At 43.2% G+C, this 53,045-nt stretch overlaps 2 protein-coding genes across 4 annotated transcripts; one reads left to right on the top strand and one right to left on the bottom strand.

The window, feature by feature from the left end:
* The first annotated feature begins 2,880 nt into the window (after nucleotides 1-2,880).
* On the top strand, nucleotides 2,881-7,904 carry calcoco1b (calcium binding and coiled-coil domain 1b). The gene is made up of 13 exons (XM_071919396.2): nucleotides 2,881-3,012; nucleotides 3,172-3,274; nucleotides 3,652-3,860; nucleotides 4,042-4,254; nucleotides 4,365-4,513; nucleotides 4,590-4,659; nucleotides 4,992-5,246; nucleotides 5,392-5,517; nucleotides 5,869-5,964; nucleotides 6,163-6,250; nucleotides 6,341-6,495; nucleotides 7,006-7,091; nucleotides 7,492-7,904. The coding sequence occupies exons 1-13, from the start codon at nucleotides 2,881-2,883 to the stop codon at nucleotides 7,517-7,519; spliced, it is 1,710 nt and encodes a 569-aa protein (XP_071775497.2). The 3' UTR covers nucleotides 7,520-7,904.
* A 1,764-nt stretch (nucleotides 7,905-9,668) lies between these two features.
* Nucleotides 9,669-45,418, bottom strand: rargb (retinoic acid receptor, gamma b). 3 transcript variants are annotated; one of them, XM_071919425.2, is made up of 9 exons: nucleotides 45,239-45,418; nucleotides 34,844-35,278; nucleotides 16,092-16,240; nucleotides 15,313-15,454; nucleotides 14,977-15,140; nucleotides 14,657-14,833; nucleotides 14,188-14,392; nucleotides 13,142-13,300; nucleotides 9,669-12,988 (listed from the first exon to the last, which is right to left on the bottom strand). In XM_071919425.2, the coding sequence occupies exons 2-9, from the start codon at nucleotides 35,010-35,012 to the stop codon at nucleotides 12,666-12,668; spliced, it is 1,488 nt and encodes a 495-aa protein (XP_071775526.1). In that variant the 5' UTR covers nucleotides 35,013-35,278; nucleotides 45,239-45,418; the 3' UTR covers nucleotides 9,669-12,665. The 3 variants fall into 3 exon arrangements, with proteins under 3 accessions (XP_071775526.1, XP_078139626.1, XP_071775528.1); XM_078283500.1 differs by lacking the exon at nucleotides 45,239-45,418 and adding an exon at nucleotides 35,807-35,931; XM_071919427.2 differs by lacking the exons at nucleotides 34,844-35,278; nucleotides 45,239-45,418 and adding an exon at nucleotides 26,886-27,265.
* Between the last annotated feature and the right edge of the window lie 7,627 nt (nucleotides 45,419-53,045).

Genomic DNA, 53,045 nt, shown 5'->3' with positions numbered 1-53,045 from the left:
TATATTGTATGGTCTATGTCATTGTCTTTGAGCATCAATGTCTCAGAAATGCCCCTGGTGCTATGAAGGAGTCACAAAGTCATAAATGCACAACTTCAGTCACTGTACTGTCTCACTCTCCACATACAGTAGATGCCTAAAATAGATGGCAATGAATTAGGTTGAGATATGAACAAAATGAATGGAGACCTCAGAAAGTTGCTTGTCTCAGAGGCAAGTTATGTAATGAGGGAAAGTTTTTGCCTACAGCAGCAAGCATGAACTGAAATGACATTGACCACTGAGGTCTTCTCGCCTATTGGAACTGTGTTATTGGGGATGTCAAGTGGGCATCCTCCATCATCACAGATGTTTTGCTGAATCAGGCCTACAGCACCTCCAGAGGCTTCAACAGTACATTTTGGCATCAGAGCCACCCACCACAGCACCTGCACTCAGCACCAATCAGACCTGCATTCAGCTACGCTACAGTTACACTACACTGATGCTGCATCCACACTTAGGCTTACATTACCCTTCATGGTTTCCCTACACTTTGCTGCGATATCATGAAATAGGTGTGGTTGGAAACTTGAGACTAGTTCTACAAGCACATTTACATTCCTGTCTGATCATGTGAGCGGTCTAGCAGCACCTGGTGTGTGACAACACCAGCATCACTGTATTAAATGACCCAGGAACTCTGAGCTAAATCATGGTCTCATGATTTTTTTCTGCCATAAACTGGGCTATCTAGATGTTGCAAGTTCTGTCTGTGTAGTTTCAACTTAGTGGGTATGTTTGAGCTTTTTACAGAAAAAAGTGCCCACTATCCAGTGACTCATTTGGGCAATTTTTGCAGATACGTCCAGATATCAAAATATTTTCATACCTCATCACTTCATTAACTTCTCCAAGTGTTTTTCAAGGGCTTTAGGCAAAGTCCATTGGAGCGATTTTGGCCATTTTTGTAAATTTTAGCAGCATCTGCCACATGAATCTTCTGGGTCCTATCTTTCTGATGTTGTGTCTGCCGCTGACCATGTGAATCCCCAAACACACCAACATCACCCACCCACACACACACACACACAATGACCCACAGAGGGAGATGGAGTAGATCTGTGGTCAGAATCATAACGTGGGTTTGTGCTGAGATTGCACTGCCATCAAGTGTTCAGAAGTGGGACCATGTTTCTTGCACAATCACACTTGACATGTTTTTAGAGAAAACTCAACTCATGGAATACTATATCAGGTTGCCTCCAAATTACTGACACATGGCACTGGTTGATTAGTTTTGTACAAAATCCTGTTGATAATCCACCAAATCTATCTGTCCTTCTGTATTTTCATCTGTTTGAAACCAATTCAATCAATCTCCATAGCTCATAAATTCATCAAACATTCCAATAAGCATCATATCGGGGATGTGCATTGTTGAATTGGGGGACTTCTTAGAGGAGCATGTTGTGCTGTTTTTATACACTTTACTGATGTAAGGGCAGTAGGTTCAGTGAACTTGTTGTGAGAAATGTTTAGCCTTAAGTATAGTGCCTACACCCCCCTCACCCCCCCTCCATTACCACTACTGAGAAATGCAATGAGCAACAACAGCAGCGGATGCCATGTAACCTGTATCCGCTCTTCTGAAACGGGAGTTGAAGTCCTCTCCTGGTGGGACTAATTTGTCTCGTGATGTGCTGCGCTCTCTGGAACTGCATCTCCCGTGAGTGAGCCAGCATCACTCCTTTTACATGCTGCCCACATGCTTCAGCTGATGTTGTGAAAGTCTTGCACCTGGCAGGACTGCTTGTCACTTTCTACGAATACACATTTAAAGGCAGATACACAGCAGCAACCTCCATGAGGTAGCAGAAAAAAGGCATCTATTTCTGATCAGTGACAGGTAAGTTTTTAAACATTAACAACACCATATTGATGGGTTTGTTAAGTTCAAGTATACAATTAACTGTTTTCAGAAATGCAGATTTACTAAGGACAGGACTACAAACAAATAAACAGATTGCTCTGTTAACTTGTTTACTCCAGGCCACATCAATAGCAATGTCAGTTTCTCCTATGTAATATTAATATAAGGATATATATTAATATTAAGGACAACTCAGGTTAAAGAAGGGATAAACAAAGGATTTTGTTGGCTGATCAAATAGTACATTTAATGCACACATTTATAGAATTGTTTTCCCCATATTTCTTCTTGCAAATGAATGCTCTTATAGCCTACATTTTGGGCTCTTTGTAGTGTTTATCAAAGACCAATAGGCTATATGTTTGTAAATGCTGTTATTATGCCAGAGATATGCTTTTCAGGAAATAAATACGAAGACATGAAATCTATAAAGATGTTTCAGTTGTCAAGTAAGATGCTAAGCGATTAGTCAGCCAATCCGCTAATAGAGGATGGCCCTAGATAATATTACTGTATCTGTTGGAGGTGAATGTTATTTTTGTACCGGTGAGTGAGTTTTAATTGAGCCAGTTGTTGTAGCCAGTTGTTGTTGACACAATGTTGCTTCTCAAATTAGAAAATATTAGTTTTATCATGGTTTTATAAGCATGCATGATCATTTAATTGATTTAATTAATCATTGTGTGGATATGTAGAGATAATAATGTTGGGTCAATTTACATTGGTTAATAAAAGCAGTATTCTTACACAGTTATCCACTGCTATATTGAACTATATGCACAATATCTACCCTGTGGTGTTGTTTATAAACATATTGTGGGGCCATAGGCATCTGGTGTTATGACCATGCTGCATTCCTGAACCAACTCTGCTATCATCTTTCATCAGCTGTTCTCCTCTGGACTGAAACTGGAGCACATTTCACTGGATCTATGTTTTCTTCCTAAACAGCTCAGCTACTCATTACCATGGAAAAACAGTCCAAGGTGGTGTTTCGAAATGTGGGGCAACTGTACTTCCCCCAGACTAGAGTTGACTGCCACTACAGTCTGACCTCTGACCATCACTGGAACAGCAATGACTGGATAGGGATTTTTAAGGTAGAATAGTTCAACACTATTCACCCACACATGACACAACACGCATCTGTTTTGGCAATGTCAATTCTGGTTTGTTCTGAGACTGACATATAATGGTAGCTATGTACATTTGTAAGCTGTGTTCCTTAAAAATCATTTGTGTTTACTATCATGCCACAGGTGGGCTGGTCATCAGTGAAAGAGTATTACACATACACATGGGCTCTTGCTCCTGAGGGCTATACTAAGGGAACCAATGTCAACTGCTGTGCACTTTTCCAGGGTAAGAATTCAACCATATTTAATATTACTAATATTTTACATTGGAGCGTACTTTTCCTCCATGAGGAACCTCCATGAAGAGGAGGTTCTTGGTGCAGTGGAAAAAACCATTAAGTTTAACATGACCTTCTTTATCTGATTTGATTACGTTTGCAGCAATTTGAGGTGTCTCAAATCTGTCATTTTCTCAGTACATTCAAGCTAATTTGAGCAGGTCACCTATAGGGCTCATTAAGGGCGTGTTGTGCAATACTATTAACAATTTTTTTACTGTCTGCACCTACATGCTACTTTAAAATCAGCCTATTCACAGTCATACTAGGTTGAACAGAAAATTCTAGACATTGTATGCTAAAAAACTGTCTGCCTCCTGTACAGCTTCTTACCTGCCCCGCCCCAGTGCTGTGGAGTACGAGTTTGTCTATGTGGATGAGAGGGGAGAGGTGTGTGCCCGTAGTCGCCACTTCACTTTCCGTGCACCCAAGCCACTGGAGGAGCTGGAGACTATGAAAGAGGAACAGGGTGAGGATGACGAGGACGGGGAGGAAGAGCTGCTCCTGGTCATCCCCAGGGCCCAAGTCCTGCAGGTGGGAACACAAAAACTGAATAGAATCACACACATGTGAGGATCATTAGTTGATCTGTGTTTTTTTTTAAGTTCAAATATATTCCCTTCTTGGATATCTTCATGTAAATAGTCACTGTAAACCCTTTTATGTGCTTTGATCTGAGCCTTTGGTCCTTGTCCTCTCCCCATGCTGTGAACAGAGTCGGCTAGAGGAATGCCTTAAAGAACAAGCAGATTTAAAACCGGCTCTGGAAGTGGCAAAAAGGGAGAAAGAGATTGAGAAAGAGAAAAGCAAAGAAGCAAGGAGGGAGTGGGAGCGTGAGAGAGAAGCAATGAAGGAAGAGATCTCAGAGCTTAGACAGAACCTGAGAAATAACAGCGAGATGTTGAAGACGATGGCAGGAAAACACAAGGTAAAAAACAAATTTCATTAATAAACAAGAGCAGGTCCCTTCTGTGAATAATATGAAAACAAGCATGAAAGACTCTTTAATCACTTTTCTTCCCTCCACAACACTGAAAGGATGTGAAGTATTCTCAGGAAAGCCTGTCCTCTGAGCTAAGTAACCTTTTGGCTGAAAAAGCTGAGAGTCGGCAGCGAATCAAAGACCTGGAAGATGACATCAAGGTTCTAACTGCCAGGGGGAACGAGGCAAACACCGAGCTAGAAAGGTAAGTGTTTGAGATGGACGCGTAGACATTTGTCTTGCTGTTTTTTGTCTCCTTAACCTTGTTTTCTAACCTACAGGATGAAGGAGAGAGTGAAGAAAATGTCCAATCAACTGAAACATGAAGAGGAAAAGAGAAAGTCTCTGCAGGTAAATGATTGACCATGATTACCAGTGGATTTCCTCTCTTGTACAACACAGCTAGCCAGGCCAGAGAGGGAGACACAGGACAGGCAGCTTGGTGGAACCAGGCCAGATTTACATGATCAGGTGTCGTCTTGTCAGAACCAGACGTTTCAGCAGTAGGAGCAACAACACCTCAATCGCATTCATTCATAGAAGTAATACTTGAGAAGTGTCCATTTCCCCATTCCCCCTTAGGGCTTGACACCCAAGACGAATCTGAGAACATTCCTCTCCCTCATTTCTGTCTGTCGCTATTTCCATAAGTGCAATCATCCTCCACTGTCCCCTCTCGGCAGGGGGAAAGCGAGGCTGCTGTGGCGGAGGTGCGAGGGCTGCAGGAGCGTCTGGAGGCTACTGAGCACGTCGCTGAGAGGCTGCGCAGGGACCTGAGAGAGCTGGGCACCCAGCAGGGCCACACCCACTCTGAGCTGCACCAAGCCCGGCTGCAGGTAGCCCGGCTCACCTTGCAGCTGTCGGAGGAGAACCTGGCCCTCAGGGAGGAGCGCGCCAACTGGGCCCTAGAAAGAGAGACTTACAAACAAACAGCAGAAGTGAGGAGAACCTTACTGATACAGCTTTTAGTTCAAACTACTGGATGCACATAGCACAGCCTGATGCAGCACATGCACAATTTTAAGGTTATTAAACTTGTTGAGACCTATTATTAACATGCTAATGTATCTTTTCATGCTGCAGGTTGATAAAAAGAAATTGCAGGAATTGAGCTGTGAGGTGCAGAGGAAAGAGGAGTGGCTTCGGGAGGAGAGGATGGAGCGGGAGAAGCTGGATGTAGAGCTTGGGAACGAGAGAGATTGCAATAGAGTAAGTGAATCAAGGTATACATCGCAGTCGCTATTATTCAGTACGCAAACACATTCAGCTCTAAATATAACTGCTTGTGTGGCACTAATCTGTGTCCTCAGTTGCTCAGATCGCATTTCAGACACTGGAGAAACCCCAGGATAGATTCACACACACACACACACAGAGACACAAATAGAAAAGCTTCCATGAACACTGCAAAAACATTTCCTCTCACTGTCATATGATCAATTGCAGGAAAGAGGGCTGGCCAGTTATACCGGCTCAGATGTGTGTTCTGGTGGTCAGAGGGTCTGATAATACTTGATCTGTGGTTATTTAAGTGTATAAACAAGTTGCTGCCTCCTGTAGGTGCTGCTGAGCGACGCCAAGCGGGAGGTGCAGGAGCTGAAAGCCAGCATGAGGAAGGCCCAGAAGGAGAGAGAGCAGCAGCAACTGGAGAAACAGGCAAGGGTTCCACATTAGACCATCTCTCCAGGTCATATTCCTGTATAATATAATATAACACCATATATCTTCATAAGATGGCTCGGCTAGGGTTAGGGTTAGGATTACCCTCTGTCAATAATTATTTCCTCTTTTCTCCTTTCCCATTACACATGTACAAATACATGTGTATGTGTATTTGAATATGGACACTCACAGGACCTGGTGTGCTACATCCATCAGCTGGAGCAGACGCTGGAGATCGTGCCAGACACTAAGTCAAATGGAGAAGCTTTCAGTCCTGTCTGTGAGTAGTAAAGTCACATTATACACAGCACTGCTATGGCACCGCACTTTAATGAGCACCAAGGTAAAGAGCCTCTGCTGATTCTCACAGCCCACAGCTCTTCGTCTGAGGATGACGAGGTTGACGAGCCTGCTTCCCCAGCAGCCTCCACACCATTCCTTCCTCCTCTGGTCCTGCCCACCCATCTGGAGTGGCCCAAGAGAGCGGAGATCCCTACAGAGACACACTCCATCCAGAGCACACAGGTGCGCCACTCTATTCACACTCAAACTAAACAAGGATTAACACTGCCTGCATGCAGAGTTAATAGAGTGAAGTAGGGGATTGTCTTGGCATTGGCAAATATTTGACTAGTGCCGTGTTTCCCAATCCAGTCCTTAAGTGCCCTCTGTCCTGCAAGGTTTTGTTCCAGCTCTACTCTTGCACACCTAATCCAATTAAGGGCTTAATGCTGATTGGTTGATAAGTCGAAACAGATCTATGTATGTACGTATGTAAAGAATCCAAAACACAAAAGTTTGTCATTTCACACATTATTTTGTGTGTTATCGTATTTGAAATATCATCCTGTGCATTTATATTCCTTGTGTTGCATAGAAGTCAGACTTAAAATGTGAACATGTGTGCCATTCAGTACACTCTTAAATACCACAACAACTACTACTGTATGTACAAAATGTTTTAATTACATATATTATTAAAAGACAAATATAGCCACTATTTCTATCCACCCATATGTCTGTCTCTTAAACCAGGATGAGGAGAGTCAGCACTTGGAGCCCAGACCTCATGGCGAAGGCAAGCTACTGATTCTACCACAACTCGTCGACCCCGTCCTGAGGTGACAATCCTGGCCTCCCACCAAGCACACACACACCCTGTCTCCCCATCCAAGACTGGAATCACTGCTCCTAAAACTTAATGCGATGACTTCATTCACACTCTCTCCCTTGGCAAACTCTCTGTGCTCTTTACTTTGTGAAAGCTGCCCTTCCACTCAGAGACTTTTATGAGAATAGCCAAAGCACTGTGTGTAGAGTAACAGAGTAAAAATAACAATAGTCATAATAAATGTGAAGGATTTTGATTTCCTAAAAGACCGGAATGCCAAAGAAAGTAATGAGATTTATGACCCTTGTACCATCTGTTTTCCGATATCCTCAGTACACCCTCTCTATCAAGCTTGTGTTCAATTGATCAGAGAAGTGATCATCAATCTATCGCTCTCTTTCCCTCCACAGTGAGCTTGCTGACTCCCCCATGTGGTAACACAAAGAAGGAAGGATGGAGGGCAAGTTGCTTATTTACCATTGCCATGCAAATTCATAGGGGTCATCAGGAAGCCTAGTAATATTTTGCTATTTGTTCGTCATATATTATATGGTTATATTGGTGTTTTGTAGTTGTTTATGTATATAGTGATGTTGAAAAAGGCATTCATAAATACATATTCATAATGTACAGCTTTTACCTTATGAGTGTCTGTATTCAAAGGAAACAGTTTGCTCAGTATGTCTTAAGTGTCCTGATGACTTGAATACTCTTTTTTTGCTTTGTTAGTAGAGTTGCTGGTTTGTTGTAAAATTTTGTGAAATTCGAATGCAACTGCTTTATGATTAATAGAACTCAGGAATGAAAGTGAATTTGACATTCTACTGCCATGTTAATGATTGTGCTGATAACACAATAGATGTCTGTAAGCTCTGCAGTTATCTACCAACACAGTTCATTCTAGACTCCATGTGTAATTCCTAGATTTTGTAGCACTTTATCCATATACAATAGATTACTAGGTGGATATATTGACACTAATTTGAGAAAAGTGCTCATATGATGCCGTCATTAAGATGAATTAAGTACAGTACATCTTGTTTTGGTGGCGTATCAGCCACAACCTTTGCATGTGTGTGTGAATCCTGAAACAGTGTCAAATGTGTGGGTGTGTGTTACAGCCAAGTGTGAAATGTTTTGGTGTAGCTTTGTTGAGGCATATGCCAGGCTGAGAGAACAGAACGGTTTATTCACTGTACTTATATTTATTTATCTGAACCTTTGTTGTAGACTTGAGACTCTACATAATAATAATTATAATAAATACATATTGATGCCAGTCTGTCTTTGGATGAAGAATATAGAACAGCTATGAGCAAACACACACACACGCGCATGCACGCACGCACGCACGCACGCACGCACGCATGCACGCACGCACGCACGCACGCACGCACACACACACACACACACACACACAAAGACCTATGCAAAGTAAAGCCATGCAAGCAAAAGCCAGCAATGACCCCCCTTCAGAGTTAAAACAACGAGGTATCACACATTTAAAGGGATATTTCACCCATCTTATATTATTTTACAATACAGAACTATATTCAAAGGACTCATTCAGCTGCAGGATTACTGTATAACTATTGTTTTCTGAGTGAACAGACTGTCTCTCCACCCAGTCACACATTCCAAATGAACATTGGACCCCACACAAACATGTACTATATACATGTACTATATATAAATAGATGGGCATGCATGGACTCATTGTATAACTGTACTGGAAAGTGTCTCTGAATGGTGTTGAATCATCTCTTCATTCATCTCTTCAACAACAGTTACGCTGTAAAGATCCATGTATCAAATCTTCCATTCGATACAAATCCTATACTGTATTGCTGTGCTCTCCACTGCCACAGAATGGAAATAATGTGTTAGGTCATATACAAGTTAGTGGCTCTCTTTGTCACAGTAAGGAAATGTGGACGCTTCAGACCACTGAGGAATCTACTGATTGTGTGACTGGGTGGTCTCATCAAAATGTTTCATTGATTGTCTTGAATTTTAGAATATGTTGAAAGTAGTCAGGTATATTGATGTGCTCAGCATCAGTAACATCAGGTCCTTTAAGATGCGCGTGCTTTTACACTTATTTTAAATATTATTAGCCAATTTGCATGTTTGTCTCCTCAAATAGCCAAACTTTATACTTATTATTAGAATGTATACCATATACCAGAATTTATACTCCTACTATTATGTTATTATGAATTGGAAGTTATTTACTTATACCATGCTTGCATAATCCTTACTATGAAAATTAATGCTTTACTGAAACTGCTTGATAGGTGCTGGCAGATCAGCCGGCCTAGTCAAGGAAAAAGTAGATCTCATGCTCTAGTAGATCACAGAAACCAGACTTTACACCATGCATTTAAGTCCTACTGTTGTCAAAGGTTTCATGCAGATTGGGAGCATGTGCATGAGTTGGAGGCTTCATGAAAGGGCCAGAAGGCTGCAGCAGACACAGATGTCAGGTTGTTTTTTCCTATCTTGAATAGACTGTGTGTTTTCAGCCTAAGATCCCATGTGTAAAGATGCGTAAAGTGACGACAAAAATGACAACTAGATTCTGGGAACAAAAGTGTCTTTATCAAAATACAAGAAAAACAACAGCATCAAAACAAACAAGCAAAATTTCATTATCTTTTCATAAAAACGTGAAAGCGACAAAAGACCAATTTTTCTTGTGTGTGTTTGTGTGTGTTTGTGTGTGTTTGTGTGTGTGTGTGTGTGTGTGTGTGTGTGTGTGTGCGTGTGTGTGTGTGTGTGCAACAGAGGGAGAAAAAGAGAGCGAGGAGAAACTCCATAGTCTGGGTGCAAGATGAAGATAATCCCTGCCCTTTACCTTGATCATATGGCTGCGATTTGTCCATCCTGTGAACCCAAAGTCACCCTCAAACACTCTAAGAAGCACCAGTATGGCCTCAGTGTTGATTTTTTAACTTGCATTCATTTTGTACAATGGACGACTTTTGTTGTATCTGTCCACACTGTGGCTTAAATGATGCAATGTACCTGGGTACCCATAATCAACCACTGTTTACTTGATGGCTTTATTTTCTCTAGGGCTTCTGAGCTGTTGGTACAGAAGCCCTTTTAAGTTCATATAGAGTTGATTTGAAGCTGCAGGCACCTAGACAACATCCAGTTATATCAAGCACCATAATGATCATTTCTACTACTATATACTTCTCTGCATCTACTCTTTCTCTGCTTTATTTGGGGAAAGTATGGCTCCATCCTGGATATTCAGAAGCATGCAGTCCTATATTTTCCAGCTATCATACACTAGCTTCCTTTTTGATGTTGTTTTTTCCCTCATCAACAACTTAATTTTGTTTTCATGCATACATAGCCATGAAAAACAATTGTTGCAGAGCAACGTGTTGCTGGAGAATAGAAGTGAGACTTTATCCTTACAGCCCTTGAGGAGGAGTGCAGGAACTCACTGAGACTCAATGTTTTTCATGATATACTCAACAGATAATCTCTGAATGAAAATATTACACATGTTGTATAAAAGGTTGTTTTGTCTCAATGAAAAACAAATTATAATGACTTATTTATTTTGCAAAATTCATGTTTGCATCACTCATTAGATATTCTTACTCATACAGCACAAATGAACACACATAATTTGAATCCAAACTACCTTTCTGTGCTACTGCTTCAAGGGATCGGTCACCCAATGTAAAGCATTTCTTTTCTTGTATCACTTAGGCCCAAGATTATTATGTTGGACGGTTGCATCCTTAGAGATGTGCAGTGCAATATTTTTTTTACAGTCAGCTTTGTCTGATGGCTGCAGCATCAGGGAGATGCTAACAACTAACTTCACTCAATCAGCTGATTCTCGATCAGCTTGCAACAGTATCCAATTATGTGCCTGTATTTGTTACACTGACCAACTAACATGTCTTCGAGTGAGAGATATTTTCTAGGAAGTGTTTTAGATTGTAGATTGGAATCTCGTTAAAACATAACATTTTTCTTTGCTACAAAAGACATTTTTGTGTGTGTGTGTCTCTCAAATTGCTAACAATTGGGCTTCTGTATGAATGCTCACCCTGGATTATGGCACAAAGCAAAGTAACACCAGATCCTGTGTATTGGTAAATGCTTTCAGTCAGTCTCTCTCTCTCTCTCTCTCTCTCTCACACACACACACACACACCCTCAAGTTTTTCTGTGGAGTCGAAATAATCTCACGTCCACTACTTACGGATGGATGACGCTGTATTTTCTGCTCACTCATACAAAATGAGCGCTTGTTATGGCTTACCTGTACCAGGTTGCTGTGCCAAGGGCTGGTACAGCATAGTCTACAACTTCACTTTTTCATTATCCCTATCGCAGCTCCTAGATGTCGGAAGAATATCTGTTGAACGCTTTATTTACAAAAAGATGGAGGAGAGATGTAGGAGCATCCACATTTTCTAGAAAATACTGTATTGACTGGTGAGATGTGGCCCTGATACAATCAACCTGAGATAGCGTGATGACATTAAATCTATCCTGCAGATTTGTAAGTCTAAGCATTGTCTTTGACACTTGCACATTTTTAGATATATGTATGGTTATGCATTTGCTCCATATGTGGAAATATGTTGCTGTATTTGTTTCCTTTCTTAGAGTTTTACCTTGATCACCAGAGTTGAAATGACAGATTAGGATTGCAGGAGCGTGTTCTCTAGCAGGATGTTCGACCCATCAGTGATTTCCGTGACTTGGAAGACTGAGTTGCATACCATGTGCTTGTCACATCGTGAGTTTGAGTCCTGCTCATGACCTTTGTCACATGTTATCCGGCTCTCTCTCTCCCACCTTTGCTGTCGCTCTCCACTGTGTAGTATCCCAATAAAGCAGAGATGCATAAAAGTAACGACAACTTTTAAAAAATATTTCCCATCAAATGTGAGCAGGACAGAGTAAAAATTATTAAAAAAAAAAAAAAATGCAATGCAGAGTCCCACACACGGGCATATATGACAGAATAGAAATGTATACATGCTTAGGAAAACCATACAATAGAAAAATAAGTAACATATTTCTCAATAGGAATAAAATGAATTCTAAAAAGACATTTGTGGCAAATGGACGCCACATTAAGAGTTTTGTTGTTGCAATGTTTTTTTTTTATCATCAATTTTATACAAAGCATAGCCCTTAAAGATAGTGGAGGAGTGCATTTTCTTCTGTCCACTACCTTCTAGCTGCTGCCTCTCTTAGGCTTAACATCTTGTTCCTCTTTGCATGGACACAAAATTTTGAAATCATCTTTAGACAGTCTCATTTTGGCACAGCGATTTTTCATGGCCCTCTCCTCAACCTATTGACATTTAGTGCTTTTTCTTCAGCCATTTCTTGTCTCCTACACTGCATGTTCCTCTATGGCTCCATTTTTCTATGTATGTGTTTAGTATGTGTGTGGGTGAAATATGTGTGTTGTATGCAACGCAGGGGTAATCCTGGTCGCCAGGTCTTGTGTTGGACAGGAGGGAGACGGTGCGGATGGTCTGTGGTCGGGGCAGGGTTCAGTGATGCGGATGGGAGCAGCGTCATCGTGTCTCTCTCACTGTGCTTTCCCAGTCACACCTTTCCTCGGCGCCGCGGCGGCTTCTCCCCACAGCTCCCCGTCACTGTCCGCCCCTCTCTCTCTCTCCTCATCCCCGTCCTCCTCATCCCCGTAGTCCTCCTCCTCCTCCTCCACCGCCGACTCGTACATGGCCTTGTCCTCCTCCTTCTTGATGGTCTGAACGGCAGGGGGAGCGGCCGCGGCGCTGTCCCCCGAGTCGCTGCTGTCCTCGAAGGCATCGGGGTTCTCCAGCATCTCCCTGATCAACGGAGGCATGGGGCCCGGGATCTCCATCTTCAGAGTGATGGCTCTCTCCGCACCTACATGTATACACACACATACGCAGGTAATGGTTAGTGTAGAGCGCAGAGGGGAGACCAGGAGGCCACTATGAGAGCCACCATGTTGGATGTGCAAGTCTCACTTTTTAAAGGATTCATTAAGGTTTTGTTCCAAAGCTGTTTGCAACTGACCCTTGGTGCTGATTCCCCGGAGGTCCGTGACTTTCATCAGCATACGGGGAAACATGTGAGGCTTGTTTGGGCGGCGGCGGCGGGCGTAGATCTTCAGAGCCTCCAACAGAGGCTCCTGCAACTTGTCCACCTTCTGTGGCTCCTCCAGGTCCATACGGTCTGAGAGCGGGGAGCACAGCCAGTCACAGACAGACAGGAAGAGGGAGGTAGCAGTTAGTAAGGAAATTGTTCTATCAAACAGCTAAGAGTATGATAAAGAGGGAATTACAGGAATAATGAGACAAACTAACAAACTCAAAACAAATGTAGGATGGCATTGCATAGGAAGAGGAGGGAGTTTCTTACACATACCTACACACCCCAACATGTGCATTCAGGGCCACTAGGTTAAGCAAATACCAGTCAAAATAAGAGAAACCAATGCACTGTGCAAAACCTCTAAAGCGAGTAAGTAAGTAAGTAAGTAAATAATAATAAAATAGGTTATGACTCGACTACTAACCCTAACTAACAAATAAATAAATCACTAAACTCTGTAAGCTACTGGCTGGTAACTAAACCTAGACAGAAAAAAACTTCTCGCAGTCAAGAACCTTGTTTGTTTCAATTATAAGGTTTTGGTGCATTCCAAAAGGCTTAAACACAGCTAAATCAAAAATTGGAGGCACACTAAGGCTTCAAAGTAGATTCTCACTCTTTACATTTATTTAAAGCCAGCACACAAACAACCACCACCCAGTGATTCGACCGCAGTCTTCTTAATGGGTGAGCATCTACTTTGAAGCCTTAGTGTGTGCTTCTAATTTTTTCAGTTTTTAGCTGTGGTAACTAAACCTAGGAATTATCACTTTTATACAGTCTCTTTCCACCAACAATTCAGAGACTTCGATATAGAGCTTCCAGAATGGTCCGCCAGCTATCTGCATCTCAAAACATCTCTATGTGCCCTACAAACCTTGTTGAGAACAATAACTCCAGTCATACAGATACACACACACACACACACACAGTACACCCTGCCTGTGGCCCAGACTGAGCTGCACTACCTCCGCAGATGAGGCAGATGGCACTGAGGAGGCCGGTCTCGGTGTCGTCCATCTCCAGGGGCAGCAGCTGACCAGCAAAGGCAAACACCAGGTCCGTGAGCGGGCCGAAGCCAGCGTTGTGCATCTGGGTCCGGTTGAGAGTCAGGCCGTCTGAGAAGGTCATGGTGTCCTGCTCCGGAGTGTAGCGAGTGCAGATCCTCAGCATCTAACCAGAGGGAAGACAGCAGAGGATGGTGAGGCGAGAGAAACAATTAACAGTGAGTGAAATAAGGATGAAACGCAGTCCAATACAACTTCATGCCAGCTGTTTGATGTCAAGTTTTGTGAACCCGTAATTTCCCAGACGCCATACCCTAACCCACTTGACAAGTTTAAGCAGCGTGATAAATGAGAGAGAGCTAGGGAAAGCGGAAAGAGTGGGAGGGAAGGAGGTTAAGGAGGAGTGGTAGTAGGAGCATGTGGTTGGTACCAGGATGTCCAGGCATGCAGATTTGAGGAGGGTGATCTGGTCAGCGATGGTGAGCGTAGTGAAGCCTGGCAGCCGCTTGGCAAACTCCACAATCTTTATAATGCACTTAGTGGAGAGCTCACTGAACTTATCCCACAGGCCCAAGTCCAGCTGCACTCTGTGGTCAGCACTTGAATTCTGGGAGAGAGAAAGAGGGACATTGTAGGCAGCAATTTGTGTGTGACTGCGCAGAGTCACATACTGTGTTTGTCTATGTTGCAAGGCGGTGGGCTCAAGTGTGAGTGTGCAGGAGGGTGGATATGATTGTGCATAAAACTCACTGTGGTATATTTGCCAAGTTGGCACAGAGATGGAAAGGTCTCTTGGTGAGCTTTGCTGACTTTGTTAACCAGCTCCTCCAGTTCTCCACTCAGCTCGTAGCTCTCTGGCAGCACCACCTCCTCTTTCACGTCCTTCTTCCTTTTGTTCCTGTCATTACGCACCGCTACAGAGAAACACAGGGACAGGCAGGAGGGACAGAGTTGAAGTTCCACAATGATTGACCTTGATGCTTGGAGCTGTAAAAAAAAACACCTCCCTTTCTTCTCTTTCTGGATATTCATTTGCAAAGCATTATTTTATAAACAAATTGAGCCCATATCTCCTCAGGCACTCACCTTCTTTGGACATGCCGACCTCAAAGCACTTCTGCAGCCTGCAGTACTGGCAGCGGTTGCGGGTCACTTTGTTGATCTGACAGTTCTTGTCTCGGTGGCAGGTGTACACCATGTTCTTCTGGATACTGCGGCGGAAGAAACCCTGGCAGAGAGGAATGAGCAAATCTCTTTGAGCTCTGAGTAGATGGTGCACCTTGGTTTGTTGCCAAGGCAACTTGTCCTTTTTTTTTTTTTTTCCAACTGAGGGACAGGGCTAATTGGCTGGCTGCTGTCTCACTAAGGGACAAGAAGGCTTTTTTGATTGTGACTGTTTATTGGTCACAAAATATAAACTATATGCATCCAAAAACTCAAAATGTATATATGTTCTATGTATATTTTGTTTGGTTGATTGTACTTTCAAGAAGTTTGTGGGATTGGTCATTTTTATTAATGTCATTTTAAACAGTAATTAATTTTAAAAAATTTCAACAATGACAATAGCTTCATTTCATTTAGAAATAGTGATAATTTACTGGTCCCACGCAGCATATTGTTTAATTCTGTGGGGCGCTACATTAACATTGTGCAGTGTTTGTAAGGATACACTAGAGGGCAGCTCCACAACAACAAAAGTAACAACTATGCAGTGCAGACGCCTTGGAGCCTTCCACTGAAACCCCAGATTCCCACTCTGGCCAATTTTTCAAAAGGCATCAGCTGTTCACTCCATACCGGTCCTGTAACCCAGAATCTTCTTGTGGCTAAATCTGTTTCTTGTTCCATCTTGTTTGGCCTACCTTGCAGCCCTCACAGGAGCTTACTCCGTAGTGATAACCAGATGACTTGTCCTGGCACACAAAGCACGGCTTGTAGATGCGAGGAGGAGGAGGAGGAGAGGGAGAGCTGGGCACCATCTCCTCTGAACTGGTGCTCTGGGTCTCTACCGCTGCAGGAAGAGCAAAAGAAGGAGAGGGGGGGTTGATACGCATTTAGGCTCTGTAGGTGTCTCATTATGTCAGAGCATAATCTTGTTTACTTAAGTTCTCAAAGTCTTTGAAACTATGATGAAAGTGAATACAACAACTGATTAAGGAAGAGTGGTCAACAAACAACCCCCAACTCTCGCAGCCCCCCCTTCGGAGCCTACCCAGAAGGCAGGCTCAAAGGCAGACATTTTAAGAGAAAAGGGAGGGGTGACAATGCTGACTGACAGGGACTTAAAAGAGACACAATTAGCTGATGGCCAGATGGCCCTGCTGATAAAATGCTGATTGGCAGCTGAGATTTGATTGGCTTCTCCACTTACTGGTGAGTGGGGGAGCAGCATACCTCTGTTGGCTTTTTGACTGACATCTGAATTGCGTGTGTGTGTGTGTGTGTGTGTGCGTGCGTGCGTGCGTGCGTGTGTGTGTGTGCAACACACACACTCACATTTTTATTTGAAAGGCTGCCCAACCAGACCTGCCTATATACCTTGAGCCCCATGTGAACAAACAGAAGCAGGGTGTTTATGAGACTCGGCTGTCTCCCTCTGTTCCTTCTCGCTGTCTCGCTAGGAAAATGGCACACTGTATAACACCATTTGCTGGCCACAGGCAAAGTCATTCAACTGCTGCTAGTGAAAACGTTCAAAACAAACAATGTAAAGCAGACACACAGCGACGTGCGTGTTCACACGATTCACACTAAATGGCCCCTTACTCAATGCACACAGATGAAAAGAGACAAAATCTCTGTTGTAACTGATAACTAAGAACTAAGAACAACCAGATTCAGTCAAACATGCCTTTCAACTTTCACCTTCAGTCACCCCAACTTCACCTCCCTCTGCCCATTCCCACCCCCACTCCCTTGTTTCCTGGCCCTAAATTCCTCAGTGCAGGCTGGACAGGGTTTAATAGAGGCCCAGGCTCATAAGCTGCCCTATAAAGGTTGTGTCTGGGATGGGAAGGAGGCCCCCGGCCAGGCTGACTGCCTCTTTATTGGGATCCAGTCACCTTGGGCAGCTATTCACATCAACAGCTCCATCCTTGGATCCCTTCCTAGTAAAAATAAAGAATTTGGGGTCAAAAATCCAAAGTCACAGCCCCTCCTGCCACCTTCAATGGATAGCACAGGACTGGCCCAAATGTGGCCCCCACCCCACCCCACCACAACAACCCCAACCTGAACCCGTGGCTTGCCATTAACAGCAGCGGTAAGGTTTCAAAAAGAGAGAACAGGCATAAAGGAATAATCTAATAAAAGGAAAGAGGGAGGAATGAAAAGAGAAAGAAAGGGAAAGAAGGAGGTGAGTCTGAGGACAGGGGCTTCCCAGTGGCTGCAGAGGTTAAATAAAATCCTGACCATTTAACTTTGACCTTGACTGAAGAGATGAGATGCAAGACCTCCACTACTAACTACATAATCAGCCTACTACCACCTGCATATATTACAACAACAACAACAACAACAACAACAACAAAAAACTATGTGAAAAGTTCAAATGCCACATAAGACAGGACATTCAATTGACCATGACTGATACTACATTTTGATTGTTTCTGCACAAAGCCCATACAGTCCTATTGGCCATACAACATGTCACTGTTGTTGGGTGAAAAAATATTTTTTTCCAGATACTAAGAAAAACAGCTTTGTTTTTAGCTTGACGACTGTGCATTTTTGAGTTCATCTAATTGGTTTTGAAAAGTTTTCATATTTTCTCAACCCACAGAGGAGCATGTAATCCTTCAATTGAAGTTAAAATATGAAAATCACCAAAACTGGAGCTATGAGGTTTTCACCCGTCAGCGACGATACATTAATCTCTGGGCAGTCTGTCTCTCTCAATTAGCATGATGTGTATGAAATTCTAATTCAAAACCATCACCATCAGATCACTGCACACCACTGGACATTAATTTGTGACATACAGGCCTAAACTTTAACATTTCTGTTGTCGTTTAAAGCCACAGCCTGGGATTTAATAAATGTTGGATATATTAATGTTATTTTTAACTTGTACACAGCAAATAAAGATTTCCAAGCCTCCTTAACACATCGTAACTCCAGATCTGTTGTGCTGCCACAAATGGTTTTATATGGAGCAGACGCTTGTGGCCTGTGCTTTGGTTTTGTCCCCACTCAGATCATGGCAGACTGTTAGCCTGGCTGAGCAGCCAGTCTGGTGGGCCGTGGTGAGATGTTCTTACTACTGAACCATTCTTTGTTGCTAACCATTTTTCAGCCAGTAATGTTAATAATTGAATTGACGATTTATCTAGTAGTGATGAGTCAGACAGAGTACCAGATCATGAGAATATCATTTATAATGTTACGGTATCAGGTCGCATTTAAAAAATGTAACAGAATATTGTGCTTATTTTGTATACTTATTTAACTAAGTGAATGCTATCCTGGAAATAAAAAAATGATGCTCTGCTGGAGAACGTGTCATGTTTTGCGTTTGAGTAAACTAAGAGCTACTAAAATGATGCAGTATGGTGAGGAGGTAGGAAGAAATACTATTATGTATTCAGTTTTTGAGTTTAAGTACTGGAGTCCAGGTGTAGGTGGAAGTGATGAGGGCGGGGCCGACTGAGTGAGCGACACTGTAACTTGAGCACTGTTTTCTGTTTATATAGTAACACTGACAATGTAAAAGTGGCCCTGAGAGAACAAGTGGAAAAATAGCTCCTATTGAAATGGAGAAGCGGCATCTGGCGCCAGGGGAGAGGTAGTGACTGACACTGTCTGAGGGCAGAGAGGAAGGGTGAGGAGGGACGTGACTCAGAGAAACATGACAGAGAGAGACAGAGGGCTGAGAAGACAGTGAGAGGTGTGTGTGTGTGTGTGTGTGTGTGTGTGTGTGTGTGTGTGTGTGTGTGTGTGTGTGTGTGTGGTGGGGGTTGAGCTCTACCTGGCCAGGAGAGAGAAGGCAAAGGAGCCAAGATCTGTCAGGATCTGTCATCACCCTGAACTGAGCTCAGCCTCAGAGCCTAGGCTTGAAAAAAAAAACCCACCTCTCTCTTCTTCACCTACAATTCACCCCTTCGCGTGTCACAACATCAATCAGCACACCTCTTTCGGACACAGACGAGACACCCCCACTCTAATCTTGTGAACCAGATGCACCAGTTAGTGTGATATGTACATTTGGAAATCAATTGGTGAGAAACCCCTATGCAGAGTTTCTTCTATATTTTCATTCGACGGGTCTGAAAGGAACCAAATTTGCCGTTCTAGTGAGAAAACAGCACAAAGTGAAAATCATTATTCATGAGGAAGATTGTTTATTATCTTCTAGAAGGTGCAGATTTTTATTTGAACGCCATCTACACTGACGTCTAGATGTGCTGGCAGAGCTTCTATCATTTGTCTGAGCCAACACACGAAAAAAAGTACTATCCCTCAATATTTCCCTTCTACTCCCTCCTCTGTTTCTCTCTGTCTCCCATTTACTCAGTGTTTGTTGTCAGGTCAACACATCACTGTTTAGACAACAAAAGCCCCTCCGAAATCTGAGACTTCCCTTATCAGCTCTTCGGCCTGAAAGTCCTGAAGCATTGCACTCTCAGGAATGAAGTATTCAGTCCTGAATACAGTGTACCAAAACTGCATTATTAAACATTTCTATGGGGAGTTATTATGGAAATGAAGAAGGGAGGAGGAACACGGGCTGCTCCAGTGACACAGTTTTGCTTACGCACTTTTTTTCACCCATTTGTTCCATTTTTGATTAGGCTCTGCATGCGCAATTATTTGCATATGAAAATAAACCAGTTAAGGCTGTAGAAAGCCAGAGCAACTGCATCCTGTGCCTTTAGCTGGCACTAACAATGTGGTCTAGAAGGGAAGTACAGAAGGAGCCTGGTTTTGAGGTGCAGTTGTTTTGCTCCCCCTTCAACATCTCATTGTCTGAATGTATGTACACACACACACACACACACACACACTCTCAGATTGAGCATGTGGTTTATTTTACATTGATATGAAGGAGCTCTTTCATTCCTGTCTGAGTGGCTGTGTGGGCGACAGAGTGTGACATATGGCCTATAGGGCCTGCGGCTTGACTCGGCCCTGCCAAGCTCATACTTCTCATTGAACTAGACTTTGGCCTGGGGGCTCCGCAGACCCTCACACTGCAGAGGAGAGGAGGAGCGGAGGAGCGGAGGAGTGGAGGACGACTCTAAGATGACTCTGGGGTGTCATCACAAATATTTTAGTCGTTATTAAAGGCTATATCCTGTTTTTTATTTATTATACCTCTTTCAAATGAGGTATTTGTTAAGCCTGATTCTAATCACCAAGCTGAGTAATGCTTATTTAACCATGAAACCAGTGGCAATTGTAACAACACAATAAAATCCAAAAAAAACACAATAAAGTTTCAGCCAGTGACGACAGTTTGACTTGTGTAGTTTCCTCACTGGCACTATCAGGCCTCGAAAGATTCATTTGGATGGCAAATTCAGTTTTTACATAACTTCTCGCCTCACAAAATGTTCTGCAGCGTACTGTGGAATGTGCGTGCGCATGTGAATGTGTGTGTGTGGGCTGGTGCATGGGGCCGTGAGCATGTTGGACTGTGTGTGGTGCTTTTCAGTGTGACTTTGAGTTCAACAACACTCATGGAAACAAATGCACTTCCCCCAAACACGGTGGATAAGAAAGAGGGGGAGGAAAACAGTGGAACACATTCTCCTCCATATTTGAATAGCCATACAAACACACAAAGGAAAAAAAATACTTTGTGTAAATCTATCAGTCAAATGAGATTTATAGCAGTAACGTGAATGTATAAACTTCCAAATCCACTTCTGATTCCGAAACATGCTCTTCATTGCTCACTATCAAACTCCTGTGTGATGCTTAAAGTTGTATTTATTGTAGTATGTTGTTATTCATAAGCAGATGAGCAGTAGGGGAGAGCTGCACCCTCAAATATGCTGAGTGAGTAATTACCAGGGGAGGGGGGAGGAAATGGGGGAGATCGGAGCGACAATCCCTTTCATCAGCTGTTATAAGTTCACTACCAGTTTCCCCCTCCCCTCCCCTCCCCTCCCCCAGCACCCCTCTCCCTCCCCCCCTCCTCTATCCTCTCCCCGCTCCTGCCTTCCTGCCCTGGCAGGAGGAGGAGCCCTTCCTGTCATTGGCAGCGCCTTTGAAAGGAAAGGCTGTGAAAACCAGGCTACTGTCCAGGAGATGGCTCCATAAAAACAGCAACACCAAACACTTAAAGGGGAGGCAGGGACACACACACACACACACACACATTTGCGCAAGCCCACTAACAAAAACACAAATCCTAGACAAATCCTCAAAACTTCACCCCCTCGCACAGCTGTGGACCTTAAGGCACACACTGGCCTGCAAACCCAGATGCATGGTGGGAATCTGGGAAGAAGTAACAGAAAGTAAATCACAGCTGATCAAGAAGACATGGTTGAGGTCATCAACAAGGTCATCTAATGCTGTTCATTTGTGTCTACAAGGCGGGATGTTTAAGACAAAACCTGGAAAGCAGCATTCATGTAATATTTTTTGGGGTTTTTTGTGACCGGGGAGGCCAGCTTTGACGTAAAAGTGTGGGGGAGGGTGCTTTTACGGGACAGGTTGTTAAATCAGGATTGCCCCTCCCATTCTTCATCATGCATACAAAACAGCCTTTCTTCTTTATAACACCCCATAAACCTACCTTTCTATTTTTGCCCTTTTTGATATAACAGAGTCAACATTTGGCCAACCCCCACCTTCCTACTGGGCCCCCAGTAGCCTCGGGCCAGCCGATGTAACACTGACCTAGGAGACACCAAACATGGCTACAGAAAACATGGCCCCTCTTCCACCAGCCTTAATGGCTATCAGGCATGCATGTGTATGCATACACACTCAATGGTGGCAAAAGTAGAAAGTGTACACAAAATGATATATAAAAGTGACACAATCATATGTGGTACGATTTTACCAAAGTAAAAGTTTTTAATTATTAGCTACTAAATGCACTTAGTTCAAAATCCCCAAAAAGTTGTTCCGTATGTTAGTAGTTAAATCTTGTCACCTCTGTTAAAGGGGTTAGTGGTCCAGTTATGCTTACTGTGGCTGTTCCCTCTTTAAGTTGGATGGTTTTAAGTTTGAGACTCTTGATGAGCCAGTCACATGTTTTTCTTTATAGTAACCAGTAACTGCAAGTGTTTGATAAATGTAGTGGAGTAAAAAGTAGGATATTTGCTATATAGTTTGGTAAAAGTATAAGACACACAAATAATCCTCAATATAAATAAAAATAACACTCAAAGGCCAAACTCAACAGAAGCTAATGTGGTTTAGTGGAGGCAGGGCTGGAAACCAGGCTGCTGACACCAGACACAGAGACAAGACAAGTTGGAACAAGACTCACTGGACCTTCAGAAGTTGTTGGTTTTAAGCAATCCCTCACCTTAACAGCCAGTCATCGCTGGCCGCAGATTGGCTCCATTCCTACATTTTTAGAATAGTGTTGTAATTTCAAAATTACAGCACTATTTAATTATTCTAAACTTTGTTTCAAATAAGCAGCTCATAAAATGTTTATACAAAAGTACTAGCTTGAGTTTTTTTGATTAAGAAGTTCAGCTCAGTTAAATCTATTGATCAATAAATCAATCACTGCAATCAACTAAGTGAATCAACTACCATAGCCTGTTTCTTACGTTTGGTATTTTGGGATAATAATGATTCATCTAACAGATCAGTAGGCATGTTTTCAACAGAGGGAAAAAGGTACATGAATAAAGAACAGTATTTTTTATTACCTCTTCCTTAGAGTCAGATCACACACTGATACACACTTAAGAGGGTGTCTGACAACACACACACACACACACACACACACACACACACACACACACACACACACAGATTGCAAAGGACCAACACCAAATTTTATTATTAGGGGCTTGTGATACCAAAAATAAGTGCCTACGTCCCTTTTCATCCAAGACATGAAACGTAGTACAACACATACACACACACACACACACACACACACAGGGATCAATTTACTCTCATTCCCCTTCTAGCGTCCCCCAACTACTATCTTTCATCTCACAAATCAGGCTCTTTTTTTAAACCCCTTCTTTCCAGGAAACCTTCCACATGGTCTCATGCTACATCAGATAATAGTTCACCTCAGCCACCAACAATAACAGCACTCCACCATTTTAGCATGGTGAAGTGTTCTCCCACTGTGTGATATGATGGTCTTGTTAAACCAGCTTTGAAGAGCCCATTTAAGGGAAGAGGGCGACTGAGAAAGAGGATTATCACTGAATGAAGAGGAGAGCATTTCCCCCGAAGGGCTGAAACACCAAGATACAAAGACTTGCGGGGGGGATAATCCCGAATCCAACTCCATCCCTCCCTCTCCACTCCTCTTTCATCCCTCTCTTTAAACTGCCTTGCCCCCTGCACACGGCCTAATCTCTTAATTGAGCCTTTGTAATTGTAATTGAATAATTAAAAGCTCCTGATTACAGAACACGGCTAATGTAAGCGGAGCCAGGCGCGTGTAAAGAATAAACACACATTAGTGCTTGGAGGAGCGCACACCGATAGGCACATTGTTACACGGAATCTGAAAAAAGACTGAGAGAGGGAACATGGAGTGTGGAGGGAGTGAGTCTTCATGAGATGGGAAAACAAATGTCACATAAAAGAGTGACGCTGCCCGCAGAGGAGACAGAGGAGACAGTGACAGAGACAGCGGAGAGACTTTGGCATGTCCTTGCTCCCTTTAATACCTCCTGACATTGAAACAAAGGAAGGCAGAGAGGTGCTGAACGGCCTCACATAAAAACACAGGAAAAGATGACCCCCCCCCCCCCCCCCTCCTCTTACCACCACACACACACACACACACAGAGGAGAGAAAGTGTGTGTGAAAGAAAAGCAGAGGCCAAAATGCTCTCAGGAATGTAGAACCACAGTGTGCAACAGTACGTGTTCACTGAAAGCGATATTGAAAGGCAAACTAATCACTTTTGTTCACTTTCAATGGAGGGCTGGTGATCGACTATGCAAGGGATTCAGGGGATTGTGTACAATGTGAACTTGCAATATGATGAAAGAAGTCATAATCCTGCCAACTTCACACTAATGCACACAACTAAGGCAATGTTGGCACAGCCATAACCCGTTATCAATGTGAAAGTGTCTGTTTTTTCTACAATGGGGAAGATAGGAGGAAGGAACTTGCGAGCCACTGATAGTTGAATTTTGACCCTTGATGGCCCCAGATATTGCCATTGGATAGAATGAAACATAAGTAGTAGTGAAGTAGATTTTATTTACTTACTGCATATAAATCACAGCAATGCCAGACACTTGATACTTTCAGTACAGATGAACCATAGTATCGTCCATTTTTACATTTCCTTAGTTTGAATGAAGTTTTTGCCTGTTAATATTAAATCTTGGAATAATGAAGCTGTGGTTCTAAATTGTAACCTCATTTTTGAAAAAATAAAATAAAATAGGCAACTACTAGCAAATTGGGTGCAAGCTGTGCCAGCAGTGCTCAACCTTTCTTTAACAGCACTTAATCAGAAAATAAAACCCTTGATGCTGCTGTGTCAAAGCAACAAGCTGCAGGATTTGAATAGGCATGTAGCCTGCCAGCCCAGCCTCATGTTTATGAAAGATTGGCCGAGTCTATACTGTGCTGATACGTTCGAAAAGGAAACAAAGGAAGCAAAGTGGTGTGAATGGCAAGGGTGAGTAACACCTCTTTGCATGCCATTGTCCATTTATGTTAACAGGTTATTCAGAAACAGAAAGGGCTGAAACAGAACACTCTCTCGCTCTGAGACTCGCTCTGTGTTCCTTGACCAGCAAAACCTCTCCGCACAAACCAAGAACATCTCGTTTGTTCGTTTGCTTCCTTGCTACAAGATTTTGTGTATACATATATATTGTGTGACATTTTGGATGGTAATTCTAGGCCTGCAGCACACAAAATTCAGAGTTAAAAATTCAGGGCTTGAGCTGCATGTTTTGGACCATTTTGAGAAGTACTGTGAAAACCATAGATTTTGTAAAGGGTCAAGAACTTTATAAAATGAAAAATATTATTTATGGGCATTTACGTAGTCTTTCAGGATGGCAACTGGCGAGGCTTCTTAGCGAGCTGAAGCAGGCTATGCTGTGGTCTTTCTCATGCTGACTGCTCATCCATCATCATTAGCGAGCAGTGTGGGGTTGACGGTGCTTGATACCTTGGTATCTAAATAATTACTGAAGATATATAAGGCTCTCACCTGGGACAACTCAAACCATATGCACTCAAATACCATGGAGGGGATTTATTTGGAAAATCAAAATGGTACATTAAACTCAGCAGCATAAATGAATAGACTTCAGCAAGCAGGCTTATATAGATAGATAGAGTCAATGTTTGATTTTCCAAGGTGCAGCATGAGGAAAAGCCCATAATGCCAAAGCCAAGTGTAATCAAAGAGTCTGAAATGGCCTCCACAACGATGACAATAGGTCTACTTGTTATTTTGCCAGATCCAGTGTATTTCTCTCATTCGCCCATGGGAATGTGTGTTTGTATGTTCCTGTCTGGTGGTTAGGTTTTCAACACAAGTGTATCATAATACCTGATGCAATCTGCGCCTTGTCTGCTCCAGTCTTTTGGGGAGCTGTCAAAAGAATGCCTAGCCTATTTTGCGCAGTGTGGAGTTAGAAAAGAGGGAGTGCTCACATGCCCAGTGATTCATACCTCATCATTTAACAGCCGACTTTTCATTCCTACAATTATCTTTCCCTCTGAAGAAATGTTCTAAAATAAATAATGACTCCAGATCATTTTCTTCAAATAAATGAATGCCAAAACAAATACAGTGTGGAAAGTGTGGAAACGTGCTCAAATGAGAATAAGATTAAGGGGAAAGAGAGCCGGTGGCGCACCCCTGGGTGCAAGGTGCAGGCAGAATAGGGCGCAGAAGATTTTTATATCTGAACGAAAGCATCCGTCCATTTACGTCTACATTTAGCTTTACATTCTTTTGAAAACCCACCTGTGGGCAACTGTGAGTCTTTGGGTCTATCTGAGCTGCTAGTGAAACAATTCACATTCTACTTATTTATCACAAACATGTGATTTCTGTCCCCACTTGCCCTTCAATCTGTCAATGCTGTTTTGACTTTGGTTGCTGGATTCTGGACACATTGCCAGGTCAGGCTGCGTATTGTTTAAAAGAGCTGTCATTCATGTGAAGTCATTCATAAAGAAAACAAACATGATGATGAATATATATATGCACTCATTCACTCACTCACTCACTCTCTCACACACACACACACACACACACACACACACACACACACACACACTAAGCACATAAACAAACAAACTGGAGGGTGAGAATGGGTACACAGAATCGAATGGAATCTGACTCTTCCTGTGGAGAGAGCTCTATGATAACAAAACCAGGACTCTGATAAGAACACACACACACACACACACACACACACACACACACGCACACACACACAGACACACACACACACGCAGCTGCACTTTTCCAGTCTGATGGATAGGATGAGAAGGTAGGGCGAGTACTCACACTGAACACTGCCGGTCCCAGCCCAGGCAAAGGGGTCCAGGCCGGAGAAGTAAGGGGTCGCCTTGCCCAGCATGCAGGAGCCTTGGCCGGACACATCGAAGAGCGGCCGCGGGGCGAGCCCCAGAGCCTCCATGCAGTCAAACATGCTCCTCTCAAATCACAGCAACACGACCAGAGCCCTCTGCTATTGTTCTGCGGGCCGGTCTGAGCTAACAGTGACGACTTGTAGGAATTCGGCCAGAGAAAAACACAAGAGTGGATCGCTCAGAACAGGACTCCCCAGGCTTACTGTTACTCTGCGCCCTACTCAGGAGGAGCTTGGTCCAGGTGCTCTCTGTCTGTCTCTCTCTCTGTCTGTCTTTGCCCCGGCCACTGCCCCCCCTGCAGCCTCCTCACTGTCTCTTGCTGATAAGTCTCTTGGATGGACAGAATCCCCCCCTCCTCCTATCTCCGTCCTCCTTTTCTGTGCTACAATCCAAACGGCTTTTCCCACCTTTTCCCCCCCTTCTCCTTTACCAGATCACTGACTTGCCTGGGTGTTTCGCCTTGGCTGCTGTAACTGATCTCCACTACCCTCTCCCCGGCTCTCTGGGCCTCTCAGACTCAGCCAATGACACTGTAGAGCCAACTATCTGCATGTTCTCTCAGCAGAGCAAACGGAGGCGGGTCTGAGGAAGAGGAGGAGGGAGGGACTTAGAGCCGGGGGGGGGGCTGCCTACCCTGCCTCTGATTGGTCATGCAACAAACTTTCTCTCCCTCCCTATTTTCTCCTTCAGCGTTCCAGCTCGCCTCTTCATATTTCATATTCTGCAAATGAAAACAAACACTGCCCCTCTCCCCCTCCCTCGTCTCGGTCTTTTTCCTCTGTGTTACTTTCTTTTTGTCTTTCCGCAGCAGGGAACATTGCCTCTCTCCCAAACACACAGCCACAGTGTCACCTTTAAGGTATGAAAACCCTTTCATAAATGACAAATCCCACCTCGCAGCGCCTGTGGGGAGTGAGAGTGAAAGGTGCTGAGAGACAGATAAGTTAGTAAGGGTGTCAGCTCATCATTTTCCTAGATTTCACTGTAAATGGATGTTCTCCAGTGGTTACTTTATGGGGAAAGTAGGATTAAGTAGCTCCCCGAGGACTGAGTGGGCACTGGCACACACCCATACACACACAATTCCTGCAACTTCCCCAAAATGAACAGCCCATCATAGAATAATTTGAAGGTGGCACTTTGATCTGCTTCCCAATACCTTCATCTCACATCTGTCTCTCCTCCCTCCCTCTGTTTCTGTCTTTCTCCATCTATCTCTGGGGCCGTCTATCTCCATGTCTCTCTATTGCATGAGGTTTTATTTGTCTCTTAAAGCTTCTCTCTATTTTCTCTTCATCTGGTTTGTGTGGCTATCTAATTCAATTTCTTCAATTCGGTTCTAATGGATTCAGTTAGCCGCCCAGAGGTTATTGGATACTTCAGTCACACTAAACCGCGATTCCCCTGCAAGCCAACAACACCGGCCCAGAGTCTGGATACTTTGTATACTCCGTACTAGTCAACCTCACCCTCCTCCCTCTCCTCCTCCCTTTCCTTCCCTCGTTCAAGAGGGATGAACTCTGGAAGAAACCCCCACTGGGGCTCTAACACCCCCTTCTCTCTCGCTCTCTCTCACACACACACACACACGACTTCCCAACTTCTCCTGCCCATGGCTTCTTATGCCTTGTGTTCTTCTTCTGTGCTTTCCCCAACTCACATTTCTCCATTGTCTTTGTTTTCCCATCTTGTTTGTTTTGTTTGTATTTCTCCCTATCCCCATGTTTGTGTGCTGTTGTGTTTTGATACAGTGGATCATAATGGGATGCAGCCTGTCTCCTACTTTTTAACGTCTCCCTCATAGATGCTCTGTGTACACTGTGGAACTTTTCCCTCCTCTCAGGGACATTTTTACCTGTCTTTCACCATGGCTGACCCCCAACTCACTCACACACACACACACACATACACACACACAATGACACACTGCAGGGAGCAGAGCTGCACAATCTCAGCCTGCTGTGTTCTCTCCACACCTTGAGACAATTACCCCCCCACCCCCCCAAACACACACACACACACACACACACACACGCACACACACACACACACAACTCCCTGCCTTGCAGCACCCTGCCCCCTGTCCCTGCTCTGAGACACAAATGAAGGGGAATGTGAACAGGAAAAGGGTGTCCCGTTTTCCCTCACTCTAATAAAACTTGAGCTTGCTCTCACTCTTGTGGCCGGGAAAGTTCTAGCTCTCTGTTTGTCTTTGAAACTTACAACACGGGACTCCCCATCTTCCTTTTTCCCTCTCTCTCTCTCTCTCTCTCTCTCACACACACACACACACACACACACACACACACACGGTGGTAAGAGGAGCGAGTCACATTACAGCTATTCACAATCAGGTTCTTCTACTATTCATCCTGTCGTCATCTCTGACACAAACACACAGAGCAGAACAATGGCCTCCCTCTCTCTCTGTCTATCTCTCTAACAGCAACTCCTCCGGCCCAGCCTCAGATATTTGCACAAGTCTCCCTGCGGTCATCAGTAAGCTCACAGTTATAGTCACAAATATGAAGCAAGGAGCGCTAGACCGCTGGTTTGTGATATTCACGGGTGTTGGAATGCGCAGCCTACAGAGTAGCAATGGAAAAGTGTGTGTGTGTGTGTGTGTGTGTGTGTGTGTGTGTGTGTGTGTGTGTGTGTGTGCGTGTGTGTGTGTGTGTGTGTGATCGAATGCACACACAATTATGTGCACACCCGTGCTAGTGTGTATGTGCTTAAACAGAGTGCCTGTGATGACAGACACAAAGAAAAGCACACAAGCCCTGTTCTGTGCCTTTAGGTTCAAATTACTAATATCACACACACACACACACACACACACACACTCAAAACATTACAAAGAACATGATGTGACTGGTAGAGAAATTACGGAAGGACATTGCGTTCATTGTGGAAAAATACACTTCTTTTCCTCGATATGTCATGATGTCTCAGGATAACAAGATTTTTTTCTTTTCAGAGCTAAAAAAAAAGATCTTGATTTATGAACATTAGACAGAAAAAAGATCCAGATGTCACAAGGGACAAACTAAAATAATAAAACCCAAAATATTACCCTTATTCATAACAGTTTAAGACCAGGAAGATGTGTTTATAGACTTGTATACGAAAGAATAGGCAGTAGCCTACATTCTCATAGAGAAAGAATTTGTTACCTATACTCCTCCATTTAGCAAGCCTTTTGTATGAAGCCTATAACCTACAAGCACTGGACATCTGCATCGGTCTGTACAGGTCTTACCACATCTCAGTGTTTATAAAGCCTGGAAAAGAGTAAATACATTTGGGAAAAGGAGAGAGAATCTGGACCATATAACTTAGCGTGTGAATGTTCATACCACAGCAGGCTTTTGTTGTTGATGTCTGCCAGTTTCAAGTCATGGGCCGTTTTAGTTTCATCTCATTAGGGAATATAGTCCATTCTTCCTCTCACAATGATTAGGGCCTGTTTTGAATTTGTTTGCAAACCGCCCTTCGTAAAAATTACCTTGTCATTTTTCATTTTCTTCACAATGCACTTTTCACATCGTAAGAAATAAAGTATGCATCGTCACTGAATTGTAAATAATGGGCTTGTTAGAAATACAAACCCATGTTAGCATGCAGCCACAACTACCTTCATATCTATACCTGCCTATTGGTTTACATAAGGAATGATGACAGGTTTGACAAACCTTTTTAAATGTAGCTGTAGGGCAAATGTGTAAACTCCTTTCCCACATCGTGACGTGAAGTGCAAGATGAAAAAAATAGCCTAAGAATTAAAATGCCAAGTTATGTCTTTAAATCCCTGCCATTACATTTAAGTGAAGAGATTTTTACTCTGTATGTTAAAAGGGCATAAATGACTTTTATCAGCCTCTATCAGCAAACAGGAATTGAAAGAGCATTGACCGGTCTTTGGGACAGCTTACAGTGACCTGTATAACTGACACACATAACAGTCACATTTCCACAGTAGTGATGAGCTAATTATAGCAGAGATACAACAGCTATTATCTAGTGAAAAGGTCATATATCACGATGTGAAATACTGTAATAATACTTTGCTTTGTCCTTGGCTTGAGATCAAAATGTGCTGCGATGCCGATCGCTTGTTCGTAGCACCGTAGAGAGTGAGTTTTGAAAGTCAGGAATATCAGTATCTGACAAAGTAATCGTTGAGGTATTGATCAACAACCCTATCAAACAACTGCAGATATATTATGGCCATTTTGTACCATGGGGAAAAAAACGTACTTAATGCACCTTTATTTTGACACATTAGACACATCAAAAAGGGTTGACTTTTTTGTTTTTACCTGAATTGAATTCGCCTGTTTAAATGACACACATTTATCTTAGATGCATTCCATCTTATCTGCCTCCTCACACACACACACACACACACACACGTGAATATGGCTAGGGAAAGTCCATCCCAAACAAATAACCATGCACAGCCTTCTATTTGTGCAGGTCTATTCCAGTTTTATGGTAACATTGACTTTTACACTTATCTTAATATAGACTTACTCTTCTGCATATATGACCAACAAATGCATGTCCAGTGTACTGTACATATTTAAAAGTACCCTTCCATCACCACTGGAGGAAGCAGAGAGCACAAAATGTGACATTACAGAATATTAGATTGCCCTACCTCCTCAAGTGCTAAACTGTAAACAGAGATTTAATTTTCAGCTTAAAAATATACATCAGGACACTTCCGTGTTCCATTGAGTCCATCCAAGACTGATGTAGACTCATGACAGCATCGTGGGGTCTCTGGACTCATCATGTGTGACCACCCTTGTTATCATGTGTGGTGACTGACATCTCTTTCTCTCTCTGTCTGTCTGTCTCTCTGTAAATATACTGTATATATGTCAGTTGCAGTAGGTCAAAGATGTAATCACATACTCAGCGCAGCTAGTCTGCTAAACTCCCTATTGTCGAGTCTGAAGACTACTGATAATGACCAAAGATCAACAGATAACAGCTGCTCACTGAACAGATTATCTCCATGCAAATCTCCATGCACACAAACACACACACACACACACACACACACACACACACAGTGATTGACGGAGTGCTCAACAGGTATTTCTATAGATGATGCCAGTGTTACAGATATGGGAGACTGCACGAACATATAAAGCGTATGATTGAGAAACTGCTGTGTGTGTGTGTGGGAAGGAAGATGACTGACATATAGCTTGTATAGAAAACAAACATCTGAATGGAAACTTACGCCTCGGTATCTAATAGCTAATATGCGTGTGTCCCAGGTGTCGTATTCGGGCGTCTCATAAATGGAATACAGATATCAGTGCTTTAGCTGCAGGTACCTGCTTCTCTTTGTTCTGAAGTTTCAATATTTAGAGGGTGGAAAGATCCTGACATACTGAGTCAGAAAAACGGAAACTGTTGCCTTGTTACCTGGTTACCTTGCCTTCAGCACCCACCTAGTAAACTGGATGAGGTTAGCGTCTGTGATTATTTGAATTTCTACCTGCCAACTTCACTTATGGATCTTTGTTATTAATATCACGAGGTACACATGTTTCTACACTCTTCACACCTTCCATTGTGGATCCATTCAGGCAAATATTACAAAATGTAAGTAAGGATTAGATCCATGACTATAAATTTTGTGTGGCCCTTGTAATTTTGACACTGTTTCATTCACTCATATTAGTTCCAGCATTTTTTCTGTCTCCAAAGTGTTTTATGTAGTTTTGGAGAGGGGAGAGAAGCAACAAGCCAAAGAAAGACTGTCAGATATATCTCAGTTGATACCAGCACAGTTCACAGTCTGTCTGTACAAGGGATTAAAAATTATTGTATCACACTCTTAGGTGCACTTGTTTATTCCTCCATGGACACGTCTTCCCTTGTTGAGAATGTACTGTGATTTGTGTAATTTGCTTACCCTTTTATATATCACTGTCCCTCATTGTGTATCTATCGGTCTCGCTTTCTCTGTTTCATTTACATTTTAGGCATTTAATTAACACTCCATTATCCAGAGCAAATTGCAATTACAACTGTAGAATAACCTGAAATATCTAGGGCAGCAACATTACAAGCAGCTAGTAGTAAGGAGGGCAAGGGTCAGAGTCATAGTGATCTGACAGTAACAAAATATTCCTGTGGCCCTAGAATGATTGCGTAAAACAGAGAAAGGCTAGGAAAAGAAATAACAGGAATAAGATCTGAGGAGAGAGGTGGAAAGGATTTTTTTTTAAAACTTCAGGAAACAGTATACATTAGAGCAAATAGAGGAGGATATGGGAGAGGGGGGTGTATTAACATTTCCACTGACCATTGTCGCATACCCTGCTTTTTTAGAAGTCGATTTCCCTATTTTTATTATTTATTTATTATTATTATTATTCAGGTGATAAACCTACAGTAATATTCTCTGCTGCTCAGGCTAACATTTGTGCCCGGTTTTAGAAGTCATGGACTTTAATTTAATGAATAAAACAATATTTTCTTCAGAGTTTGACAGAGAGGAATGGCTTGTTCATGTGCTATCAGATAAATCGGAAAAACTATTTCCTACTTGGTAGTTAACCAGACTAACTTTTTTAAAGCAAGAAGAAGCTTTTCACAATGTCCATATTTGCTCATTGTTTGTCTTCTGGATTTGATTTTCTGACCAAACAGCACATGAATGCAATGTGAATGCATGTTTGGCAGCTGACTTTGAAGACCAGATGTCAGAGTTTCCCACCAGCATGTGAACGCACCAGAAGACATGCAGACTTTCAGTTCAGTGCAGGCATTAAACTAAATTACCACGCAACAATGAAGTAATTTTCTCAAGCAAGTTTCAAGTCTCTGCAATTTTTATACTGTACAGAAATGAATGGAAACGAATGGCTGGCTGGAAGGCATCTAAAAAAGTATGGTATGCTTTGGAAATGGTTGGTAGTAATGGAAAGTATACAGTACATGAATTGTACTAAATGGGCTAAAACATGCAAAAACACTCCTGTAAGCTTCAGGCGGAGGCTAGGGAGCGACTGCCCCAATGTTCTGACTCTGGTGTCCTTTCAAATCAATTTCATTTTCAAAACACACAATATTCTCAGTCTTTGTACAAACTCTCGCCCTTAGTCTCCATTATCCTTCAACTCTCTCTGTCACTGACTCTCCCCGTCTCTCCCTGCCACACTGAAGAGCAATAGCACCCCCTGTGAGTCTAAATGGAAACTGTTTAGTACACTGCTTCTGCAATTCAAAATGAGAAACTATTCCACCACCCCACCCCCAGCCCCATACACACACGCCACCACCACCAATTTTTAATGTGTAATAATGTAATAATTTGATTCACTTCCATGGATGACAGCAAAATACAAAAGGGGCCTTGTTATGTTTTCTGCTTTTCCAGAATGGAGAGACCAGCCTGGCCCGCTGTCTGCCAACCGCCTGGTTTACCACATGGAAAAAGCAAGCTTTCCTGGAAGGCCTGAGACACTTTTTTTCACAGCAAACTCCCTCTTCTCGTCTCTTCTCTTCTCTTCTCGTCTCTTCTCGTCTCTTCTCTTCTCTTCTCTTCTCTTCTCTTCTCTTCTCTTCTTTCCATCTCTCTAAATGTAGGCCAATGATCAATGGCCACATAGCTAAACTGCAGAAGAATCTTTCTTCCTTTCTTCCTTTGTTATTTCTTACTTTTTGTTTTTTTGACTCTTATAAAATGCACCTCACAGAAAATTTGGCTGAAGCTGCTCATCTTTCAGAATGGCCGTAGGAAAATTGCTTTGACTTACATCAGGGGTTGTTAGGAGAATATCTATGAAAAATTAAGGCGTTCCTGTGTGGTTTGTAAAGGAATATAAAGTAGATTTTGTTACTCACACAATGCTGCCATCTCTTTGGGAAGGTCTGCCCCAAACCGGCCAAAGAGGTTGCTACTGGCCAGCAGGTCAAAGGGGGAGTGGCTCCGCATGGAGTTAAAGGTGAACGGGTACACAGCAGGTGGGAAGCCAGTCATGTGGCCCACTTGCCGTTCCCTGTTGGTTGCCATGGTGTCAAGGGCTGCTGCTGGTTCAGGAAAGCAAGAGATACCAGGTAACGTCTCTCTGCCTGCCTTGCCGTTTCCTCTTCCTGTGTGTGTGTCAGCAGCCTGCAGTGAGCTCAGACTGGCCTGCTGCCATTCAGCCCCTCTCAGACACGGGCTTCCCTTCTGCAGGGCCTGGAGAGGTGAGAGGGATGCTGAAGAGGGAGGCGGAGCTGGAGGGAGACCAAGAGACGGGTGACCGAGCCCGGGCAAGACAGCCGCTGATCCAGCCTCTGTGGGAAAGAAGGGAGGAGAGGGAGGAGAGGGAGGAGAGGGAGGAGAGGGAGGAGGGCTTAGTTACTGGCATAGCAACCACTGTCTGGTTATCACTTCCAGAGCAGAGCGGCTTCCCAACTCTTCTACAGTCACATCAGCATGAGTACAACTAATGTAAAAAAAAAAAAGTAAGTCACTTTCTAAAACCAAAACAATTAGTAACAGCAACAAGTCAAAAGCAGAGAGAAGACAGTGAAGGCTGAAGGAGAAAGCAAACCAAAAGAGAGAGCTCAAGAAGCAGTTGGCAGAACAGCTTATTATAGACAAGAAGAGGGGGCAAACACTTTTCTCTTGCTGTTTGACTGTCTTCCAAACAGTGCAATGATTTCAGGCAATGCCATATGATTTCAATCAGCAGAACTGTATTATAAAGGGTCTCTCTGTTCCCTCTGCCAGCCTGACTCTGTAGCCAGCCTGTCAGAGAACAGCTTGCCACAACATGGGCACAATTAACCCTTTACAACAACGCACACACATATACTTACTAATTCTGGCGGTAACCCCACACCATCAACTTTTCTGCTTCCTCTGTGCCGCAGGAGCAGCGAGCGGTTTTCTGATGATCAAAACTTTTCACCTTTTGTGTCTTTCTGGACTCACTTTCTGCCTCTCTGCCCCTGTCACTAAGCTAAATGAGGGCAGCCCTCCCCTCCTTCCTTCTCTATTACCGTCTCATCCCCCTCAGTGATTTCACGAGTGGGTGGAGTCTAACTCTCTGTGGTGGAGCTGTGGTAAATACAGCGCGGCCAAAGAATGTCTTGTTGTTTTGGGCCTGCTTCAGCATATGAATCAAAGACCAAGGGTGGGTGAGAGAGAGAGAGAGAGAGAGAGAGAGAGAGAGAGAGAGATGGATAGACACAGAGAGAGAAATGTCAGGACAGGAATAAATACATAAAAAAAACGGTGTAAGGAGCAACCCCCCCCCGACACCCACCCACTCAAATTTTGTCACACAGACTAACACACGTAGACATACACACTCACACACACAGCAGCCTGTCAATTACTGCACTACTGCAATGGGTCGCCCCATACCTGATTTAGAGTAAACTGTTCCACATGTGGGGGCGGGCCCACTGGCCAGAGCAGCCAATTTACAGGGTAGAGACATGCAAACACACACACAGACACACACACATGTACACACACACTGGTGCTGACATGGTGCATGCATATGTGAACAGTCACACTCACACAAACACTATTTCATAATGTATCAAGTAGAAGTGTTTGCACCGTACATCTGAGGAAAATTCATACTAACTAATAGTGACAATATAGTCACAATAGGATTTTGTTGTTATTTAGTCTATTGTTGGGTATTTGAATACACAAATCTGTAAAGTTGCTTTTATAATAATCTTTAGTTTTATAAACAGAGTTTACAAAGCTGCTTTACAGATAAAAGAATAGCAAAGGAATGAAATAACAAAGCAATAGAGCGATAAGAGACAAGCAGGAAGAGATACAACAATTCAGAGCATCAATAAATTAGAATTTTAATAAGTGATCTAAAAGAGGCTAATGAAGGGTAAGCTGTTCCAAAGCCTGGGAGCTCTAATGGCAAAGGTCTGATCCTCTTTGGGACAACGAGGGCCTGGTCCGAGGATCTCAGCTCTTCTGCAAATGAATCTAAGCATGCAAACGTATCTCTTGTGATTTCTTTCAATGCAGTGTTTTTGTAGGACATTTTATATTACATTTCTTAATCATAATGCCACTAATGATTTTAGCATTTTTTCAGAAAAGAGGTCATGTAACATGCAAAAAGCACAAAAATGTCTAGTCTAAGTCAAGTTATACATTAATGATCCAGTAGATGACTAATCAACTAGGCTGGGGAAAGTCCTATACACACTTTGCTATTATTGTTATATCCTCTCATTATTTCAATAGCTATTCCTTTCCACACACACACGCACACGTATATACAGACTCATACACAAACACACAGAACTACTTCAAGTCAGCTCAGTGAGCACCATTTTTAAAGCCGTATTTCCCTTACTGAGATATTTTCTGTAACTGTTTGGTTCTGTGAGGTTTTTCTTCCAGTCTGGCAACTATTTTTACAAAGGGGGCAAAAAAAACTTCTGTGCTCTAGAATCAAAGACTCTCAAACACATGTTGGACAAAGTGTTTAGCTACAAGCGATTAAAGAAAAAAAGTGATTGCAAACATGCGTTGGTGTGGGAAAGTGAAATTGTACAAAACATATGCATACCCATGCCTGCATAGGGAAAGGAACACAGAAACAACACAGGAACAAGCGCAGACATGTCGGCTACACAAGTGAAAATACACAGATGTTCTGTGACTTTAATCATGTTCATGGGCGAGTAATCTGTGGAAAACACAGAGCTTTCACACATGCTGAAGCACCATTGAAAGCTGCAATTGACCTTGAAGAATGGAGGAGTAAATATAGGACTGAGGATCCTTCCGCAGATGCAGCTTTTGAGTCTCTTGACTTTCAGTAGACTCCTTAACTGGTCAAATTCGAAGACCAAAATCTCTTTAGTATGAAAGCCAGATGTATAAAAGGAACAGGGAAGGAAAAAGAGCAAGTGTTGAAAGCAAAAAAAAAGAATGATGGAAAAAGTTAGAGGGAAGCAGAAGAAAAGAAAGAGAGAGGGAGAACATAGGAGCGAGTTTGTTTCAGGCATCTGGCGGGCCATGTGTGTGAAGTGAGCAGTGTCCTATTAATTAGTCCCATATTGAAAACTGGATTAATAAGAGAAAGAACAGATTGTGGTAAAGCATGGAGGGAGGGGGAAGGGGGAGAGTGGGTTAGAGTGGTTGCAGAAAACATACATAAAAATAAAGAAACACTTTTATTTCCCCTAGTAAACCATAAAATAATGTGCGCCCAAGCCAAGGAATGGTTTCTTTCTCACTAATGAGTCACACCAGCTTGGGCAACCTCCCCCCCCCCCCCCACCCCCCCCCACCCTTCTCTCTCTCTCTCTCCATCCCTCGCTCTCTCTCTCCAGGGGGAATACACCTTGGGCAGGGCAACAAAAGCAGTGCTGTGTCTCCAGGCCTCCAGGCCTCAATGCTGCCTTTATGAGACCTAGCTGGGTCAGGTCAGACTGGGTCGTCTGGTCCTGCTGACACCCCCCCCCCCCCCCACACACACACACACACACACACACACACACACACACACACACACACACACACTCACTCCAAGTCCTAGGGCCCACAGACGATGGACACTTGTCATTCCAGTGCTGGTATCTTGACACTGGAGCAGGATTCTGTGTGTGTGTAAGTGTGTTTGAGTGTGTTTAGGGGATATGATTTAACTTGCCACTGCTGGAGCCATCCTGTACATGCACACACACACACACCACACACCACACACACACAAACCACACACACACACACACACACACACACACACACACACACACACACGCACACACACAGTGTCCCGGGGCACACAGACAACTGATGCTCCCTTTTCCCAGGCTATGGGGATTAAAACCAGCTTTGGCGTAAAAGCAGCGGGGCTTTCCACCCCTCCATCTTTTCCAACAAAGCCCTGAATATTAATAGCATCTTGACTGTACTTGTTTTGACATAACCTCATCTATTACATCAGTTTACACACTTTCATCGATAACTTTGTCTTAAGCGTCAGATGCATTGGTGCTGCCTAGCCCATGTATAAATGACTGAAATGATACAACCAGTCTTTTTAGTGCTCATTACAGTAAGAATACGCCTGATAAGCACCTGGATCTGGTTATCCTGCCTGTAAATGTAACTTAACTTTATGGCTTTCCAACAAAGATCAACTTAATCTTCAATTTATTTCAGCATCAGGAGGAAAGGGGTTCAGTATACTTCCAATTACTAATGAAACCTCACACACACACACACACACACACACACGGTCATTACTGAGATGGGTCTGCACTGCACTGAGAGCTCAAATTAAACTCACTGCGGCCAGACAACCCTGCTTTGACTTTGACACGCCTGCTCCCTAATTACTTGCTCAATCATTTATTTTCCTTGGCACACACTTGTCTCACACTGTTATATTTGTACATACTGTATATAAAGTGGAAGGTCCTGCGTTACATTAAGGCAGTATATCCAGTAATGGCCGGTCTTTTGTGTATTAAGATTCTTTGTTTAAATTCTTTTAGATGTTTTTGCTGTGTTTTCTGCACATTATGTGAAAAGTGAGTGTCAGCAAGCAAACATCCTGTTGGGTGAGGCAGAAATGCAAATTTATTAAAGCAGAACGCACAACTGGTGTGGATAATACTGTTGTGCAATGTTTTCAGGGGAATGGATGAATCAAGAATTACAGTTTTCTTTTTTATGGAATAATGAGCAACCTCTCAGTGTTGTGAAATGTGTGGTTGTAGGAAGGCTGTGCGTCAGTTGGAAAATGGAGTCAACGGTTAGTCAGTGGTGAAGCACTATGGGCTTGCTTTCTCTTTTAACATCGTTGGTTTGCTGATCTTTGTTCTTTTGCGGATGACTTTTGCTTTGGCTCTGTTCTTTCACTTTTCTTTTTGAAATCTATCATGTCATTATCACTATAACACTGAGTAAATAGCAAAAACAATATGTAACTATATTTATGTAACCAGACATTTGCTCAATAAAGATGCATTTAAGGTTCAGTTTAGTGTTCAGTGTCTTCTGACAGAAACAGAAACAACGTACTGTATGTTTATTGCTTGGTTCAGTTGCAGACGTATCTACTGGAGTATCTACTGAGAAGTGAGTATGTGTGTGTGTGTGTGTGTGTGTGTGTGTGTGTGTGTGTGTGTATCGTTCTCCCAGAGGAGCAGTGGTACCTACAAAGTCTTTGCACAAGGTCAAACAGATCGCTTAACCTCAAGTGGGCAGGGCGAGGTAGCTCCATATCAAAAGGAGAACTAAAATACAAAGTCTGCTTTTGAAACCACAGAGTCTCATATATGTACGCCACCTGGAGCCGCAGAGTAACATAAATGATCCAGTCTGAGTGGGTATGAAAGATAGATATCCCCCCCAAAACAGCCAAATGCAAGGAAAAACATGACTTCAACAGGGATAAGTAGCAGTGAACCATAAAACCACAATCCAATGTATTCTGAGAGATTAACCACAAGCCAGAAGATGTGCGATGCTGAAAACACTTAGTAGAAAATGCACATACTGCTAAACACACACCCACCATTACAGACACAACACACACATCACCCACAAACAATATAATTAGATTTTCCGCTTCCAAACAAATGACCATACTATATTTTATGTGTCAAGTTGACATGTTAAAATTTCTGCTTATGAGGAATTCAAATATTGCTGGCTCCATAAACCCTCAGCGTCTCACAGCAATTTTGTAACCGCAAAATGTTTTTGACTGCAGCGCACATGATAGCTTTAATTTATGCAAGCTATTATGTTGTTAGCTTAGTCAAGAAATGGCACGACAATAAATACGCATGACATAATGTACAGTACATAGAAGTTTAGCCCTCAACACATCTCTACTTTTTGAGTGTTATTCAGAAACATCTTTCAGGATAATTGCTAGCTGACAGTCACCACGTTACAATAGCTGTTTTTCCAATACGTAGGATGAGATGTTCTTATCTTTGATACTATTTAGGCTGAGTGCCTATGGAGAAACCTTGTTTGGATTGAAGAGGGGCTTATGAAGTGTGCACCGCCCATCTCAGGTGTTAAATTCGGTCCGCAACACCTCCAGACAGCTCAGCGCCTACACCTGCACTACCCTACTGCACCTATAGACTAACACTGAAACCACAACATCTCACTGAATTATTTCCAACCTCACCATCCATTTCAACAATTTGCCAAAGAGACGGCTGACCCCTCTGGTTTGAATCAACCTGCTCAGTGATTCAGAAGCTGAAACGCATCAACAATGAAAGACTAATGGGACAACTGACCCTGCTGGATTCAAACAGGCCGCTATACTGCGATTCAATCAGAAACTGAATCACAGTATATCTACTAGACGTATACACAAGTATAACCATCTGTAAATGTTTATGAAGACAACCACTACTCCCAGAAGAATTATGCGACAGGTCCACTGTACATCATATTACTCAGGATAGTAAGTGTTGGTCATGTTGGATATGGTTGACAATAAAGACTGTATCTTTAATATTGTAATTAACAAGCAGGACATAAATACGCACTTCACCAAAAAATCTGCATAATTTTAAGCTAATAAAATGACACAAAACATATTTGACTCAGGTATAGAAAAGACGTATTTAAATACAGTATAGTAAAGCCTTTCAGATTGAAATAATTTAAAAAATCTCAAAATCTATTCTACAATCTAGATGGGAGGATGACTTAATGGACTCATGGAAAGAACTCAAATACGCTTTTGAACTCAAATTAACTTTTAATTCATGGTAATGTTGACAGTCGGACATATCGCCTGAAAATCACCCTGGGCGCTGTCCACTATTTCTTCTCAACCAGATCCAGAAAGAGTCACTTGATGGGAGAGTCTTGACTCTGGAAGGGATTTGCTCTTGAGCGCAAATTTAAACTGTCCAACACAATAGGAATAACACTGTGTGAATTCTGTCTCAGCAGTGCTAATGGGAATGACGTTGATGATAGTATTGTTTAATAAAACACACAATGTTGTCATTATGTGGAGCCGAGCCTGCGGGCGGCCCGGGGTCTCCAGGTCGAGGCCGGGGTCAGGCCTCGTCGCTCCAGGCTCAGCAGCCCGGTCATGGGTCAGGCCTAATTGAGGCATTTGGTAGGCACCTTTTCATTTAGTATTAAAGTGAAAAGTGATTCCAAAGCCCCCCCTCCCTCTCTCTCTCTCTCTTACACACACACACACACACACACACACACACACACACACACACACTGTCTGTCTTGCTGTTCCACTACAGAGGGGATTAGAGGTGTGTTTAAAGGACTTGTAGCCACTATTGAAGACCAGCCTTAGGCGATGATTAAAAACACTGAGAAGCTCTTTAGTTGCATTCAGACGCATTCAGCCTGAACCAGTGACACTGACTGCTCTTTATACGAGGCTCATCAGCTGCCTGATAAAGAATTATTATTCATTAGAGCTACTATCGAAAAGAAATCTTTAAATCTGAACACGCTTTGAATTTTGAGAATGTGCACTGAATGCGACAATGAATGTAACAAGTGATTTCAAAGTCGCTGCAGCCAATTGGGTACTACAAGCCGAACCACAGCCACCGCATGGCTCTCACCAAAACACTTTATATAACTCCATGGTCAATATGTAATTCTTGCAGAACAAAAATATATTTGTTTCTTCCACTCTCAAAAAACAAGTAGTGGATGCTGTGCTTCGTTTTGGTAGTCTTAAGTTTCCATTTATACTTAGCAGCCAAGAGAACAACTCTAGTTTTCAGATAAATATAAAAACAAACTCAGCTGACATGTACCGGGGAAGAAGATGGAGATTTTTTTCTAAGTATTGAGGAGATAAAAAAAATAAAGAAGTGAGAGAGAGAGAGAGAGAGAGAGAGAGAGGAGCCAGACAGCATTCTCTGCCTGAGGCGCTGTCATTCTTGAAAAGTATAGAGAACAAAGATGAGATTGCAATGCAGTTAAAGGAGTTTTACCCAATACACACAAACCCCCCCACACACACACTCACTCTCACTCTCTCTCTCTCACACACACATGCGCACACACAGTTAAACTTTTCCAGTATGTCCTCTGAATCACTGAAACCAGAGATGAAAATCGTTCTTTATGGATATATTTACAGTGCTCACATAATTTACAGCAGATGCACTCATCCCAAATGTTGCATTTCACAAACTGCACTTGAGTGAGTTGTGAATTAGAGAATGAAGCGCAGCAGAAGCGGCAGATGTGGGTGAGACTCTGACCTGGGACAGGAGTGACAGAGTTCTGCAGCTCAGCTCGGTAGCCGACACTCTCCAGACATCGACTGACAGAGAAAATGACCGAGTGATTAGACGCTCTGCCGATTCAAACCCCTTCATTCAGACACAAACCTACAGACCACAGCAACACACGTGCATAGAGAGACCCACAGCAGCTGCAATGTGTGTTTTGGGACTGTAGCGATAGCCGTGTTTAAAGAGTATATTTAGGTCTTCTCCACACTGTCTAAAACACTGCACCACTGTATGAAATACATGAACTAAAATACATTTAGTTTTAGTTCTTCTTTGGAGAAGAGAAGAGAAGAGAAGAGAAGAGAAGAGAAGAGAAGAGAAGAGAAGAGAAGAGAAGAGAAGAGTTATATTTAGATAGTGAGTCTGTGTATGCTTTCCAGAATGGGATCTCTAATGTGGTATATATTGTTTGCACCCAGCTGTTTATGCCCTGTGTGTAGACTCTTCCACCTCTCCCTCCCTAGCGCTAATATGGTGTCGGGATGTGCTGATGAGCATTCCATCAGACATTAGGAAAATAAATCTGGAATAGATTTGTCAGGAGTTTGCTAAAATAGCACGCAGCGGGGCAGAGCATTGAAATGCATAGCATAGAATGGCATGGCGAGGCCGGTCAGCAGTATGGTGTTAGTGCACAGAGCTACACAGCTCGGAAAAGCTGGACAGAAGCACTTAGCAGTCAAATAGCATCTTAATGACCAATCATCCATCAAGCAATACTTGTTTTTTATGTAGCACATTTCATACAAAGGATGTTATTCAAAGTGATTCACAAGGGTGAATAAAAAGAGCTGGAGTTTCATTTTGACGGGGTCAGTGAGTTTATGCATGCACACACACGCACACACACACGTACATACACGTACACACACCCACACACACATACTATCACTCTCTCACACACACACACACACACACACACACACACACACACACACACACACAATGTAGAACAGCAGCAATCAGATACACATAGCACAGATTGATCTTGTGATATCCAAAGTAGCTTATTTCAATGTTTCCATCCTCCTTAATTGTGTGGCAGTAACCTGTTTACATAACCTTCAGAGGGGATGAGCGGCTGTGTGTACATACTCAGGTATACCAGACCTGCTCAGCCATTTGCGAGGCTGATGAAGCTATCCATCAAGACTGACAGCCAGTCTGCTAGGCTGAGAGCCTGCAGGCTATAGCCAGCTTGTCTGCTGCTGGAATATGGCCTGACTTTGTTACCAAGCCCACCTGTACCACTGAACACAGACACTAACCAAGACGAATGTATGTAACAGGAAAAAACTACTATGCATATGTAGTGCATGATTATGATTATGGTTGGTATGATTATCATGACTGAAATGTTGCCATAACTTCTACATTTATTTATGCATTCGCTATTGTTCAAAAAAGGTTGGATTCTTCAATATCCACTTTTTAAAACTGATTTCGTTTTCTGTTTCAGTGTTGAAGACCTTAGTACTGATCTTTTAGTCCTTCAACAACTGTGAATCAGAGTGTTTCAAGGCAGGAATACAACAACAATAAACAGAGATATGCATCCATCAAATGAACAAACGAATGCGGACGCACACGTGTAAGCGTTCATCTACTCACATGGAGCGGCCCTGGAGCACATGAAAGTGCTGATCAGCTTTCATTCCCCTCCTTTCTGTTTCTGTTGTTCTTTCTCCCTCTCTCGAAATCTCTGTTCTCAATTAAAGCTGTCCTCAGGAAACTCAATCTCTCCACTCATGCTGCCCCATTCCCCCAACACACACACACACACACACACACACACACACACACACACACACACACACACATGCACGCACGCACACAAAACACACACACGTCTCACTCATGCTCTGACATGTCCTCTGTCCGTCTTCCTTTCTCACACACCGCCAGCGAGTACCAACGGACTAAAAGTTATAAGGAAAACAAGAGCAAGATAGACGTTAATCCTGAAAAGGTATGGAAAACCAAACTCACCAGGTCTGGAATGCGTACAGCACACAGTCAGATGAAAAGAGAGAGAGAGAGTCAATAGAGAGATGAACTGTGAAGGAGAGTAGTAGTTCTGTTTGTCAGTCAGAAGTCCCTCTCACAGCGAAGATAAAGCACAGCCCGTTGCATTCCGCCTCCCTCTCCTTTTTTCCGTCTCTCTCTTTCTCTCTCTCTCTCTCTCTCTCTCTCTCTCTCTCTCTGACATACACCCTCTCTCTCTCTCTCTCTCCTCCTGAAATCATTGTGTACTTTGATTCACAAACCCTGCCTTTGTCACGTGATCCAACACTTCAAATATACAGCACATTTTTTACCAGCCACAGAATGCCCGAAGGAAGGGAAAATAGGGTCCAGAAAGCTTAGGTTTCAACTTGCTGCCCACCCCCCCCCACCCCCACCCCCCCCGCCCCCCCCCCCCCACCCCTCTCTCTCTCTCTCTCTTTCTTTGTCTCATATTCTCTCCCTTTCCTTCCAGTCCTGCACTGTACTGTCATTCAACGCACTTTTGTTGGATTTGTAACTCCTGGATTGTTTCTTTGAATGTTTGAATTCGCTCACTCTTCTGCTCCCCATCCCGAGACAGGCCTACACTAACACCTTAAGATACAAGAGCTGCGCATGCATGTGCACACACACACACACACACACACACACACTAATGAAACAGCCATTAACTCGCAGACATACACAAACACACACGCTGCAGCAGGCTGTGCACCTTTGGGGGTATCAGTATCACTCCTTGGCCTTTGCTTCGTGTTTACAATGCCTGAACTTTGGGACTGCGGCCAGGCAATGTGGGAGCCCAGGGGCCCGGAGCCGAGAGCCACTGTGACGAAAATATCCCCGATGGCAGAGAAATACACTCACTCAGCATCACTATCCTTATGCATCAGGACGATGGAAACAATGTTTGAACAACCAAACTACTCTACAAACTAAACTTTATAATGTTACACCCATTGAACATTTGTAGTGCTATAGATTAGAATGCTGTTTTTGTAATGCTGTTTTTATGCTGTAAAGTGCTTTGAGTTATTGAGAAAGCGCTATATAAATAAAATGGATTATTATTATTACTATCATTATTCCTGGCGGTCAGGCACTGTTAAGTCAACTAGTTGACGAAGTTGAGTCTCAGCGCCTGTCAGCCCGTAATCCCTTGACTTTTAAAACTCTCGCACCTCCTCAGTCTTTTCAATGTCTTGCATTGAACATTATATATTTAGGACAGTGCAGACACATATATGCTGTCTGAGCAACAATGGAACTCATACAGTGTCTGGTATATACGTTAGATGACTTCATTAAATCTCCAAAATATAAACTTGCATGAGTCGCTTTCCGACTTGCCTAGTCTGGGAAGCACAAAGAGCCATTCTCCTGGCAGTTTCCGCACGTTTAAATCAGTTCAAGTAGACTCTTTTCCTCCTACAGGATTTTCCTAAGCAAATCAGCCTAGTGGTTTTCTGGTAAGGAAGCATTTAACAGAGATATATTTAATCAGTGATGAGATCAAACAAACTGGCCATTCAGCCCCTGAGGATCAGGAGCTACCTGCCTCTACATGTCAGAGATAAGCCTGTCTGCTGTCTGACAAACTGGACTCAGCGGCAACCCACTAGAGTCTAGTCCACGACAGCAGCAGGCTGGACCAGGCTGCCCTGCAAACTAACAGCACAGAACCTCACTTTTTTTTTTTCACTCTCAAATTGATTGGCTTTGGTTTTGATGCAAGGAATGACAGTATTTGACAGCTAAACATGAATTTTATGTTTATTTTGTGTGTGTGTGTGTGTGTGTTACTAAAGGCAATACAGTATTTGATGTCCACCTTATATGATTGTCAAAATCAGCATATTCTGCTAGCTGATTTCCAGCACATCCTTCCCCTCTCTGGGCTGTCAGTGACGGGGATCAAACCGGCGACCTTCCTCCCACCGGTCCACTGCTGTAACCTCGGGGATACCGCCCCGCTCCTCTGCAACAGGATCAGCGAGCGAGGTGAAAGGTTAGTGCTGTTTGTGTTTCACTGTCAGTGAAGTGTGTGAAGAGCAGAGGAGTATATTTATGGACGTGTGGGTGAGTGTGAAAGCAGTGTTTGTGCATTTGTGACAGTAAACTCTGAAGGGCGGTAATATGCATCCTTCCTCACACAGGCACACACTCTTCCACTCTCCCTCTCACTCTCTCTCTCCTCTCTTCATCAAGGGTCCACGAGTGAAGCGGACTGACAAAGAATCAAGGACACAAGGTGAGGAACATGGGAAGGGATTAGACTTGGCCTGCAGGTAGGTCAGTGGGGGTTTCGCCTCTGATAAAGACAGTCTACAGAGAGAACAGCGAAGAAGAAAGAACAAAGAAATGAAGTGGGGGGGAAAACGCAGAGGAGAAAAGAGGGGAGCTCATGAGCGACTTTCTGGAGAGCTTGAAATGGGGCCCTTTTTGGAAGCGAGCAGCGGAGAAACCGCAGAGCGGTGCGACTCCGGAGTTGAGCAGAGGAGGAGGTTTGGGAGGGGGGGGAGGAGGAGAAGCAGAGGACAAGGAAGGAGGAGAGAGAAGAAAAGAAAGGGTGAAGGAGGAGGGTGCAGACGGCAGGTTTTAATCAGCAACAGGCTGTTGGTAATGAGATCACTATCCCACTGCTCTCAGATTGATGTCATGTGAAGCGCTGTGGTGCACAGAGAGGCATGCAGAGGATGACAGGCATGCATGACAGGCTTGCCCACTCACGCGCACACACACACACACACACACACACACACACTCGCAAACAGCCATATGAAGACTGGTAAATGCCCACAAACCAATAAACACTGGCACTGGAGCAAACACACGCAAAATACACAAGCGCGAGATACAAAGAACCTTTAATACACCACAGCTCCCCACTGTTAATTTTCTTCGAGCGAGAAAAAGAACCAACACAAATATAATCACGCCCACACATACGCCGTAAACACAGTTCAGGTCCCACTGCTTCTTTATGTCTTTTCTCTCGCTCTCAAACAGCTAAACATGCCTACACACAAAGAACATACTGTACCAGTGGATGAGGGCTGGCTAGACTTGCAGGCAACGAGAGAGGGGGAGAGAAGGAGGAGAGAGATTGAGGACGGGAGAAGAAAAGGAGGACTGGAGAGAGAGAGAGAGAGAGAGAGAGAGAGAGAGAAAGGGAAGGAGTGACAAGCAGGGTAGCAGTTGTCAGTTTCGGGTTATAAAGTTTAACACACATCCTGAGAGGTGAAGGAGCGCTTTCATTCCACTGCAGCCTATACATATTCTTTATACACAGGAATACACACGCGCAAACACACTCCAGCGGATGTTCGCTACGGCGCAGGAGAAACTGCGAAAATACAAATCGATGTTACAAAGTTACAAAGCAAAGTGGCATAATGTGGCGTCCTATGCAACGATTAGTGTTGTGTTTGCACAGAAAGAGAGAGGGAGGGAGTATGCGCATATTCCACTACATGTGCATCCAATGAGAGCTGAAGAGTTTTCCTATATAAATGTTCCCCCAAAAATCAACCATGATGTCACCATGAACCTGTTGTGAACCCACCTCTGTCAACTGCTATTACTGTCTTATTCCCACTCCGTCCCCCACTGCTCCCTCCTCCCTCACCGCACCGCACCGCCTCTCTGTCTCACTCCACTCTGTCCTCGACTCCGTCTTGGGCTTCCACTCTTTCTCTCTCTCTCTCTCTCTCTCTCCCCATACAATATCGTCTGGCTACACTTTTCTTTTTCAGGACCGCTCCATTTACCCCCTCTCTCCCCCTCTCTCTCCCTCTCTGTCTCACGCACACGCAGAGACGCACATGTACACACACACACACACACATATACACAAACTCCTCGCAGCCATTTGGAAAGACTCTGGTATAACAAGGACAGTTTTAATCAGAACAAGCTGGCATATTTTGGCCAAGACCTGCACTTATGGTAATTCAATCAGATAGAGAGGGAGAGAGAGGGGGGGGGGGGGAGAAAGTGAAAAGGGGCACAGGGAGGGTAGTAGAGTGTGAGACAGGGAAATAAGAAAAACAGAGGGAGGAAAAAGGAGACAGTGGGCGGATGGGAGGGTGAGTTAGGGGTTGAGTGGTTGAAAGAGAGTTTGATCCACATGTGGAAATGATTGTCTAATTACAGAAGATATGTATAAGTATTACTGCCTGGAGGACAGCTGATGATTGGAGGAAGCAGCGCTAAGAAAAAGGAGGGGATTGGTTGGGACAGAATTAAAGAGCGGCTGTGATTGGAGAAGGAGGGAAAGAACATTGGGTGAAGCAGGAGAGCTCAGGCGGATGGAGAGGACACCATAAGAGAGAACGGTCAAAGCAATAATCCTCAACATTTTCATATACATATAAAACACATAATAGTGATTCAACCTATACACCGTTCATGAAAGCTTTTACATTTGCTGCTCTAAACACCCGGTGTCAGGTATGTCTTTCCTGGAAAAAAAAAAAAGCCTCTAGTGCACAGGAAGTGATGCGTTTTGTGTTTCCGGTAGCAGCAACAGTGGTTTGTTTGGAATAAACAGAAGAAGAACTGGGTAGTTAGCATGAGCAGCAATAGCGACCATGGCTGAACAGACAAAGAAAACAACACCACCTACAGAAACTCAAACATCATCCACAGAAAATTCAAGGAGAAAGACTGGACACACTTTTAACAAGTGATCTCTGGGAAGTGCAGTGCAAAAACGCCACAGCAATAAACACTTAGCACCAAAGAAAACCCAAAGAACTCATGCATTATCATTTTAAAATGAAGTTTTGAACAGTAAATAAGCTTTGTCAAAGGGGCATATTATGCAAACTAGCTTCAGCAGGGCACAGACTATTTCACTATCATTCAGAAATGCCAGAAAATGAGAATAAAGCAGTTCATACCTCTAACATGTTTCGTATGTGTGGTCTTCAACAGTTCATCACCAACCAAACCCACTTTCTTTCCCTCCCTCTTTCTCAATTTTTCCTCCCTGTGTCAAAAACAAAGGTAAATAAATTAAACTGCTAGGATACAGTAGGACAGGAGTTGCCCAATCTCCTGTCCCCCCAGGATAATCTGGCACCTTTTCACAAGAGCGCTCCTGTCAACAGATCTCAACAGAGCCTGATCGCCCACCGCCATGTCTGCCTGTCTGCCCGTCTGCCCGTCTGCCCGTCTGAAAATGTACATGCCGTCTGGAGGGAAAACAGAAGCAAGTATCAGATAGCTCGTTACTGCTATCATTGTATTTAAGTGGTGTTGTTTATTTGTTTGTCAGGGGGCCAATTTGGTTTCTGAATGTTGCTGAGTGAGCCCTAATGAGCGCTATGGGCCATAATGGAGCCAGTTAGTGCAAGCTTTCTATTTATTATAGCTGTTTGTTAATGTGTTTGCTTTAATCCTTTTATTTTAAGGCACTTTGCTCCTTTGTTACAGAAGAGGATTAGGGTCACATGTGAAAAAAATATTTGAGTTCTGAGTCAGAATTCTGAGAAAAAAGTCAGAATTCTGAGATTAAAGTCAGAATTCTCAGACTTTATTCTGAGAATTCTGACTTTAATCTAAGAATTATGACTTTAAACTCAGAATTATGGCTTTAAACTCAGAACTCAAATACATTTTTCACGTGGCCCTAATCCTCTTCCATAGGGTTAAGTTAATGTGCAATGTTATAATAATAATGACATAATTATTATAGATGGTGTGTGCATGTGTGTGTGTGTAATAGGGGTTACAGAGGTAGAGAAGGGTTCAGTCTGAGGTGTTTTGCAGGTGTGTGTGTTGGCAGCAGTTTCTGCAGAGTTATAAAATACAGTGCACTCTGTAATTACTGTATGAGCATGCCTTGTTACAGCATGTTCTGACAAAGCTCATACCCAGGGCCTCTCCTCAGCACAAACATACACAGTTATGCATACCCACAAACACGCACACACATGCATGCATGCATATAGGCTACACACACACACACACACAGTTGAACAGTTGGTCATAATAGGCCTTGCCGCAAGTATTTTTACGGGCATCCCAACAACTCTAATTAAGTCAAGTTATTTATAGCCTATTTCTATAGCCCTTCATCACAAGCACATCTCCAAGGACTTTACAGAGAACCAGTCTACCTAGATCTAACTAATCAACAATCAATCACAAAACAATATGATAATTAGAGCACCAATGCTACTGTATGTAATTTAGCCCTGCATCTCCACTGGTATACACACACACACAAACACACACGTGCGCACGCACACACACACACACACACACACACAATCATCAGAAGTGTAAAGAAGGCAAATCGTAGTATTGAATTTAAACCATATCAAGACATAGAAAATGTTGTGAAACAGCCTACAAACCCCTTAGGAGCAGGGGAAAGAAATCCCTAACACCTCAAATACTCAAATCTACACTGAAATCTTTACCTGTGCTGACAGCGCCACCTTGTGGATAACAGGTAGGCCTACATTTTACTACCACTGCTCTTGGGAGGGGGAAAGGGGTGTCTACTAATCGTTGATAGGCATACCCAGATTACCCCCACCGCCCCACCCCCCTCCTTCGCCAAGACAGACACACACACACACACACACACTCACAAAGCAATGTCATTTGGCTGAAAAGTAAAAACAGGAAATGCGATGACATTTTCTTGTCGCAGTTTATCCATTTGGCTTCTGCCAAATATGCAAATTTCCTGAACACATTTATTTTACTGTCTGTCACTTTTCTCATAAACACACAAATATCTTCGTTGACACATTTTTATTAGATGCTACTATGAATGCAATGCCTGATGTCATTTAGCAGTGATTGTGGCCTGACAGTCAAGAGTCAACAGCACCAATTGCATGCCAACCCCAAATGAATTCTCCATGTCCAGATGACGAGACCCATTTGTTTCCAATCTATATTTTCGTCAGTGAAAGACTGATGGGTTCAATGTCAACGTCAATGGGCACATCGATACTAACCACCAGGTTACTACTGGTTGCTGCTGCACATTTGAACCACAGAGCGGCGCTGTTCAATTACTAATCCTAACCAGCCTGTCTCATTCACGCTCAGGATCGTTGCCAGTGGATATTTCTCCACTGGATACAAATAGATGACTTTTAAATCCACTACGCAGTGATGGGGTGTGTCACAAGATAACGCTTCCCATCGGCTACCACGACCCCTTAGCCCAATTCCCTGCAACTGGGCGGCTGTAGTGAAATGGTTCAATTAATTCACCTCACGTATCGAGATTAAGAAATCGGTGGTGAATAAAAACATGAACGCCCCCAGGCTGAGCTGCGTGACCTAAATTCAATTCCCTGTGTCTGCCAACAACGTGAGGGCTTTGGGGTGCTTTCTCTAAGGACACCCTGTATTTTGGCACTACTGGGGTTTCTTTTATTTATTTTTTACGATGCTCCTGTTTGCACAAGTAACTCCTGACCTACATTCACTCTATCGCGGCCAATTTCGGCCGATATTTTGGCTTTTAACAAACACAATCTAGCCCGAGAAACGAAACGTGATGGAGGGGAGGAGGGAGCAGTGGGAGTCACGGTGAGCCCCGCCCTTCCGCATGTGCCCGCTCTTCCTCTCAAAGATCGTCTATATTTCAGCAGACTAATCACTCAATAGCCAAAAACTGGCCCACCTTCCGGTCTGCAAACGGGGGCGTAAACCTCACGCATGTGCTCTCCTCCTGCAATTTATGGCACATCCACTTCAACTTGTGATCTGTCAAGACGTGCATTTTTCTTTCTTTTTTCTTTCTTTCTTTCTTTTC

The sequence above is a fragment of the Centroberyx gerrardi genome, chromosome 5 (genome assembly GCF_048128805.1).
Source record: "Centroberyx gerrardi isolate f3 chromosome 5, fCenGer3.hap1.cur.20231027, whole genome shotgun sequence".
NCBI lineage: Eukaryota > Metazoa > Chordata > Actinopteri > Beryciformes > Berycidae > Centroberyx > Centroberyx gerrardi.
Note: the sequence above shows the minus strand (reverse complement) of the source record. Positions and strands in the feature narration are given on the sequence as shown.

Coding starts and splice junctions, on each gene's coding strand:
- calcoco1b (XM_071919396.2), top strand. CDS start 2,881: ATGGAAAAACAGTCCAAGGTGGTGTTTCGAAATGTGGGGCAACTGTAC. Junction 4,255..4,364: donor CGATGGCAGGAAAACACAAG/GTAAAAAACAAA, acceptor CAACACTGAAAG/GATGTGAAGTATTCTCAGGA. Junction 5,247..5,391: donor CTTACAAACAAACAGCAGAA/GTGAGGAGAACC, acceptor TTCATGCTGCAG/GTTGATAAAAAGAAATTGCA.
- rargb (XM_071919425.2), bottom strand. CDS start 35,012: ATGGCAACCAACAGGGAACGGCAAGTGGGCCACATGACTGGCTTCCCA. Junction 16,241..34,843: donor CAAAGAGATGGCAGCATTGT/GTGAGTAACAAA, acceptor CTCTTCCTGCAG/CGGTAGAGACCCAGAGCACC. Junction 15,455..16,091: donor GCTCCTGTGAGGGCTGCAAG/GTAGGCCAAACA, acceptor CCTCTCTGCCAG/GGTTTCTTCCGCCGCAGTAT.